This window comes from Centroberyx affinis, unplaced genomic scaffold, assembly GCF_046629955.1.
Source record: "Centroberyx affinis isolate AG114_WGS23_722 - 3 ecotype Tasmania unplaced genomic scaffold, CSIRO-AGI_Caff_v1 ptg002173l_1, whole genome shotgun sequence".
Taxonomy (NCBI): domain Eukaryota; kingdom Metazoa; phylum Chordata; class Actinopteri; order Beryciformes; family Berycidae; genus Centroberyx; species Centroberyx affinis.
This window is the reverse complement of record NW_027280482.1, coordinates 1-63,462: the sequence shown is the minus strand read 5'-3', so window position 1 is coordinate 63,462 and position 63,462 is coordinate 1. Positions and strand designations below refer to the sequence as shown.

At 42.8% G+C, this 63,462-nt stretch overlaps 2 protein-coding genes and 1 pseudogene across 2 annotated transcripts; 1 reads left to right on the top strand and 2 right to left on the bottom strand.

Annotated features, from left to right (window-relative positions):
- Nucleotides 1-12,533: 12,533 nt before the first annotated feature.
- Nucleotides 12,534-27,013, bottom strand: LOC139654936 (mitochondrial import inner membrane translocase subunit TIM50-like; the record flags this gene model as incomplete). The annotated part of the gene is made up of 4 exons (XM_071532211.1): nt 26,795-27,013; nt 24,221-24,377; nt 21,455-21,486; nt 12,534-12,555 (listed from the first exon to the last, which is right to left on the bottom strand). Coding segments are annotated over exons 1-4 (424 nt in total), but the record flags the coding sequence as incomplete, so codon positions are not given.
- Nucleotides 27,014-37,548: 10,535 nt separating this feature from the next.
- On the bottom strand, nt 37,549-52,564 carry LOC139654937 (scavenger receptor cysteine-rich type 1 protein M160-like). The gene is made up of 14 exons (XM_071532212.1): nt 52,510-52,564; nt 51,124-51,426; nt 45,972-46,277; nt 45,576-45,878; nt 43,888-44,193; nt 43,490-43,792; nt 41,555-41,860; nt 41,163-41,459; nt 39,208-39,513; nt 38,816-39,112; nt 38,464-38,550; nt 38,221-38,379; nt 37,788-37,861; nt 37,549-37,668 (listed from the first exon to the last, which is right to left on the bottom strand). Exons 1-14 carry the CDS (start codon nt 52,562-52,564, stop codon nt 37,549-37,551), a joined length of 3,222 nt encoding a protein of 1,073 aa, XP_071388313.1.
- Nucleotides 52,565-58,869: 6,305 nt separating this feature from the next.
- LOC139654938 (P2Y purinoceptor 14-like) lies at nt 58,870-59,827 on the top strand (annotated as a pseudogene).
- The last annotated feature ends 3,635 nt before the right edge of the window (nt 59,828-63,462 follow it).

Here is a 63,462-nt window from a genome sequence, read left to right as displayed (position 1 = left end):
TGTGTGTGTGTGTGTGTGTGTGTTAGGGTAGCAGTGGTAGAGAGCTTTTGGTTAGGGAGCACTTATCTATTGTCTATTTGCCAGTTTCTTTGGGAAAGTGTGTGTGTGTGTGTGTGTGTGTGTGTGTGTGTGTGTGTGTGTGTGTGTGTGTGTGTGTGTGTGTGTGCATGCAAGTCTGGAAATGGAATCAGGGAAATATATACAAACAAAAATCTAATTAAATTTATTCTGAAACAAAGCGTGAATTTGCTGAAATCCAAACTGTAGATGAAAATGTTTAAAATACCATGTAAATACTTTAAAATAACAACCAGCCAATAAATACTACCAGCTGAAAAATCAGTCTGTGTGTGTGTGTGTGTGTGTGTGTGTGTGTGTGTGTGTGTGTGTGTGTATCAACAGTTTGACACAGAGGAGCGTCAGACGCCATCGCTACAATGCTATGTGACACACACACACACACACACATACACACACACACACACGATTGGCCAGATAAACACTTGCCTATGGGGATAATAGGTCATCATAGATGTCATGAAATCCAGGGGGACTGCTCTGTGTGTGTGTGTGTGTGTGTGTGTGTGTGTGTGTGTGTGTGTGTGTGTGTGTGTGTGTGTGGTGTCGCATATCATCGTTGCCATAGCATCCGACGCTCCTCAGCATCAAGCTGCTGACACACACGCACACACACACACACACACACACACAAATGCCGCCACTTGGCATGTAAACGAGTGTGTAGACCTCCAACGCCACACCAGTCCCATAAGACCCATCTATCCCTCCATCCAGACCTCCGCTTACCTTCTGCCACTCCCGGAGGAGGAGGAGGAGGAGGAAAGGATGGAGGGAGGAGGAGGAGGAAAGGATGGAGGGAGGAGGAGGAGGAGAGGATGGAGGGAGGAGGAGGAGAGGATGGAGGGAGGAGGAGGAGGAGGAAAGGATGGAGGGAGGAGGAGGAGGAAAGGATGGAGGGAGGAGGAGGAGGAAAGGATGGAGGGAGGAGGAGGAGGAGGAGAGGATGGAGGGAGGAGGAGGAAAGGATGGAGGGAGGAGGAGGAGAGGATGGAGGGAGGAGGAGGAGGAGAGGATGGAGGAAGGAGGAGGAGGAAAGGATGGAGGGAGGAGGAAAGGATGGAGGGAGGAGGAAAGGATGGAGGGAGGAGGAGGAGAGGATGGAGGGAGGAGGAGAGGATGGAGGAAGGAGGAGGAGGAGGAAAGGATGGAGGGAGGAGGAGGAAAGGATGGAGGGAGGAGGAGGAACGGATGGAGGGAGGAGGAGGAGAGGATGGAGGGAGGAAAGGATGGAGGGAGGAGGAGGAGGAGGAAAGGATGGAGGGAGGAGGAGGAGGAGGAAAGGATGGAGGGAGGAGGAGGAGGAGGAAAGGATGGAGGGAGGAGGAGGAGAGGATGGAGGGAGGAGAGGATGGGAGGAGGAGGAGAAGGAGGAAAGGATGGAGGGAGGAGGAGGAGGAGGAAAGGATGGAGGGAGGAGGAGAGGATGGAGGGAGGAGAGGATGGAGGGAGGAGGAGGAGGAAAGGATGGAGGGAGGAGGAGGAGGAAAGGATGGAGGGAGGAGGAGGAGGAGGAAAGGATGGAGGGAGGAGGAGAGGATGGAGGGAGGAGAGGATGGGAGGAGGAGGAAAGGATGGAGGGAGGAGGAGGAGAGGATGGAGGGAGGAGAGGATGGAGGGAGGAGGAGGAGGAAAGGATGGAGGGAGGAGGAGGAGGAAAGGATGGAGGGAGGAGGAGGAGGAGGAAAGGATGGAGGGAGGAGGAGAGGATGGAGGGAGGAGAGGATGGGAGGAGGAGGAGGAGGAGGAAAGGATGGAGGGAGGAGGAGGAGAGGATGGAGGGAGGAGAGGATGGAGGGAGGAGGAGGAGGAGGAGGAAAGGATGGAGGGAGGAGGAGGAGGAGGAGGAGGAGGAAAGGATGGAGGGAGGCATCTCCTGAACAGCAGCAGAGAAAGCTGGACTCACCAGCATTAGATCTTTTCCTCTCTGGTTGCTTTGGTTTGATTTGGTATACAGCATCAGAGACCACTTTACAGCACAGACTTCTGGGTACTGAAGTATTGGTTTGATTTGGTATACAGCATCAGAGACCACTTTACAGCACAGACTTCTGGGTATTGAAGTATTGTTTTCATCTCAAACAGTTTCCCATGTGGTGTTAGTATTACGCTGCTTGTTCTTTCATAGGCGACCTGCGATTATCAGATTCACAGATCAAGCTGGGGAGCTGAAAGGTTAACCTCTGACCCTGGTGAGCAGGGATTAACACCTAGCAGAGGAGGCAGAGGAGGAGGAGAGGAGGATGAAGACAGAGGGACGGGATGGGAGAAGGAGAAAGATGACTAGGAGGGGAGGAGAGATGAAGGCGTGTCGATGTTCCCCGAGGGATTAGGGGCTTTTCCCCCGGACGCTAAACTCATCAGGGAGGTTTGGCCCCGGTCCCTAAAGTCCCTAAGGTCCCCAAGGTCCCCAAGGTCCCCAAGGTCCCCAAGGTCATGACTGGCCCTCATTACACTGAAGAGGGCTGATGGGGGGGGGGGGGGGGGATTTTGGGCCGAACAATATACCAATATACACTGTTTTAGCACACACATGTTTAGAATAGTGTAGGATGGTTGGTCACCTGGAGAGTAAACTGACTCATCAGACACCAGCTACCTGATGCTACTGGCATTTTCCATATCTGCTGGATGCGAGCTCTGTGTGTGTGTGTGTGTGTGTGTGTGTGTGTGTGTGTGTGTGTGTGTGAGAGAGAGAGAGAGAGAGAGACAGCTGTGAGGTTTAGTGTCAGATAGATCTGCCGTGATGGGACTCCTGCTAAACGAGTTCTGATCACCCGCTGATACTAATAATCACTTCATCAATAACTGTCTGTCCCTGAGGCCCCGTCTGTCTCTGTCTCTCCCTGTTTCCGTCCCACCTGTCTGTCTGTCCTATCTGTCTGTCTGTCCGCCTGTCTGTCTGTCCCGTCTGTCCCATCTGTCTGTCTGTCTGTCTGTCTGTCCCGTCTGTCCTGTCTGTCTGTCCCGTCTGTCTGTCTGTCCCGTCTGTCTGTCTGTCCCGTCTGTCCCGTCTGTCCTGTCTGTCTGTCTGTCCCGTCTGTCTGTCTGTCCGTCTGTCCCATCTGCCTGTCTGTCTGTCCCGTCTGTCTGTCTGTCCCGTCTGTCCGTCTGTCCCATCTGTCTGTCTGTCTGTCCCGTCTGTCTGTCTGTCCCGTCTGTCTGTCCCATCTGTCTGTCCCTTCTGTCCCGTCTGTCCTATCTGTCTGTCTGTCCTGTCCTATCTGTCTGTCTGTCCCGTCTGTCCCGTCTGTCCCGTCTGTCCCATCTGCCCGTCTGTCCCGTCTGTCTGTCTGTCTGTCCCGTCTGTCTGTCTGTCTGTCCCGTCTGTCTGTCCCATCTGTCTGTCCCATCTGTCCCGTCTGTCCTATCTGTCTGTCTGTCCCGTCTGTCCTGCACTGAAGTCAGTCATACAGTTAAAGCCGCAGGAAAAGTTCAAAATGACATTAAAGGCAAACTACACAGCTAACAGCAATCAGTTTGACTGGGTGAGCTGGGCTAACCGTACAGCCAGCAGACTGGGTGAATTAGCATTATATGCTAACCATACAGCCAGTAGACTGGGTGAATTAGCATTATATGCTAACCATACAGCCAGTAGACTGGGTGAATTAGCATTATATGCTAACCATACAGCCAGTAGACTGGGTGAATTAGCATTATATGCTAACCATACAGCCAGTAGCAACTGCCCAAGTGTGACAGGATGTCGGTGTCTTGGCTGTGCCTTTTTTGATTGGTCGGTGGTGCCTTGGAGGGTGGAGTCATTGGTTTCTTTTGGAGGTGTGGAGTTTTTACGTTTATTTTGTAATTGTGTTTCTTCTTCACGTTCACTTTTATCTGTTTACGTCTGTGTTTAGCTGCATGTCTGTTCGTTTTCTAGTTGTATCCATTTATCCCCTGTATTACCGTTTATCCCCTTTTTTTTGGTATTTTTTATGTATGTATGTGTATTTATGTATGTTTATGTTTATTATTCAACTGTTTTATTTATTTGATTGTGGTAAATTCTGCATCATTGTTTTTGGTTTTTTTTATTGTATGTAAAGCACAAGTGCTATACAAATAAATTTATTATTAGAATCATTATTATTATTATTAGCATCGAATGCTAACATTACAGTGTACATTAGCTTACTGGCCAGATATAAGTGGCTGATACTGGCCTCCACCTTGATGGTCATGATCTAGTTTGATTGATTAAATATTATATTATCAATACTGCACTGGTTGTCCATGTCTGAATTGATTTTAATGACAAATCACATCTGGCCAGCACAAAGCTGCTGTCAATTTTCGGCTCAGCCCATGTGAGGAAACATTCTTGGCAACAAACCTCAGGAGGCCGGTGGAGAACAGCATGTGCCAGAAGTCGCAATAAGTAAGTGAACATCTAACATGTATAATTTGTAATAACTTACAATTTTGTGGTATATTACTGGTAGTAGAGCGACGGGGTGCGTTTGTTAGAGCGGCGCTGTGCGGCCCGCAGAGCAAGTCAAACCCAGGTCGGCCCCCACTGTCTAAATAAATGCTGTTTCAGAGGCTTTTCTACCCCGAAGAATAACTTTCTGGTGGAAACAATGAATACTTTTTTTTTTTATTTAAATGCACACTATGTAATTTCTGCCACTAGGGCTCACTCAATCAAAACAATAATACAAGACGTAGTTTGATGACGTCGTGAAGTAGCGTGGGATCATGGGAGTTTTTTTTTTACGGGGACAGCTTCGGCGACAGAATGCAGCAAACAGGAATGAATAATCGTGATCCGTCACCAGTGAGCGATAAAAACAACAGAATGAAAAAAACAACAGAGCGGCTAGCTAGCTAGCTGGCCGACTTCCTTCCTCACTCTCTGACAGATCATCTGGTGTTTCCCATGTTTCCCCGGAAGTTAGGGGGTAAAGGGGATATGACATCATGACAGGAAGTTAGGGGGTAAAGGGGATATGACGCCATGACAGGAAGTTAGGGGGTAAAGGGGATATGACACCATGACAGGAAGTTAGGGGGTAAAGGGGATATGACGCTAGACAGGAAGTTAGGGGGTAAAGGGGATATGACGCTAGACAGGAAGTTAGGGGGTAAAGGGGATATGACATCATGACAGGAAGTTAGGGGGTAAAGGGGATATGACGCTAGACAGGAAGTTAGGGGGTAAAGGGGATATGACGCCATGACAGGAAGTTAGGGGGTAAAGGGGATATGACGCCATGACAGGAAGTTAAGGGGTAAAGGGGATATGACGCCATGACAGGAAGTTAGGGGGTAAAGGGGATATGACGCCATGACAGGAGACCGAATGAAACGCACCGTTACCTTGAATAAGATCACAGATTTCTCTGGGTTTGAACATTGTTGGAAACATTTGAGATAATGTAAGTACAAAACTCAAAAAAATATATAACAGGTCTAGTCGTTTTTAGATATTTTAATGCGGAAATGTTACATATTATACCTTTAAAGATATTGATTATCAGCACAAAAGCTAGCTGATGGGCCTTCAATCCCAAAATATCAGTACTTCTGATGTAAAAACCATATTAGCTTTACAAGCTGGAAAACAAGACAGAGAGAGAGACAGATGGACAGACAGATAAGAGATGGAGAGGAAGATGAAGGAAAAGAGAGGAGGGGGTAGTAAAGTTACAGACGGGTCAGAGAGAGAGATGGAGAGGGGAGGGAGGGAGGGAGGGAGGGAGGGATGTGCGGGGAGATGGACCTCGGGGAGAGTTTTATGGAGGGACGGAGGGGTTTATGGGCAGAAGGAGACGGGATGTGCAGCCAGACCGCGACAGACCGGGCCTTGGGGAGAGAGAGAGTTTTATTGATGAAGTGATTATTAGTATCAGCGGGCGATCAGAACTCATTTAACGGGAGTGCTAAACCTACAGCTGTCTCTCACACACAGAGGGGGATTTCTATTCAGACGATGAAGTAGTGAGTAAGGAAGTGTGTCTGAGAAACTGGTCATAGAAAAACACACACGCCAGGGTTCAACTGAGAGAGTTTTTTTAAGGCCTATACTGATATTTTTGTTTGAATTAGAGATATTTTTTTTCGCTGATTTACAAGATCTTTAAATTTGATCATGTGCATGCCAAAATAATGCAACTATTCAGTGTTTCCCTCAGAGTTTTCTTCTGCTCAGGGTGGGAAAGCCTCTGAACCGTATTTGAAAAGTTTACTTTGTAACATTTTTGTATTTGGTTCGTTTAGGGTCACGCTGTCCAGACCTAACAAGGACTTGTAAACAAAAGTCACATGACTCATAAGCAGCTTGTTTATTGTAGAGCTGCAATGATTAATCGATTAGTTAGTAGTATTAAATTAACTATTAAATTAACTATTAAATTAATCGCCAACTATTTTGATAATCGATTAATCGGTTTGAGTAATTTTTTAAGAAAAATAACTCAAAATTCTCTGATTCCAGCTTCTTAAATGTGAATATTTTCTGGTTTCTTTCCTCCTCTATGACAGTAAACTGAATATCTTTGGGTTGTGGACAAAACAAGACATTTGAGGACGTCATCTTGGGCTTTGGGAAACACTGATCCACATTTTTCACCATTTTCTGACATTTTATAGACCAAACAACTAATCGATTAATCGAGAAACTAATCGACAGATTAATCGTCAATGAAAATAATCGTTAGTTGCAGCCCTAGTTCGTTTCTGGTCACACTGCCCAGACCGAACCAGGACTTGTAAACAAAAGTCACATGACTCATAAGCAGCTTGTTTATTGGACAGAGTTTTGGTAACTTGTCATCCTGCGGGGTTTTAGATTTTGGCTGCGGGGAGCAGAGGAGTCAAAACGAATCCTAAACTTTAACTATGGACATTACTGTCTGTGCTGTAGTGCTGCAGTTTGCCCACAGTTCATTTTGTTCTGCTAGGCTTTCCAAGCATGAGGAGCTGCTGGCTGTCAGATCAGTCGAACAACACCCAACAACAGACTCATACAGCCAGATGTTTTGGGGTCCTTTCCTGCAGTGGGTAGGATTATGTTCTCACTTGTAACAAACCGCACCGCAATCATATGAACACGTTAGCTAGAGTCAATGATGAAGGTGAGAACTTTAAGAGGTCATGGGACCGCTTTTTCGCTCATAGCATTGCTGGGACACGGTGATGATCTGGTTGTATTAGGGCTGGGCGATATGGTTGAAATCAATATCATGATAATCATATGGTTCATGTATGCAAAATCACGTTAAATAACCAAATTAATGTTCATCTCATTGAACCAAATGGTGATGTTAGGTATGGTGTCAAACAAAACAGAAATTTTCAAATAATATTCCTACCATACCCTCATTTTATCAGTTTTTAAGTAAAATGTGCTTGTCATCATCAATTTAGACAGCAGAAATGTGTCACAATATTAAAATATCGCCCAGCCCTAGGTTGTATTGCTATAATTGCTAAATGTTTATTTTGGTTGTTCTGAATATGTGCATTTACCATGGGCCTTTGGATGTTTTATAACTAAAGGTAATAATACTGTCTGTTTGTGTATATTTAAATAAATAAAAACTTTAATAACAAAAAAACAAACAAACCGCACCACAGTTCACATGGAAGCGGTCTGAGACTTTGCTTTTCCAGACGTCTCGGTGCCACCAGAGTTCAAATGGCTTCGTTCTCACCTGCACAAACAAACCGGACCAAGAGGAGGAAACACACCGGAGCTCGACTGAACCGGTCCAAACATGCTTGGTGTGAACACAGCCTGAAACTCTCCGCTTCAATCAAACTGCAGCTTACCGACGCCACCGACGGGCCAAATATACAATTATTAATAAAAAGGCCATTGCCCCGATATGTTGGTGTAACGCTAACAAAACCACAAAAGACCTAAACAGAGACAAAAGAAGAAGTTATAATGGTGACTTTGTGTGCATGCAACTTAAATATGAGACAAATAGACAATTACCATCATGATATAATGTTAGACATCAGAGGTTTCCCCCAATAGTATCTGCAGTATGGGAATGTGCAACTAATGATTATTTTCATTGTTGATTAATCCATCGATTAGTTTCCAGAGCCCAAAACGATGTCTTAATGTAAACAACAATTTAAAAATGTCATTACAAAGTGACAGTAACATAATTTGGATGGAGAGCTTGTGAAACTGTGATGGTCAAGAGTCTCATTTGTGATTACTACAGCAGAATAACATGGAGCTGATATCACCATTCATGTTCCTGACACAACATATGGACTGAAACATGTTTGTATCATGATATCTTCAGTTTAGATATATCGTCCGGTCACTACTGGAATATACGTAAATGCATGTGTGTTTTTTTTGTTTTAGGGTCGTCAGTCTGGCAGTTTGGGGGGAATGAGTGATAGAAGATGGGCATATGGACACACACACACACACACACACCACAATGAGAGCAGTTGGCAGTGCCCTGCTCTGTGCAGCGTGGCTTACAAGGTGGCATCCCTCTGCGGAGAGATCCATCATTCAAACAAACACTGACACACACACACACACACACACACACACACACACACACACAGCAGTGCCAGGGTGTCAATAAAAGCACACATGTTCAGTAGAAGACAGAGGGGGTCTCATCTGGGCCAAGATGAGATGAATGGAAACATACACACACACACACACACACACACACACACGTGACAAACTGACAACTTAATTTGCGCTAGAGAGAAAAAAAACCCCACAATGTTGCCTTCAGTTTGTGTTGCTTGTTGTTTTCAGCCGGTGCGAGTCGAAACAAGAGTCTCTACGGAAACAACATTCACTTCTATCCTTCACAAGTCTGCTGCTCCGCTCACACTGCAGGCCTTCAGGCTCGGTTCGGATTTTTTGGAGTGACTGTTCATATCTATTGGATGTAACCCATATCCCATAATAATATGAACTGAAAAAGACGTCACATCTGTTTCTGTTGCAACACATTTCAGCTCCAGTTGGCCTGAATTGAGTTGTCAAGTCGTCTGTCTGTCTGTTTCCTCCATGCTAACTCTGCTCACACAAGCTGACTACATGAAGACAACTGGCTCAGGTCAGTGATGTCACATTTACTTGTTCTAAATTGTCATGGCAACGCTGACGAATTCTGATCAGAGCATTTATTCCCATACCTCAGGATCTGATTTTGTAGCTCATATCCATGTGGTTCAGATCAGAATGCAGATTTCTGCTGTTCACACTGAACAGAAAACATCAGATCTGAGTCACATGGGAGGAAAAATCTGAATTTGGACACTCTGATCTGCAGTGTGAACGAAGCCTTTCTGTCACTCTAGTGTTTCCCTTTAATTTCTTGTCTCTATTTCACAGCTCTCTCTCTCTGTGATCTTTCTTACAGTGTGCTGCAGTAGTGTTTGGACAGCAGCACATCTGTTTTACGTTGCGTTTCTGTAGCTTTGGGTGGTTTCATATTGGATATACAGCAGCACCCACACAAGCTCAGCTATCTGAGGGGAATTCGGGTGCGATGGCAGAATTAGTTTGAGAAGGTTTGGACCTGAGCAAAGCCCAGCAAAGCCCAATTGGATGACTTAATTTTTGAAAACTGAATTGAAAAACTGTGACTCCATGAAACTTTTTGTCATTTATACTGAATGCAAAACATCAGATCTGAGTCACATGGGAGGGGGGGGGGGGGGAAATCTGAATTTGGACACTGTCAGCTGCAGTGTAAATGCAGCCGAGTTTATTGGGACAAAAATCCAATGTCATAGTTTTCCGCCGGAGGCTTTAGCACAGACCTCAGCGTCAGAGTTTCGTCTGTGGTGGTTTTAAGCAGCAGTGGTACTTTGGTGTACATCATGTGTGCGACACTGTTGCACTTTGTCCTGTCCCATCTGTTGTGTTTATGCTCTCTGTTGCAGTGAAGTTGGTTAGCTCTCGTAAAAAAGATCATTTTCACCCGTAGTGCAACAAATTGCAGCGGCCTGGCTGTGTGGCAACAACAGGAACTTCGAACTGACTCATGGCTGTTCAGATTTAACATTCCAGGAAGACCATCATCAGTGGAAACCCTGTTAGAAGGAGGCCACCTCGCTTCATCCCTGCGTTTTATTTTGTTATTGCGCTACAACACAGCCTTTAAGTTATTAGCCTAATAGTATAATGGTGCAGGCTTTAGTTTCTCCACTTTCTCTACAGTGAGGCCATCCTGTGAAACCAGAGGGATTTAATACGCTCATAATTAATAACAGGAATACACACAGATGGTTGGAATCACTGTAAGAACAAAACAACTGTAGAGAGAAAAACACAGGAGGAAGAGGGATGTACGGCCAAATCTGGAGCTTTTATATCAGGCTGCTTTCACACTGCAGAAGATCAAAGTTGCATTTCATCACTTTCCCTCTGCACCACATGGAGACGAGGTACAGAATCAGGGGCCGGATTCACCAAAGTGTTCTTAAGATAGATCTTAACAAATGACATAAGAGGAAAATTTAGGAAGTTCTTAAGAAGGCTCTTGTGTAATTGTAAGTGTAATTCCTCAATATTTTCTTAGTAACAGTCTCATTTCTTAGAAATTTCTTTAGTTTTCCTACTTAAAAACTTCTCAAAATAGGGCCTGAATTAATTCTGGTTAATAAACTTTAGGCTTACTGCCATTGGGGCTAGGAGACAAGGCTAGGAGGCTAGGAGACAAGGCTAGGAGACAACCCAAATGCTTCCATCTACCAAACAATTGGGGAAAAACCTATTTAGGGCAACTAGAGCAAAGATTTAAACATTGGTTGCTGTTGGTAACTGTAAAATTTGCAGCTTATTTCCAACAGACATGAGACAGAGGCCTACCTGGCCCTACACCAAATAAAGCTTTACAATAAATGTTCATCTTAATGTTAGGTGTAGGGGAACCTATGAAGACTTTGAACTATAACCTACTTGTCTAAAATGTGTTTAAATATATGATATTAGAGGCTTACCTTTTCACTGTAGGAGTTTTAAGACAGGTGAAGGGCCGTCTTAAAGTTAAGAAAAACATTTTCAAGACTTACTTTCATTTCAAGAATACCATTTATTCCTAAGTTTTTTTTTTTAGGAAGAAACATAAGAAGAAAGTTAAGAAAATATATAAGAACTGTTTTTGAGAATAGTTTAGAATAGAAATGTTTTTCCTATTTTTTTTCTTAAGACTAAAGTTAAGAAAAAAATGGCACTTGAGAAGATTTTTTTTCTCAAGAGGGTTTTGTGAATCCGGCCCCAGATCCTGAGGCACGACAGCTATAATCTTCTGTTGTTTACCTGACACAGTTGTCATAATGTAGTCAGCTTGTCGGAGTCAGCTCGAACATGGAGGACGAGACGCAACGATGGGAAAAAAACAGACAAATAGCGACTTGATCGGTGTGTGGGGAGACGCTTCAGTTCATACACTGGCTGTCAGTGGGAAGACCTGAACCTGAACTGATTCTAGTGAGACATTTAGATCAGATTCACACAAGAAGGCATGATTTTTATTTTCTTCTTCTCTTCCCCCAATCTCCTCCTTTCTTCTCCTCCTTCGTCCCCTCTTCCTGCTGCTTCTTCTTCTCCTTTTTCATTATATTCTCCTCCTCTTTTTTCATCTTTTTCTGCTCCTCCTCCTCTTCCTTCTTCTCATTCTTCTTTTCCTTTCTTTCCTTTACTTCTGCCTTTTTATCTTCTCCTCCCCCACTTTCATCATCTTCTCCTTCTCCTCTGTCTTTTTTTTCTCCTTCTCCTCTCCCCCTCCCTTCTTCCCTTTTCTCCTCTCTATTCCTCCTTTTTGTTATTGTCCTCCTCTTCTCCCCCCCCCTTGTTTCAGTGGAGAGTTTTAATGTCCCATGGTCTTCTCCTCCTCAAAACTAAAAGGCACAGACTGACTGAGATGTGTTTGAAACCAACAGGTACAGAAACAGATGTGACGCCTTTACTCTCCTTTAGTTGTTACTCTGCTCAATCTTTATCAGCTGCGATATGAGTAAAGCTCAACAATTAATAAAAAAATAAAAAATAGAAATCGCAATATGAACTTCTGCAATTTACAAATCACAGAGGCTGCAATTAGTTGCTTCAGAAAGAGGAGCGACCAAACTGGATTTCTGAACAAGGTGTTTTACTGACTCAAACTCAGTAAATCCTGCACACTGGCATCTAGTTTTTTTTTTTTAAATCACTTTTCTTTAAACAATTTTAAAGTAAAAAAAAGAAAAAGTTGTGATTAGATGAATCGTAGTTTGAATTGCAATTGCAATATTCTGTCTAATATTTGCAATTCGATTTTTTGTCAGTATCTTTCAGCCCTAGATACGAGTTACATCGCTAAATAGATAAAATATCACATATGAGCAGCAGTGTCATCTTATTAAAGTGTCATCTTATTACAACAGTACTTTATAGAGAGGGAAGTTCTGCATGGAGCAACACACACACAGCAACCATGAGTGTGTAAAGTGTATTTGATGTCAACACTCACCACTGTCAAACTCATCTGGGATCTGTTAGAAAAAGAGAGAGAGAGAGAGAGAGAAAAAAAAACTGATTAAAATCTGTAGACACAACAGCTGGGTGACAATCAATCAAACTGATCAATCAAATCAATGCCCGGTGTTGACGGTAAACGAGTGAGCGGCACACCGCGACCGATCAATGGATCTGACGCGGCGGCTGGGGGATCGCGTTTGCAAATCAATCGTTTGTGTTGACAGTTAAACATGCTGCTCTTGATTGACGGCAGGAGGAGTCAGTGGGCGGGGTTTATGGGTTTTTGAAGACGGATGCCAATACTGACATTTGTTTGGCTGAAGCCATTGATAGTCAATGTTCAATATCTTTAAATTTGACCATTTTCACGCCAAAATGTTTTAAAAAATTACAGTATTCAGTGTTTTCCCCACATTTAGTCAGGAAAAGCCTCTGAAAAAAGCCTCTGTCTAGCATTTAGAATGAGGAGGAGAAGACCATGGGACACTAAAACTCTCCACTGAAACTGGGGGGGGGGGGGGGGGAGGACAAGAACAAAAAGGAGGAATAGAGAGGAGAAAACGGAAAAGACGAATGAGAAGAAGGGAGGGGGAGAGGAGAAGGAGAAGATGAAAGCAGGGGAGGAGAAGGGGGGAGAAGAAGAGGAAAAGGGACAAGTAAAGAAAAGAAAGGAAGAATGAGAAGAAGGAAGAGAAGGGGGAAGAGGAGCAGAAAAAGATGAAAAAAGAGGAGGAGAATATGACGAAAAAGGAGGAGGAGAAGAAGAAGAAGCAGCAGCAGGAAGAGGGGAAGAAGGAGGAGAAGAACAAGAAGAGGGAGAAGATGCCTTCTTGTGTGAATCTGATCTAAATGTCTCACTAGAATCAGTTCAGGTTCAGGTCTTCCCACTGACAGCCAGTGTATTGATCGATTCTACAATAAATATGGAATCCATCAAACTGCACCATATCGATCAGGTCAAACTGGACCAGATCCAGTTTAATGAAAGACCAGTATCGGCCCAGATATCGGTCTGGTGTGTGTTGGGCGGATTCACGTTAAGTTCTTCTGACTGGGATTGTGTTTGTTGGTGAATTTGAGTCCTGCTCAACTTTCCTTTTGCTGTATTAAACTGTAACAATGTCAACGCTGCCTCCATTTTTCCTCCCTCTTTTTAGGCCACACCCACTCAGTGACGGACCACTTTTGCCCACCAATCACCAGCGTCAATCGTCACAGCTCATGAATATGCAGCAACATCTGTCAGCATTTGAAGATTTTAGCCTGTGGTCGGTGAGATCACAGAGCTGTTCGGTTCATCTTGTAAAATAATATATCGCAACTTTAATTTCCACAGATGCTAATCGTAGAATATTGGCAATATTGAAACATTTCATTTTGTTTAGAAAGTCCTCCGCAGTTCAAAACAGTGCAGATGTTGACACAAGATGCCAAAAGTGCAGAAAAATAAGTTTGTTTCCCAAATTATCAAGACTAATAATCAGGATTAATGATAACTGATATCAATATCTTGCAAAAAAAGCAGGATTAGGATTTTAGCTGGGACCATGCAGCCCTATCTGAACATTATTCCACACATAATTTTTCAAGACTCTTTTTTTCCCTGCTATTCTCAAAATTTTCCAATGCAGTTTTCATATTTTTTTTTTCTTTCCAGACCTGTGCAGGGACACTGACCCCCCCCCCCCCCCAAATTAATTCTCTAATTGGGATCATTTCTACTGAATTAAATGAAACCATTCCTCATTCCACCTCAGGACCCCTAGGGATCCCCGCACCCCACTTTGGGAACCACTGGTATAGAGCATTGGTTGAGGGTTAGGGCGCAACACAGGGACAAAGGTAAGATCACACATGAGGCTCATCAGAATGGGTGTAGGACTCCATCTAGTGGTCACAGGGCAAGAATGCATCTGTATTTTCCACACAGTCTCTGGCTGAGTTTAGTCCATTAATAATTTCATTTGAAACTTAATCCTTCTCTATATTGCTTACAGGCAACATTAGTTCAGGATGGTACTATAAATATTTAAAGGCAATATTTTTTATGTAAAACTGCAGCTGTCTTATCAGTCTAAATCAAAAAGTATGTGTGCAGCAGAGCAGAGCATCCCATCTCCACTAACTGAGCCACTATAGATTCTCTCTGTTTGTGCAAATTAAACTCTGCTGTCAGTTTGCTCACTGGTGGGAAATCTTCTCCACACATAAAATAGAGGCCTAGACTCACTTTTATTGAACAGATCAAGTATCACTCTCTGAATTTTGAAAGAGTTGTCGCTATGAAAACAAAGCAATGCAAATCAATCAAAACTTTGCCTGGGCAAAATCATTTTCCCATTGCAACCTAGCTTTGTTGTTCTTGCAACTTTTTAGTTTTTTTTAGTATTAAACGATAACAGTGGAGACTAGTGGGAAAGCTGGGGCAGAAAGAAGGGGGGTGACGTAATATAATGTTGCGAGAGCATTGTCTGCACCTCTTCTCATGAAACTTGACAAAGCAGTGAAAATAACTCATTAGAAGGATACCAACTGCTAACATACAGCAGTGAATTGATGTTACTAACAGTCCTCAGCTGCTAGTTGCTCTGTAGTGTTGGGCAGTGTGGTGCTAGGTGTGGAAAAGGCCATATAAAACCTCTTGACACCTCAGAAAGTCTGGGGGGCTCAGCCTGGGAGAATAGGAGAGGAATGGGTTCCCACACACACCGTACACAGTATAATGCAAAAATGTGGCTTCCTATGGGAACTTTTCATGCTCTTGGGAAACAAGCCACTAGCACTTTTTAGTCAAAGGCTACGCAAACAGCTAGCAACCAAAAGTTAAGGTGGTACAGAAAGTAACATTTCTCTGATAGGATCTGGACTTCTCAGCCCAGTCAACACTAGACCTGGAAAATTTGCAAACTGTTACCTTTTCCAATTTTCTTGTTTATTTTCTTGAGAATTTTAGCTTAACACACATTCGGCTTCTTGTGGGAATGAAAACGGAAAAAAAGAAACCGTGACGTCCATAGAACAATCTGGCTAACCTCCTCTTTTTCAGTATCGATTCTGTGTCCTCCATTATGAGTTTGACATATCAAATAGCTGAAATATGATTCCAAAACAAAAAGGGCGCTGGGGACGGAGGCTGGCTGAAGATCGTGGAGATTTACTTGCCAATTGAGGATGCATTGGATGGGGACTTGGCTGATGAGAATGAATGGGAAGCCCCAAGTACAGCCCTGCATTCTGGCCCAAGCCCGACGGGGCCCGACTATATTCACAGATTTGGGCCGGGCTTTGGGCCGATTTTCACATCACTAGCTCGGGCTCGGGTCAGGCCCGGGCCTGTTATTTTAAATGTTATTTATTTTTTGGTTTGGGACTTGAAATCACTAGAGATATCAATCAAAGAAACTACTAATTTAAGAAAATAAATAAGAACTGATTATAAAACAAAGTTAAATTTTTTTAGCCGATCACATAGTCTGGTGCACACACATAAGCCCTCTCGTCGCTCCCAAGCAAGCACTGGCCTCATTGACTAACGTTACTGTTCTTGAAATGTTCTTGAGAAAATGGACTTTAGCCATGTTCTTTGGTGAAGCTTTTGATCATCCTACATCTATATATCCTATGCGTCCCGTTTGTGTATCCAAACTGCTACACCAACTCTGTTATGGTGAACAGTTATCTAGTTTTGCTTATTGTTCTATAAACAACTCACGTTGTGCTGTGAGGAACATTAACGTACACAGAGGAGTACGTCACTTTTTTGATAGGCGTACTGTCGCCAAATAGAAGGCTTCTCAGCGGATATCCGTGGATAACCTCATATCTAAACATCTATTTAAGCGACATTGGTTCATGTATCCTTGTTTTGTTAGCTGACATGGTGATAAATGAGTACAACAGTAGTTTTGATTTAATAGGCCTCAATGTCTAGGGCCTAAATCTGAGGCCCGTGCAGGGCTCTAGTCCCAAGATTCATTGTGAGAATGAGGCATGTCTAAATAGCTATAGTCTAGATGGTGCAACGACAAACACACAGTCCATTTCAAACTGTAGGGATGTTCTCTGATCTTTAGTCCACCTCAAACTGCAAAGATACGTTCTCCATGCTGATATTCTTGATTAGTGTGTTCTCTTCAAGATAACTTGGAAATAATATTCTTCACAAAGACACAAGTTTCAAGTTCTTGGATTTGATAATCACCTCTCTTATAATCAATGGCTCTGACTTAAGGAAGACAGACCCAATTAGAAACCAGATGTGTTATCCAAACCCAATCAGATACCGAATGTGTCGTATGCAACACCCACTGTATGCCTGGCACACTCCCATCTCCCATCACACCTTGCTGTCGCAAGTGTGCACTTTGAAGTAGATGGGAGAGAAGTGGCCTTCTTCCCACCACAACAAATGTCCAGTTCCTGACACATGTACCCATTGAAGGAAGAGACAATCCGTACAGTGAGACAAGAATCCGTACAGTGAGACAAGTGTGTCCTTTGAAAAGAGCACAAAGCCTAAGATGGAAGGTGACATAAGTGTGTCCTTTCAAGTGCCCTACCTTTCCCATGCCAACAGGTCTCACCACTCAGTGAGCCACAGCATGGAAGACGGTCCCTGCTGTAGAATGCAATGACATCAAGGTAGACTTGGATCCGGTTCAAGATGTAGTGGATTGTTTTCAGCTGTTTGACTCCAACTGCTGCAGTCCACCATCAAGAGCAAGATTGACGCGCTTTTAAATATACCAATCTGCACGTTTACGCCCTTTGGAGAGGACGGTGAAATGGAATTTGAGCTTACAGAACACATTTGGTCAAAGTAGCAAACATTTCTAAAATTTGAATTTAATCGCTTGCAATGCTATCAAAGTAGTACTGAAATTTCAGCCAAGATGGCCGTGTTAGCAGACACAAATACAAGGTGAGGTAAGTGTGCCCTTTGTAGTGCCCTGGCTTCTCATGCCCCCCGGCACACCTCACATCCTCCTGAAAGAAGTGTGTCTTTTGAAGTGAGCACAGTAAGACGAGAAGGTGACAGAAGTGTGCCCTTTGAAGAATGCTTCCCGGAGTTTCACCTCTGACAACTGGCACTACCTGAGAAGTGTGCCCTTTGAAGGGGGCACAACAGAGGATTAAGAAGGTGAGAGAAGTGTGCCTTGCCTTTGAAGTGTTTTAGTCTGCCTGTTGGCTAGACAGGATACAGGCCAGGGTTTTATAATGTGTGAGAATGGGAAGGAAAGCCCTTACTTTACAATACAGTACGGAGGCAAGGAAACATCCTGTTTCCCGTGTGCTCACATCTAGACTTAAACTTAAATAACAATACTCTAAAATCCAACGCTAAAACTAAGTTTAAGAATGAGTATTTCGCAGCAATTACAAATTTCATGTGGGCCCAATATTCATTACACTAATCTTGCCTATTAAGAAAGCACAGTGGCATCGTGAGATCAAGTCCATCCTTCAAACAGAGAGCCACTCAAGCCCTGTGCTGAAGCCATTCACACTGCTGAAGTGTCCTTGAGCAAGACACTGAATCCCTGCCAGCTCCAGAGGTTTCAGAGGTTCTCTGCTGTAGCTGACCATGACCTCCCTGTGGACAAAACCCAATTTCCCTACAGGGATCAATAGAGTATTACAAAAAAGAAAAAACGCTGTGCTGTGACCCAGATTCCAAAAGGAGACTCTACCTGAGGCATGCCAACACAAAATTGTGAACTGTCCTGAAAAACTACAGGCAAACTTTTGTCTTACACTGCCTCAGGCAAAGATAGCAGTTTAACACAAACAGCTCTGTGAAAATCTTCAACTAAAAAAATGTAACTATGACACTGCCTTTCCTTAGTCTGTTTGCACCAATTGTGGATTCTGGATAAGAGCATCAGGTGTATGCTTAAAATATAGATGCGGGATTCAACTTAGCACACCTGCCTCAATTGTAGTATCCAAACTTTTCACTGAGAAAAAAAAACAATGCATAGGAAGTACAGTAACTTTATTGGCCAGGAGGAAGCCGCCAGCGGGACAACACAGCCAAGCCCACACACAATCCTCACACTCAGTGTGTGCTTTGAAGAAGACGGGGGAAGTGTTTTCTTTGAAGTGAACTACCTTCCCAGACAGACACCTTACAGACAGCACTGGCACACGCCACATGTCGTAGTCCTGCTTAACAAATGTGCTCTTTGAAGAAAATAACAAATTACAGGATAAGAAGGTGATATAAGTGTGCCTTTTGAAGCACCCTACCGTTTGCACACTCAAAACTCATCTCAATTACATGAGAAGTGTGTCCTGTCAAGGTGAGACAAGTGTGTCCTTTGAAGGAAGCAATTAGCTCCAGCAATGAGGAAGTGAAGGGCCCAGGAGCAGAGAGACAAGAGGATTCTTCTTTCCCGCATCCATAAACACATCAGATCTGATTCCAATCCCTGTAACTTTCGCTAAGCATGATGCACTTCACTTGGATGTGCTCTTTGCCATAATTTACCTTCTCTGGTCGTCATACCAGTTAAGAACACATGAAGAAATAGTTGAATACGAGCATCAGTCCAGAGTGCAGTTTGCCCTGCTGGCTATCAGATGTCAACATCCAGCTCTTTATACCCATAAAACCTTGTGTTTTGGTGTTTCTTGCATTTGCATGCAGCTCAGTGGACCGAGACTCACATTTTCAGGCGTCTCAGTGCCGTTATTTGTGCCACCAGAGTTTGAATGGCATTGTTGTTCTCACCTGGACGAACAAACCCAACTAAAGGAGGAAACGCTCCAAAGTTCAAATAAACTGCATCAAACATGCCTGGTGTGGGAAACCCTAAAACCATATTGCCTGAATTTTGCCAGTGAGATCAGACATAATGTTCAAGAAACTAATGTTCAGCTTTTTTCCCTAAAAAGCTTTGTCAAAATGCTTCTTAATGACATATATCATGCGCCACAAAATAGATACAAATTACCAAGAAGATATTGGGGGCACCAGTTCTAGGACATTCTTCTCGTTCTAGCTGTAACCTGTTGAGGAAAAAAAAACAGTCCCCTTTGGACAACCCTACTTTCCCAGGCTTACAGCTACAAATTAATGACAATGGCCACTTAGCAGGTAGCCTTCCTGAAAAGTTTGGTTCCTTGGTACCAACAAAAGGATGCAATGTGAGAGAAGTGTGCCCTTTGAAGTCTTCCCAGACTAACACCTCTGAAAACAGATCCTGTCTGAGAAGAGTCCTCTTTGATAAGGACAATAAAGAGCCGGCTTTTAGAAACGGTGATATTGAGACCCCAAGCAAGGTCTTTTGATGTGAAAATGGGGTCCTAAAAAAATGGCGACTAAATTACTGTAACTGCAGTAACATCTGATATTACAGCTTTTGAACTGATCAGAAGCCACGATGACTGTTACGTTGCCTTCTTAGAGACGTTTGTCATTTGCACGCTCAAAAGAAATGCCAGACATCAGTCCCTTGAAACAGTTTTGGCTTTCTGTCATACAGTAACCATCAGTATGTCAAAGAAGCACAATTTTTGCTTTCTGCTCAACTCAACAAAAAAAAGAAGAGAAGCCTCATAAAATTGCAAAAACTGAACAATAGCCAGCAATATTAACTCTTGTGTTTACCATTGTATTGTAGCAGTATTCAATTTGTAGATGTTAAACAAGAAAAACCATTAAGCAATGCGTTTCAACTTTTTAGCAACCTTTGCACAGGTTTTGATGTCAGTTGGGTCTCCATCCTTGTTAAGTGAAATGGTTCCATATTTGGCTGATGGCAGCAGTTTTATCAACCAGTTTAGGCGGACTGGGATCCAGTTCAAGATTTGTTGGACTGTTTAATGCTGTTGAATGTTTTCAGCAGTTTGACTCAGACTCCTGCTATCCTCCTTCTTCTTCCTATTCCAAATCGGAACATTTACGCCTTCTGGACGTGACGTTAAAATGGAATTTTGGCTTACAGAACACAACTGGCAAAAGTATTGAATGTTTATATTCAATATTATATATATATTATATGAAATACCAACAGCAGTGAAGTAGTATCAAAACTTCAGTTATCATGAAAACACTTGAGAACAGTGACAGTTACTATAGGGGAAGGGACAGTCCTTCGGGATGTCAAGGTGGGAAATTTGGGCTCTTTGAAGTTCCTGACTTTCCCGACCTCACAAGTGGAACAAACCCTTTGTCTCAACTACCTGCCAAGTGTGCCCGCGAATCACAGCACTGGTTAATAGAGTACAAAAATGTGAACCAAAGGGGATGTTGAAGGTGAGATAAGTGTGCCCTTTGAAGCTCCCTACCTTTCCCATACTTACACCTCTGACAACTGACAAAAACCACGTTACAGCCGCCTCAGAAATCTGCTCTTTGTAATGAGGGCATTCGTAATGTTACCAAGAGGTCTACGGTCATGTAAAGAAGACAGAAGTGTGCCCTTTGAAGTGCCCTTGCTTTCCAGATCCCCACCTCTGTCAGACAGACACGTCACACGGAGCTGTGAAGTGTGCCCTTTAAAGCCGCCTGCACAACAACAGGAAAAGGACTGTACCTGTGAAGTGACCAAAACGCAACCACACATAAAAGAAACTGTGAAAAGTGTGCTCTTTGAAGTGCGCTACGTTCCCGTACTCGCACATTCTCCGACCGGGCCGCTGGAAGTCGCAGCAACATGCCGAGTGTGCCAATGCAAATCACCAGGTAGTTTCAGCCTGGCTCTATTCAATAGGCATACAAGTGTCTATTCTAACCTGAATGGAATGGTGAATGTGTGTTCACTGCCTAGTTACGTAGTTATCACCTTAAAAACCACATGCACTGAAAGGCAGTGGACTGTCAGTAGAGGGCCATTTTTTATGTGTCAATGAAATGTGTGCAGGATCACACCTGGATGAATGGTGCCTGTGTGTGACAATAAAACCTACCTTGTTTCCTTGTTCGTCCACTGAATTGCTACCTGAAAGGAAACACAGAGGAAGAAAAACAACTGTTATCGCAGCCAGTCTGCAATTTGGATCATCACCATTCAAAGACGATATCCAGGGTTCCTACACAGTTTCAATCTCAAAACTCAAACCTGAATTTCTTGATTTGTTTTGAAGATTTTGGTATTCATTGTGATTTATGCTGATAGTCATTTTGCCCCTACAATCTCTGCCATATCACACTATAGATGATTATTCTTCTTAGCAGCAAATCCCAGACTATGCGCGATGACAGTCTAAAAGCACAGGACATGTGCAGTCGGATGTATACTGGAATTGTACAACAATATTTTTTCCATAGTTTTTGTGCAATATCCAAATTATCAGGACCTAGAAATGACCAAATGAATTTTACATAGATTTCCAGACCTGTGTATGAACCCTGAATTTCATTGGCATTTCTGCTGTATTATCATAGTATGGAGAGAGAGTCTGAGACATTCATTAAGAGAGAAAGAGAAGGGAGATAAAATTCTCAAACTCACAACATCATCAGTACTTGGTATGCGCCTTAGCCTGCTGCACCATCAAACGTGGCCTTTCCAACACTATAGAGTGTTACAGGCAAACAGTGATATCTTACAGACGCATCTGCTGGTCTGTTGCCAACACAACACAAGCAGCCAAACAAAAAGATGCGTAAATACACACATTTTCCCTGAACAGGTTATAATCCAGAATCCCATGGCATCCTAGGATCGTTCCACATGACAGTAACACGCGTACATCCCAAATATTCAGAGTATATTCCAAATCGACCATGTGTATTCAAACATATGCATCCAAATAATCCGCAGTACGACTGAGACGACGACAAAGAGGAAAAAACGTAAATTAAAAAAAATGGGAATCTCCAATGAAAAATTGAATGAATGGGAGTTTCTACATCCAAAAGCATCCAGACAATGTCTTCGAAAAAACCTTAAAAAAAACCAAATATATTCCTTTTCCATCTTCTGCATCCAAGTGTTTTGTCCACAAAGAAAAACTTGAGGTCCTCAAAAAGCCTGGAGGTTAAAAAAAAAAGAAGACAAAAACGCACCCCTGACTCTTGAATCCAGCAGATGAAACAGTCATCTGCTCTGTGTCCCAGTGGGTTTATCAGTAGTTTCCTGGTGATCATCTTCCACCGCTCAGCCTGGTTCTGTTACTGACTGGCTGCTAGGCTGCTGCTCAAGGCTAACGGCTCCTCTGACCTGCCGGAAACCGCTCACTGTGACAGTCACCATCAGTCACTCTGACTTACTGACTGTTTCTGCCGACAGCCTTGTTACAAAGCCCTTAACGCTGCCTTCACTTACAGGCTGACTCCAAAAGCTTGGCTAACAGCCGCTCTGCCTTACAGAAAGTTCAGCTCCAACTTTATATTCTGCTTCTCCTGCAAGCTGCGGCTCCTTCTGGCCCTCCATCTGCCTCAAAACACAGTGGACTGATCAAACCTCGATAAGATCCGGATTGACTGACTGTTTTTCTGACTTCACTCTAACAACTCTACCTTACAGACAGATGATATAAGACTCTTTCTCTATATGACCATTTCTCCCTACCTTTCCTTCCCTGAAGACAGAGTGTCTCTCTCTGTCTGACAGCTCCAAGCACCACCCATGTGGGCGGTCCTTCCAAACAGGAAGGTACGGGTGCTGATCAATCACACCCAGTGTTTACGACGTCTTCACTCCCAGATGATCTGGTGGGGAGGGGTTGCTGAGATGAATGGAAGGAAAGATCCACCGTTTTTTTGAGACGGCCCGGGACTGCAGATTATTCTTTGAAGTTTAAGAAAGTCAAAGCCGACCGGCGGTCTGATTACGAGCCAAACACTCATTGCAGATGTTGTGATGTCACTTTAGGGGCCAGTTTGATTTGATGCCCCACACAGGACTGTTTCCACATCAGAGTTTTTTTAAACTGTTTTTTTTCCTAATCGTTTTGTTGTTTGTTCTTGGCTTTTATTGTTTAGTGTCGTTTTATGCCATTTCTTTATTTTTTTTTTATCTCATTGGTGTTCAGCACTTTGTAACTGTTAAGAGCTATGTAAATAAAATTATTATTGTTATTTTGATTATTATTATCGTCATTATTAAAAAAAAAAAAAAAAAGCCACCAAGTTCTGTTCTAAAGATGTAGTTAGCTGTCAAAAGGGTGACAGTGGTGAATTTTGGGAATTCCAGGCCAGTTTGGATTGCAGACAAAACCAGTTTCCTTCCCTGATAGTGAAGGTTGTGACTTTGCTCCATGGTCACACATTTGCTAAACATGAGACGTCAGCTGTGAATTACAGCGATAAACGGACAGATTGTCTGACAGAGAGACAGACAATAAAAACAGAGCACACTTGGACCTAAAGTTCAATGGCTTTCAATGTCTTGTTTGGTGAAAAAGGACGCAAAATTATCATGTTTCGGAGTAAAACATTTTCATGACATACAGGCCTCATGGTGAAACCCTTCATTTTAAACCTGCAGATCTCCTTCATTTTAAACCTGCAGATCTCCATCAGAGTTTTACCCAGGTTGGAAAGTGTTGATCCAGAGACTGATGAATCTGAACACTATAGTTTATCTTTTTCAATAAATTATTTTCAAGGCTATGCATTTATCTTAAAAAAAAAAACTGTCATGGCCTTTTTTGATTTTTCTCAAATGCACAAACGTTCAAGGACTTCAAGGTTTCTGCAGGCCACAAAATGAACGTTAACGTACTCACCGAATATGTAGACGATGCCCACAGCGCCGCCGAGGCCCATGAGCCCCGCCAGCCGCAGCACCATCTTCTTGGCGTAGGCGGTGTTCTCCTTCTGTTTCTTATCGTCTGTCTGCTCCCCCTCCCTCTCCCCCTCTCCCCCCTCAGGAGGGGGCTGGCCCTGAACAACAACAACAACAACAACAACACACATTTACAGTATTTCCCTCACTAACATAAATACCAACAAGATGACAGTAAACATAGGGCTGGGCGATAATTCAATATTATCGTTTATCGTCTTTCAGTGGAATCATATCATGATGATATGAAGATATTTTGATATCATGACACACATTTCTGCTGTCTAAATTGATGATGACAAGTAAATTTTACTTAAAAACTCTGATAAAATGAGGTATGGTAGGAATATTATTTGGATATTTCTGTTTTGTTTGACATCACACCTAACATCACCATTCGGTTCAATGAGATGGACATGAATTTGATTATTTAACGTGATTTTGCATAGCCTACATGAACCATGTCGTGATACACATATATATATATATATATATATATATATATATATTTTGATAGAGAAAAATCCTTATGATTATCACGATATTGATTTCGTCCACCCACTTCCTCCATATTTCATGAATATAAAAAAAAAATCCCTCCCACTGACGCTTCCTGCCATAACTTTCCGTTTCATTCAGAGATACGTCAACACACAGAAACAAATCACGCTCTCCATGACACTTCATGGGGTTTTAAACAAACGGTGTAGCGCCTCTCTTATGCCAATCAGTGCCAGTCTAAAAATGCCAGAACGGAGCAACGACACGCATCATTCCCCAGAGTTGTGTCAAAATCCAATCAGTGATGTCCAAGATAGTGTGGGACAAGGACATCAACACTGTAGATATTAACAGTTACTGGTCTTGTTAGCTGGCTAATGAGCTTCTGTCTCAATTCATCCATCCAAGATAAACAGGAAGTCAACAACAAAATAAACACACACAATATTGAGAGGTAATGAACATGTACCAACATTTTCCCCATTATAAGAGCCTGGACAAACCATATTCACTACCTGAGGAAACTAATGCTCAACTGTGAGCAATCTATAGGTCTAATCATATAATGCAATAACTCAAGAAGAGGTAGACACTTTACCAGATACATAGGGCCAGACAGTATATGTGCTACGACAAATGTAGGAAAAACATTTACGATTCATGATTAACTGTCACCATGTGTACCAGTTTCTCTGTGAATATTTCCCTCTTGTTTATCTTTTTCTGCAGCGGATTTGTATTAGTTTAGCTAGAAGAGCAAGCTATCTTTTCCTTATAATGTTGTAGCGTTACATGGCTGAATCTCTCATCCCTACTTTGGCCACACACAGTACATTGTACCCCCAACAAACTGTAGTGACAGGACAGAGAAAGCCTCACACCACTGTCACTGGAAATATACACATTTACCTGATTTGCTTTGGGAAATATTTTAATTTACTGCCCAGCTGGGAGATGTGCATATCCACCACAGAATGAACAACGTATGCATCCTATAGATTTCAATGTAAAATCCCCCATATCTCCAACAGTATTAGAGAAATGGACATGTGGGTTAAGGGGAGGTGAGATGGTGACATTAATCCAAGACATGCATCCTGCCTGACAACATGCAGGTGAGCCATTAGTTTACCCCTAAAATCCCCCTAACAGCAACAGGTCAAGCCCATGGTACGCAGTCTCTGTGTGCCAGCTCGGCTCAGGGACTTCAGGGCTAAACAAGGCGGGTGTTAATCTGACCTTCAAGCCAACACAAACCTTGGCTGGTATTTGTCTAACTACTACAACTCCAACAGACAGACATTAGCTTTGGCAGACAAGCTTCATTCAATATCTGTCTGGAGAGCTGGTACATGCAGACAAGATAATGTTAAAACAGCAAGGAGGGGGAGGGACAGGTCTGGATATCGAGCCGTTACCAAACTGATGCTAGCTTAAGGCTAACTCATTTAGATATCCAGATCAAGACCGCCCCCAGGCTTTAAAACAGTGGGAAAAGGCACTGAGCTCAGGTAATGTGTCTGTTCCAGAAGCACAGAACCTGTCAGCCGAGCCAGTCAGCCTGTCAATCTCGGTAAACAGGCATGCTAACATTAGCCAGCTACATTAACCTGTTAGCCTCTTCTCTCAGGTCCATTCATTCAGCCGAATGTGGGGCACATGCGAGGCGGTGGAACTTGTACAACTATGAATTCAAACATTTCTGAAGCTGTCATTTGTCGTGAATCGACACAAAGCAAAACGCTTTAATAAAGTGTGCCGTGTCCTCCAAAAGTGCAAACAACACTGCCTGCTGTCTGTCTGCGAAGCTAGCTAGAAACAGTCATGTAAGCTAGCTTGCCTAACCTGAGGTTCGAAATGTCAGTTAAGTGGCACAGATTTAGCTACTACTGACAGCCCGGGTGAGCGGGGCTTCACATGTGAACACACGAGCACCCGCATATTCTGTCTCCCCGCCTACATCGTAGACCAGACACACAGAACCGAGTGCACCCAGGCAGGCTAACCCACTCACCTGACTCCTCTGCTGCTGCTGGAGTCTCTCCTGAAGGATAGCCTGAGCCAGGCCGCCCGTGGCGCTGCCGTCCCCGGCCGGCGGCTTGTCCGTGGAGAGTGTCCGTACAATGTCCACCACAGCCGGGGAAGAGGCGCCCGGGACCCCGCGCCTCAGCCTCAGGAGGCCCCGGCTCGCTCGCACACACATGGGGAACATAGCTGTAGCCGACATCTTGAATAGGACACTGCCGGCGAGCGTGACGCGAGTGAAAAGGACAAACGCGCCCGATTGGCTCGCGCCGGTTTGAGTGGCAGGGACGAGGCGCATTCAGAGCGGCTAGAGGCCATGTGGAGGCCAGATGGGCGGGGCTTAAAGCGTCTGGTCCAATCAAACTCAAGATTGCGCTGACCTTCGATTGCGACGCAAGACTACCATGATGAGTGATGGCAAATGCCCAAAGTTTGATCAATTACATCACCTGTATGTAAAAAATATTTCCTTTATTGGATTCAACCTGTTTTCCAATCAACCTTTATCTCTGCATAACGCATAGGGACTAAAATATAACATTAAGAAAGAAAACTCTTGGCCCTTGTTTTCAAATATTTTTTGATAACCTAAGTTTAATTTTATGTGTTTCTATTTCACGTTTACCCTAGTAAAATATTTACAGAAAACAAATTATGTGATATGCTTAAATAACCAAGTGGAAGTAGGCTGGTAATACAGAAAGCCTGCAAACAAAACCTTTTGTACACAATCACAATTTGTCATTAAGCATAACATTTAAAAATTATTATTATTTTGTTAATATTACTTTACGTTTTCACATACAAAACCAGTCTACAAACAAAACAACAGGGTTTCAAATTGGCAACTAATTCCCATTCCATTCACTTAAATATTCTAAACACCAGATGTTTCTGTTGGATCTCTGCTCCAATCAGCTGACTTAGTCATCTCTATTGTGAAAATTAGACTTTATAATTTGTCAGTTGCAGGTCACAGTGCCAGAAACCTGTCGCTATTGTTGCAGTTCCTTTGGTTGCCAGTAGAGGTCGATAAAAGACACAGATTACCTAATTGTCTCCAGGCACGTTCAGAGGGGGGAGCTCTGGGTGCTTGGGCACCTGCCTTAATTGAACAAAATGTCCCCTCCAATATAAGTGTATAAGTGTACAGTGCATTGCCCCTTCTCTGTCCTTCTCACATGTGGACATGTGAGAAGTGTGAGCAAAGTGTAGTGTGCTGCAGACAGAGCTGCTATCAACAGAATCACAGAGCAGGAGGACAACGAGCCAGGGAGACCCTGTTAGTTTAATAAATATGTGACTAGTTGCAGCCATTATTTGAACCTGGCAGTATATCACATATCCTGCAATTATTTATTAGCATGTAGGCTGTCAATATATCAGTGTAGCTAATTGAAACCTGGACTGAATTGACTATTGCTAGCTAGCTTGATGCTGCTGCCCATGTTGACTTCCTTAGCCCAGTAGCCCAGATTCTCTCGTTTACTAACATTATTTTTTTATTTATCATTAAGGCAGGATATTGGCATGGACCTCACGATACGATACGTATCACGATACATGGGTCACGATACAATTGTATCACAATAAATTGCGATACATTGCAATACTCTGGGTAGTCTAATATGTACATCACATATTGATAACTCAGCAGACAAATTGAGTCAAAACTATTCAATTCACAACTATAAGGAGATTTGAGGGAAATTTAAGGACATTTTAAATCTGTTTAAAACATTTTTAATGTATTGATATGAGGGGCCGGAAAATCGATACAGTAACATGGAAAAAAATATTGCAATACTCAGCTGTATCAATTTTTTTGCACAGCTCTTTTTTACATATTATATAGTGAGTGACTGCAAGATGCCCTCGAAAGCAAGAAGGGCAAAAGTAAAAGAAAGAAAAGCAGCAGGGACTCAAGACAACAGGCAGACTTGAAAGTCAGAGGGTGGAAGGGCAAGCTAACTTAACTTCATATTTATCATGCAAGACAAAAAAAAAAAAAAAAAAAAAGTGACTTTATCATGAAAACTATCCAATGAAGATTGTTACATTTTGTTTAGAGCTTGTACTATAACAGAAATAAAGATAGAGGATTAATCAAAGATAAGTTGTTTTATTTAATATTTAGCACAGGCAGACAGAAATGCAGAGAGACAAGGGGGAGAAAGAAGAGATGGAAGCAAATATAACAGATGAGTAAAGTAAAGGGATATAACACCACGTTGCTGCATTAAGACAGAGATTATTCCATAGACTGTTGACACTGATGCCTTTGTTTTTTTTTGTTTTTGTTTTTTTTAAAGTTGAGCACCTGCCCCTGAAGGAGTCTCTGCACGTGTAACGGATGTGGGTAGGGCATGCAAAGGAACGATTCACAGGGTTGGTTTCCAGCATTTATTTTCTCCTGCAGAAGACAATACAACACACATGAGTTGCCTTCTGGTCTTCCCTGCACATCTGCTCCCCCAGCAATGCAAGACGGCACTGTGTGATTTCTTTCTTTTTCTTAAAATACAGTAGATACATTACAGTATCTACACAGGTCAACACAAGATTCCTAATACAATGAAATTTCTAACCAAGAGCAATTAAAATATGCAGGAAACACATTTTTCTTAAGTCTTAACTCTATCCTCTTCAAAACTTAATTTGAACCATGAAAAACAATATACAAAAGGAAAATCAGTGACACCTGGTGGGCAAAGTAAAAAGGTGCGTGAGGTAGGGTGACTAAACAGAGACAACAAAAATTATAACATTTAACAAAGGAAAACGCATACCTGCAGAAGACAATACAACACACATGAGTTGCCTTCTGGTCTTCCCTGCACATCTGCTCCTAAACATGCCAAATAACAGAATTTACACTAGGAAATGGATGCTAAAATCACTGCGACGCTACGTTGGTCACAGGGCAGCCTGCCGTAATACAAATGGCGCCTAGCAAGTTAAATGAAAACTTCCACAAAACTTATTAACGATCAAAAACACAAAACAGCTGGGTAACATAATAGTATTAACAATAAACAATATGCACTAAAGGTTACAACATAAACGGTTCATTTTCCAAGGAAAACAATGAAATAGCACGGCAGCATTTTTCCACACAACTTACCCCCAGCAATGCAAGACGGCACTGTGGGGGGGCAGAGGGGCGGCTATCGAAACTCAGGTGGTACAGAAGAGGCGATGTGCAGCAAGATAATTTCCACAGGAAACATTAATAAAAATAACGGTAAATAAAATAACTCATTAAAATAAAATTCACAAATACTCAACAGAATCATTAAATTATAAATAAAGTTCACAAATAGGAAATAAGAATTAAAAAAATACATTTTTAACTCTGTTACACACGTCCCTGGTCATTGTCCATTCCACCGTTTGTCCCGGCACCTATTGCACGCTCAGCTGTCCCTGTGACTCGGCCCGCCCGAGGTTTCAGTTTTTCCTAATAAGGTTTTCTTGGGAGTTTTTCCTTGTATGCGTCAAACCACCACTAGTAGAATTGACAGTTAAAAGGTTCTAAAAGCTGAACCAGTTGGGAGCCACATCAGACTAAAAACCAAACACAGGACCACAGACAGAAAGATAAAAGACAAGTTTATTAATTGCTTAAAATGATCAGGGCTCTGCTCAGTCATGTCCCAATCCGTTTTGGGTCAGGAGGTATCACAGTCCATGTTTTAGGCAGGTCCAGCTTCCACTAGCCTGCTGGTCACAATATACTCTAGAGCTAGTAGGTGGGGGGAGGGAGAGGTCACAAGCACAACAGTTTACTTCCCTTCTTTGTACTCCAGTTGTCAATATACTTCTTCTGGCGGGTGGGAGGGAGGGTGGGAGGGAGGGAGCGAGGGAGGGAGCGAGCGAGCGAGCGAGTCCTTTCTTTGCAGCACAGCAGTACGTTGTCCTCTGGTCCCACAGCTCTCTTCCCAGTCAGCTCTAAAACACAGCTTATATACACCCTCACACTAATTACTCATGCCTTTCAGCTGTGCCACTACAATCTTCCAGCACCCTTCAGGGTGCATTCAGGTACACCGCAAACAGTTAAGATAAGAATCCACTTATTGAAATTTCATGCATTAAATAGGCTGTATGTTTCATGCTGCCCAGACTCTGTCCATTTCATGACATATGCCTCGAGGGTCTAAGGCTGGTGGTGCTGGGTAGGTTAGGATAGGTGGGTTTGCTGTGTCTCGCTCTAACTTGCTATTGTGTGTCTTGTGCTTTGTTTTGCTTCCATAAGTTTGTGTTACATCATTTTGTTCTATGATTGATTGTTAAATCTGTTGATCAGTTAGATCTGGGTCGGCTCTTTCTCTGTAAAGTCCTTTGAGACAGGTTTGTGATGAAGGTTATAGAAATAAATGAACTTGAACTGAAATCAGAGCCGTGGACAAACTAAACACTCAAGGAGCACTGGAGGATCTCAATTACAAAGCACAGAGATTATGGACTGTAATGGAGCATCGTGTTAGTTCAGGCAGAACACTAAAGTCGTGCAGGCTATCAGCTGATTGGCTATCAGCTGTCCAATCCAAGCTGACTCTCATCACCAATCACATTCAAACAAGTCAACGAGGCGGTCTTTATAATCTGCCAGCTCACACTGCTGATCGCAACGTGATCTCACAAAAATAGGCCTACGTGAAATGAACACAAACTCTAAAACAATGATTTACGTGTTGTGGACACGTATTATGGAAAAAAAACGTGTCTCCACCACAAACTGAATTACATCCCAAAGCTTGGCTAACCATTACATTTAGGCAACTAAAACAAGTTTGGTTAAGTTTAGGGTTAAGGTTATGGTGAAGTTTAGGCAACTAAAACAACTTGGTTAAGGTTAGGGAAATGGTTTGATCATGGTTAAATAAGAAAAGCGTTCGTTAAAAATTAAAATGTGACTTACAGTTGCATGTCCTATGGAAATGCTAGGAATCGAACACCGGTCACCGACATCAACGGCAAACATATTCACCCATCCACCACCCCGACCACAACACCATGAGTCATGACTAGTCAGTGCTGCTTCAATATCACAGTACTTCCTGTTTATAGTCGTGTCTCCCTCACAGAACCGTATTGTGCTGGGAACACGTAAATTTAACACTTTACATTCCACCAACATGTAATTCTCTGTTAACATGTGTTCATTTCACGTTTTTCTGTGAGATCAGTCTGTCCTTCCACCACCCCAACCTCCTCCTGTATTATCTGTTCCCAGGATGCTGTGCAAGCTATCTCTGAATTATATCTGGTTTTATGTTGGTTCATATTATTAATGATTTGTCTACTATGCCTTGGGGGGTTTATTATTGCGCTCCCTGCAGAATCTCTCACATGCTGCTTGGATTCATTGGGGAGCTTCCTCAAGAGCAGAGCCTTTTCCGCCAAATACAACTGTATAACCATTAGTGCTGTAATGGTCCAAACTCCTTTGACGTAAGTCTCTGACTGAACTCAGCTGTGATTCATGTTGACAAGGTCACTGTAAATCAATGTGCATAATTTGACTCATTAAATATAAATGATGAGATGAAATATATTGAATTAAATCCAGAGGGAAACTCAGGTGTCACTACAGCAGTCAGCAGGGAAACACTCAACACCAAACACACAAACACACAAACACACAAACACTCACTACACTACAAAACACACATTTCACAATACAAAACTCAAACACACTCCTCAGCTAACTAAATTACAATGTTGTGGCAGTAAGTGTGTTTACATTCACACTAATAATTTCATCTTAACCCGATTAAAGCACTTTGACTATTGACATGTCATGTAAAAGCCTTTATCTGATTATAAGGTCATAATCACAGTAACATAAACTGGTTAACAACCTACTTTCCTGCTCAATCTCTCCATGTATTTGGGCTTGTAAAGATATTTTGTATTTTCTCACACTGTGCAGGTCAAAGGTCAGACACAATCAGGTTATTCCTTTAACATCACTTGTGATAATAGTGAAACCTGCAGTAATAACAATACTTGGGTCAGAGCAGCTCTGCAGCATCACATACTTTGACATTAAGTCTTTTATGCAGTAACTCTCTTGACCAAGACATTACCACAGATAGAAAACACTGTTAGAGTTTTACCTGCTATCAAAACAACATGAATCAGTTGTTGTAGAATTAAGCATTAATGTGTAACTTCACTTTACATTTGAAACTGTTGATGACATCAGCTAGTCTGAAACCACAAGGTTTTATCAAACGAGAATCATTTATCACATTTCCATATCAATTACTCAACAGCCTCTTGCCAACAAGAACAGCCAGCCAGAGGAGACCAGAAGACAGGAAGTTCTGTGGGTGACTTTCCTTTCAATGTGTCACTTTTTTGGAAAAAAATAATAACTATTGGGGTGTACAGAACATTCTGGGAAATAACATCAACTGTATATTTATTAATTATTGAACCCCCCTCATATATATCCTATATTTTCACTTTGGTATATTATATTACGCAAAAATATTGTATGTTCATCAATAATGGTTTTATTTTGAAAATTGTACGCTGAAATCCTATTTTTTATATTCTGGTATTCTGGCTTGACACAGAAACTGAGCTCTAAACACAGAATCTATCACACACACACACACCCACACGCACGCACGCACGCACGCACGCACACACACACACACACACACACACACACACACACACACACACACACACACACACACACACACACACTCACACAGCCTCTCTAACAGTTTAGTTGGACCAGTTTAACGTCCATAGATCTTCCATTGCAGCCTGGTTCTTCCAGATATCTGCCTCAGAGCCTTTCACACATCATCATTAAATCAGAGTCCTACCTGAGCTGCAGAGCAACATGAACAGCATCAGTATGGGATCCATATCCAGTCAGTCAGGAGTCTGAACCAGCCCGTCTGTCTGAACCAGCCTGTCAATGTGTCGTCTTAACTTGGTGTCTCTTGGTCTTCTGGGTCTTTATGTTTGACACTCAGCTCTCCTCTGCTCATCAGATGTACTGATTCCTCTCCATCCTTTATCACCTCATCAGGTTCATGTTATATCTGTAATGACAGGAAGCTGCTAGCAGTAACCACAGTGACTTCATGTAGCTTCATGATGTCTTCAACATCTAAAGTCCACTGTCCATCATTCAGTTTGATTTAGAGAACCACAGCTCCAGTTTGTTATGTGTGAGTTGATCTGCATCACTATCCATTGGTTCTGGGACGTCTGAGTTTACTGTTGAGCCTCCTGGAGCCACTGGAAGATCCAGTGCCATCTTAGCTGCTGCTTTGAGCAATATTAGCTGTTTGTCTAAGAAAGAGAAATGTAGGAAACACATAGAAACAGGTAGAAACAGATTAGAAACAGAAACTGATAGAAACAGAAACAGTAGAAATAGACAGAAACAGAGTTGAAACAGACAGAAACAGGTTAGCAATAGAAACAGACAGAAACAGGTTAGAAATAGAAACAGGTAGAAACAGATCGAATCAGCAGGGCTGGACAGGCTCGCTGCTCCCTCTGGCAGTGAGTCTGAAATCTGCAGGGAATTTGAGGAGAAACTACAACTCCATAATGTGAGAGGATTCTTCTAGAAATCAGAAGGGAAAGGTTTTAGAAAATATTCCTTCATTTACACAAATCTAAACTGGAGTCAGAGTCTGTTATGAGTCCTTCCATTGACTTTGTTGGCCTGGTGAGTGATGTTTTCTGAGCTCCTGCTGTTTCTAACAACAGTAATGATCAGAATAACTCACTGTAACTCACTGTTCATTTACAGCAGATCTCAAAGTGCAAAGAGGAAAGAACATCAGGTCAGAATTAGATCAGTACTCTGTATCAGCAAGTACTCCAGATGAAGTACTCGTACTTGTACTCAGTCACCATCTCAGCTCTCCACTGTGTCTCTAAGACCAGCAGGTGGCGCTGTTTCCTACTTTTTCAGCACCTGAGTCCACTGAGCTTCTGTTTCAGCCAGCAGCATTCAGCAGGTCAAGAGAAGAGAAGAGAAGAGAAGAGAAAAGAGAAGAGAAGAGAAGAAAAGAGAAGAGGAGAAAAGAGAGGAGAGAACAGAAGAAAAAAGATAAGATAAGAAGATAAGAAAAATCCTTCCATTTACAACTCTTAGTTCCTGCTTTCCCGCTGAGCAACATTTGTTGTTTTTAATTCAACAGCAATATTAATATTATTCATCATCATGTTGTCAAAAATCTCACTTAACTCACTGTAACTCTCTTTTCATTCAAATAAACTTTTCTAGTCCTGAAAGGGCAAAACGATTCAGATCAGTTAGATCATCAAACACTCCATGTTAAGTCCCACACTTTGTCACCAAAACGAAACGGCTGCATCACAACTCTGCTTCAACACAGTAATATATACAGTTCAGTAATACAGTTATATTCAGTGATATACAGCAATATATTCAGCTCTACTGTGTGTCTCTATGGCCAACAGATGGAGCTGTTTTCTCACAATTCTCAACACCTGAATCCACTGAGCATCATTTTCATCTAGCAGCATTCAGCAGGTCAATAGAATAGAATAGAATAGAATAGAACAGAACAGAGCATTAGGTGTCAACAGATGCTGTTGAAAGCGTAGCGGCTCCTGCTGTTTGTAGGAGACTGCTGACAGCCTGTTTGAAGTGCAGCGCTCTTTTGATAAAGTTCATATCTTTAACTTTCAGAGTCTGGCTCACCAAACTGTAAAAACATGGCTGTGCTGCATTGAAACCAATGAGAATCAGAAGGCAGAGCTGTAAAGACACACAGACTGACTTCCTCCACTGCAGAAAGGCTGGAACACACTCAGCAGGACGGACACTTTGTTTTCCTCAACCACTTTTTGTCTTTATTCAGTTTTTTGAGTTTCAAACAACAAAAATCAAAACAGAGAAAATATAAAATTCAGCTGTATAAACTTTTAATTCAAGCAAAATCTTCAACTAAAAAAATTAGAATGTTGAAGTTACACAAGATGTTTACAGGATAGAAGTGATAAGTAACAAAATGTATAATAACAAAATAAAGCAATACACAAATCAGTTTTGTAGATCTGTTTAGCATTTAGCTGACAGTCTTATCCAGACCTGGGTCGGACCAAAACCACCAGACCGTCTCCTCTCTCCTCTCCTGTGTGGTAAAGTTGGTGGAGGTTCGGACCGTCACAGCCAGTCAGTACAAACACTCATGAAGATGAACGATAGACTCTTTAAAATCTGCTTTTCCTTCCCAAGTTTGCTTTTCCTTCCCAAGTCTACTGACTGAAGCTTCACACAACATCACAACACTAAGCTTACACATCTAAATCAATATATTTGAAGCACATAATGATCTATTGTACAGAGATTTAAAAAGAGAAACAAGCTTTCCAGCCTCAGATCTTCAGGCTGGTCTAAAAATAAAAGTTTCTCTGAAGGTAAAAGCCTGGTCTTCTTCTGTTTTCAGTGTCTCTACCAACCAGTGGAAAGCCCTACAGCTATGAGCTGCCAACATGTTGCTGCTGACCTGAGAAAACCTCTTATCTCCAAAACATCAACTTTTCAGGAATTAAGAAAAGCAGCTTTGTTTTTAGCTTGACCACCATGCAGTTTTGAGTTTATCTAATTGGTTTAGAAAAGGTTTCATAAACTCAATGGTTATAGAATGTTCTCAAGCCATAGAGGAGACAAAAAAACAGGAAAATCACCAAACTGTGCTATTATTTCATTTACAAGAAGTTAACACAATTAGAGAATGTAGAAGAATGACTATTTTGATCATAGTTTCTCTGTTATTTCTCTACCTACAATACAGATAGTCATGGAATTCAGGCCAAATCATATCTAACAATAAAAATATTCTCAGATTTGAGTCTGAGAGACAAAATCTCATCAAATGGGGATCCGTGGCTCTGATGTGTAGTAAATTAGGGGTCCTTGATATGAAAAAGGTTGAGGTTGAGAATTACTGTTATATAGGAACAATATTTCAATTTGGCACTGTTGACATGTTTGTTTTGCTCTGTACTTTTTATTCATTTCTTTATAGAGATTAGTATTTAATAGTTTCCTGTTGTTGTTTTCTTCAGTTTCTGAATTGGACCCTGATGAATATAAATGTGTGACTCTTGTGTCTCTTTCTTCTTCACAATCCCTGAAGGCTTTCTCCACCTCTTCCACACCTCATATTGTAGATATTACTGTGACAATAAATGGACCTGAACTAATGGGAAAACTGATAAACTGAATAAAAAAGGATTAAAGTCACAATGACAATCTCAAAACAATTATCATCGATTTCTAAAACAGTATTTATGCCATAAGTATGTTTTTGTTCATTTCTGTCTTTGCTACACTCTAGAGACTCTCAGTTTGACAGGGACTGTTCTCATGAATATTCACATCAAGGACTCATAACTGTGATCTGATTTGCTGTGAGCCTTCACTGCTGACAGCTGATTGGCTGCATTTTAATGATACTGATGGACAGACATTCAACACCTGCATTACCACATGACAGACAGGGGGCGCTCTTTGTTTTCACATATTACAAAGTGGGAGTTTTGGGAACGTCCATTACAGCAAAATGTCCTGACTTCCTTTTTAATGATCCTGTTTTTCCTGCTGTGATGTCAGTCTGACTTCAAAGGGAACAGCTCTGTCTGTAAAATCCTTCACTAAGGTGATGGACGGCTGTGTGAAAGCTGAGTGATCCATCTGGAAGCGAGATGAGCTCCTTGGAGATCCTACTCTGTTCCCTGGGCTCCTGCCTCTTCACCCGGCCCGCCTTCAGCACTGGAACCACCGAGGTTATAATAATCCAGCTCGATGTTCTCCTCTCTTCCTGGCTTCTGCCCCCTGGTGGCCTGGAGAGACATGACAGCAGCCATCTCTGTTACTGGATCACACCTCTCTTCTAGCTAAAAATCTACAGTCTAACCACTTCATTTAACCCAATCCTCTACTGAATAAAGATGTTCAGTACCTTGCAGTAGAAACAGAAGGCAGTGACCACCAACACCACAGTCAGCAGCAGGAGAACTAGTCTGATGGTGAGATCTGTTGGAGAGGCTGAAACAGATTCAGAATCATCACATCAGATCACCTGACATCATGAGGACAACAGCTCCCATTAAAGATAAAGTTCATGTTGCCCTAAAACCCTTAAAATCACTAAATGAAGGTCACTTTAACATCTTGATTCAGTTCTTAGAGAATATGGTAATCTGATCCACTCTAAAGATTATATTGATGTTGTTGGACAAAAGCCACATATCTGCAGAAAGTCAGTTTTCAGGAATGAAGTAAAGCTGCTGATTCTCTCATGAACTCTCATGTCTTGTTGAAATGATAAAATGGATTGTTAACACTGTCACATATTCCTGTTGGATTCAGCTTCAGATTCTCCTTCAGGTTACCTGAGACAGTGAGAGAGAGGGGCTGGCTCTCAGAGGAGAAGTTATGAGAGAAAACATAGATGTGATAAACACAGCTGTAGATCCCTTGGTGGGCGTGGCCTGCAGCAGGAAACAGGAAGTGGGCAGAGTGATTGACAGCTGACTGGGTGTGGTTGTGTGCTGTGTTGGAGGCGGTGGAGGTGAGGTGGAAGGAGCCTCCTGGGTACTGTGGCTGGATGGAGCAGCTGATGGTGAAGCTGGAGCCCCTGAACACCTGAAGCCCCTGCCGCTGGGCCTCGGAGACCCCGTCCACGGAGGGAGAGAGGGAGATGATTGGCTGAAGCAGCAGATCTGTAAACAGATAGATGATGAAGACTTGAGAATACATGTTACTGATATCCTAATGCCTCCTTCCTCAGTGAGAAACTGACTGTTTTCTCCTCATCTGTTTTGTCAAAGTGATGAACGCTGATGGTTGAAAGGCGACAGGGTTTGTCTGTTAGCAGCCACCGTACAAGACAGAGAACTGCTGCATTCATATGTAATACAGAGGAGTCAGAGAGCAGCCTGTCACTGTGGAAGCAGCTGAGGATGTGATGTCACTGTTCAGTGTTACCTGAGCAGATCACCTCCAGGCTGGAAGAGGAATATTCAGACTCTGTTAGTACACACTCTCTCAGTGTAGACCCAGACTGACGACAGGAAGGATCGATCCTCCATACAAATCTTTCTGAGGAATCCTCTCTGCTTCCTGTTGAAACAGCAGAGCCACAGTCCAGCTGTCTACACACTACAGCTGCTGACTTCAGGTTCCAGCTCCAGTCTTCCACTGGTTTCCAGTCTCCATGTTGTTTCAGGTCCAGTCCACCAGCACAGCGGCTGGCTCCTCCCACCAACCTGACATCATCAGGCTCTGAGCAGAGACAAGAGAGTAATTAGTAAAAGAAGTAAAGTCACTTTGATTAGAACAGAAATGAAGCCAAATCCAAGCTGCAGCTCCTCTTCTACCTGAGCAGGTGAGTCCAACAGCTTTGCCAGGTGAGCAGGTGTTTCTAGCTGAGCCTGAACTTCCACAGTCCAGGAGAACGGACTCACTGCCTTCACACTGGAACTCTTTGGTCCACACTGCAGCCTCCACTTCTCCATAGAGCGCCCCCTGGAGGACTGAAGGAGCCCCACAGCCAAGCTCCCTACAGACCACCTCTGCATCCTGCTGGTCAAAGTCAGCTTCACACACTGAGGACCAGGACTGGTTAGACTTCACCTCCAGTCTGCCTGAGCACAGACTAGTCCCATCCACCAGCCTCACAGACTCTGGAGAGAGAGAGAGAGAGAGAGAGAGAGAGAGAGAGAGAGAGAGAGAGAGAGACTCCATGTTTACAGCTGGAAAATATGTTTCAGTTTTTAATACATTTATAATTAAAAATGTAAAAATAACAATAAATATAAAAAAAATAAAAATAAATGATAACACTGTAAAGCTACTGACTGTAAATATGTATGACTCTGTAAATTACATATGATATACAGTAAATAAAACACAGTCTTTCAGCGCCAAGAACTGGAGCATAAACATTTATAAAAAACATTCTGACATTCTCATATTTCTCCAGTCTTTTTATTTTGCCCAGGATGTTTGCTTTGCTCAGATCTCTCACTAATCCCATTTTATTATATGTTTGTATGTTACATTTATTTTATTGTTTCTACACAAACATTTATTACTTACAAATACACACTCACTGTGTGGTGAAGAGTCTGGGTATGGGAGCTGAGTATGCAGCAACCCAGAGTCTACACTGACACACACACACACACACACACACACACACACACACACACACACACACACACTGATACAAGGGGGAGGGGATTTTAATGTGATGACAATGAAGCATATTTTGAATTAAATTGAGAGGAAGAGAGACAGAAAGAGAAAAAGACAGACAGACAGACAGACAGACAGGTGAACAGACAGACAGACAGACGAACAGAGACAGGTAGAGAGAAAGTCAAGTTGCAATATTGATCTAGATTCAGTTCTTATTTGTTGAAAGGATAATACCAGAATATATTTTTCCTGTCTCCATGATCTCCCATGAAAAGTCTAAATCCTCTGATGTATTTCCACAGTCAGAAGCTCCTACTGTCTGTTCTACTGCAGGTTTGAACTCATAGACTCCCATTGTTTTCCAAAATACATGAAAAAGCTCAGAGACAAACTGCTGCCTTGACTAACGTAATACATTATTATGTTAAAGTCGAGATAAAATGAAAAATGCATTTTTAACCCTTTTAGATCACATCCCCGGTCATACTGTGCACCTATTTAACAATATATGCCAAAGAAATAAAAAAAAATCAATTTCTTTGTATTCTTATATCAAAATCCAATCATGTTTTCTTCCTGTAAAACAAAATATGCCGTGTGCTTACGTAAGCATGAACCAACCAATTTCAACCAATAATATCATGACATCCACCCATCAATCATTCTTCAACCTGGTGGGTGGAGCCAACAGTCCTCTGTAGCTCCATTTCTCTCTGTAGCTCTGTATCACGCGAAACTCTAAGCCCCGCCCACTGTTTAGCGGTCCAATCAAATGCGAAGGATTTGATTTAAATCCCTCTTGTAACTGTACACCGCTCAAATATTCCGTTTCACTGGGAAATACGTCACAGTACAGAAGCTAAAGACGCTCCAACTTCCGTTTCAGTGGGACTTTAACAGCTCCACTATAGCAGTTAGGGGGGAGCTGCCTTGCTGAAGGGCACCACAGTAAAAGAGGGGGATTTGAACCAGTGAGCTTCCAGCAACAAGCCCACTTCTCTTCCCTTTAGGATGCCATTGTCCTGGATAACTTTACAGTTCAGTCCAATGTAAACCACTGACTGTCACTGTGACAGAGGAAGGAAGAGACTGGAGACATTACTGTCATAGTTGATGTCATTGATGGTGTTACCTGAGCAGGTGATCTGCAGGCTGGAAGAGGAAGAGGCAGACCATGGTGATACACACTCCCTCAGTGTAGACCCAGACTGACGACAGGAAGACTCAATCTCCCATACAGATCTTTCTGAGGAATCCTCTCTCCTTCCTGTTGAAACAGCAGAGCCACAGTCCAGCTGTCTACACACTACAGCTGCTGACTTCAGGTTCCAGTTCCAGTCATCCACTGGTTTCCAGTCTCCATGTTGTTTAATCTCCAGTCCACCAGCACAGCAGCTGGCTCCTCCCACCAACCTGACATCATCAGGCTCTGAACAGAGACAAGAGAGTCATTAGTAAAAGAAGTAAAGTCACTTTGATTAGAACAGAAATTAAGCCAAATCCAAGCTGCAGCTCCTCTTCTACCTGAGCAGGTGAGTCCAACAGCTTTGCCAGGTGAGCAGGTGTTTCTACTTGAGCCTGAGCTTCCACAGTCCAGGAGAACGGACTCATTGCCTTCACACTGGAACTCTTTGGTCCACATTGGAGCCTCCACTTCTCCATAGAGCGCCCCCTGGAGGACTGAAGGAGCCCCACAGCCAAGCTCCCTACAGACCACCTCTGCATCCTGCTGGTCAAAGTCAGCTTCACACACTGAGGACCAGGACTGGTTAGACTTCACCTCCAGTCTGCCTGAGCACAGACTAGTCCCATTCACCAGCCTCACAGACTCTGGAGAGAGAGAGAGAGAGAGAGAGAGAGAGAGAGAGAGAGAGAGACTCCATGTTTACAGCTGGAAAATATATTTCAGTTTTTAATACATTTATAATTAAAAATGTAAAAATAAAAATAACAATAAATATAAAACAAAATAAAATAAATGATAACACTGTAAAGCTACTGACTGTAAATATGTATGACTCTGTAAATTACATATGATATACAGTAAATAAAACGCAGTCTTTCAGCGCCAAGAACTGGAGCATAAACATTTATAAAAAACATTCTGACATTCTCATATTTCTCCAGTCTTTTTATTTTGCCCAGGATGTTTGCTTTGCTCAGTTCTCTCACTAATCCCATTTTATTATATGTTTGTATGTTACATTTATTTTATTGTTTCTACACAAACATGAATTACTTACAAATACACACTCACTGTGTGGTGAAGAGTCTGGGTATGGGAGCTGAGTATGCAGCAACCCAGAGTCTACACTGACACACACACACACACACACACACACACACACACTGATACAAGGGGGAGGGGATTTTAATGTGATGACAATGAAGCATATTTTGAATTAAATTGAGAGGAAGAGAGACAGAAAGAGAAAAAGACAGACAGACAGACAGGTGAACAAACAGACAGACAGACAGACAGACGAACAGAGACAGGTAGAGAGAAAGTCAAGTTGCAATATTGATCTAGATTCAGTTCTTATTTGTTGAAAGGATAATACCAGAATATATTTTTCCTGTCTCCATGATCTCCCATGAAAAGTCTAAATCCTCTGATGTATTTCCACAGTCAGAAGCTCCTACTGTCTGTTCTACTGCAGGTTTGAACTCATAGACTCCCATTGTTTTCCAAAATACATGAAAAAGCTCAGAGACAAACTGCTGCCTTGACTAACGTAATACATTACTATGTTAAAGTCGAGATAAAATGAAAAATGCATTTTTAACCCTTTTAGATCACATCCCCGGTCATACTGTGCACCTATTTAACAATATATGCCAAAGAAATAAAAAAAAATCAATTTCTTTGTATTCTTATATCAAAATCCAATCATGTTTTCTTCCTGTAAAACAAAATATGCTGTGTGCTTACGTAAGCATGAACCAACCAATTTCAACCAATAATATCATGACATCCACCCATCAATCATTCTTCAACCTGGTGTGTGGAGCCAACAGTCCTCTGTAGCTCTGTTTCTCTCTGTAGCTCTGTATCACGCGAAACTCTAAGCCCCGCCCACTGTTTAGCGGTCCAATCAAATGCGAAGGATTTTATTTAAATCCCTCTTGTAACTGTACACTGCTCAAATATTCCGTTTCACTGGGAAATACGTCACAGTACAGAAGCTAAAGACGCTCTAACTCCCGTTTCAGTGGGACTTTAACAGCTCCACTATAGCAGTTAGGGGGGAGCTGCCTTGCTGAAGGGCACCACAGTAAAAGAGGGGGATTTGAACCAGTGAGCTTCCAGCAACAAGCCCACTTCTCTTCCCTTTAGGATGCCATTGTCCTGGATAACTTTACAGTTCAGTCCAATGTAAACCACTGACTGTCACTGTGACAGAGGAAGGAAGAGACTGGAAACATTACTGTCATAGTTGATGTCATTGATGGTGTTACCTGAGCAGGTGATCTGCAGGCTGCGAGAGGAAAGGACAGACCATGGTGATACACACTCCCTCAGTGTAGACCCAGACTGAAGACAGGAAGGATCGATACTCCATACAGATCTTGATGAGGAATCCTCTCTGCTTTCAGTTGAAACAGCAGAGCCACAGTCCAGCTGTCTACACACTACAGCTGCTGACTTCAGGTTCCAGTCAGAGTTCCAGTCATTCACTGGTTTCCAGTCTCCATGTTGTTTCATCTCCAGTCCACCAGCACAGCGGCTGGCTCCTCCCACCAACCTGTCATCATCAGGCTCTGAACAGAGACAAGACAGTCATTAGTAAAAGAAGTAAAGTCACTTTGATTAGAACAGAAATGAAGCCAAATCCAAGCTGCAGCTCCTCTTCTACCTGAGCAGGTGAGTCCAACAGCTTTGCCAGGTGAGCAGGTGTTTCTAGCTGAGCCTGAGCTTCCACAGTCCAGGAGAACGGACTCATTGCCTTCACACTGGAACTCTTTGGTCCACATTGGAGCCTCCACTTCTCCATAGAGCACCCCCTGGAGGACTGAAGGAGCCCCACAGCCAAGCTCCCTACAGACCACCTCTGCATCCTGCTGGTCAAAGTCAGCTTCACACACTGAGGACCAGGACTGGTTAGACTTCACCTCCAGTCTGCCTGAGCACAGACTAGTCCCATTCACCAGCCTCACAGACTCTGGGGAGAGAGAGAGAGAGAGAGAGAGAGAGAGAGAGAGAGAGAGAGAGTGTGAGAGAGAGAGAGAGAGGGGGGGAGAGAGAGAGAGAGAGAGGGAGAGACAGAGTGAAAGAGAGAGAGAGAGAGAGAGACAGAGAGAGAGAGAGAGAGGGAGAGACAGAGAGAGAGAGAGAGAGAGAGAGAGTGTGTGTGTGTGTGTGTGTGTGTGTGTGTGTGTGAGAGAGAGAGAGAGAGAGAGAGAGAGAGAGTGAGAGAGAGAGAGAGAGACAGAGGGAGAGCACTGTGACTCAGGAGAAATAGAAAGTGAAGAACTCTTCCTTCTCTCCTGGACCAAGTATGAACACATCAGGAACACAGACTTTTCAAAAATCCCTGAAAGAATAGAGAACTTTCAAGATCTCAGTATCAACGAAAAAATGTGTCTCCTGCTTGGAGAAAATGTTGAAACAGTAGAACTCAGTGCTCAGTATGTGATGTCATGATGATGTCATGATGATGTCATGCCATATTCTAAGAAAAACATCAACTCTGTAAACTCTTCTTTAACTTTGCTTTTTTTTTAATCATCACTGTTATTGTTGTTGCTGTCCAGAAATATTCTATGTGATGAATCTATGTATTTAATGTGCAGTTTATTTCATTTTATTTTACTTTATTTCTGTCTCATTTATGTTTGAATCTATGCTTTGGCAACATGTGCAGATGTACGTCATGCTAATAAAGCTCCTTGAATTTAATTGAATTGAATTGAATTGAGAGAGAGAGAGAGAGGGAGACTTTTGATGTTCCTTTAATGAACCATTATCTTAAAATAAGAAGAAAAACCTAACATCAGTGTATGCTAGCCAAGTTAGTACACCACCACACCCACACACACACAGACACACCCACACACACACACACACACAGGAAACAAAACAACAAGGATAAAAACCATGACAATAACAACAACACCTGTAACACAATAAACCTGTCAGAGCCGAACTGACAACTCACATTCAAATACAAATCTCCAGGCCCTCCTCCCCCACGGTGCAGACTGCCCACCCCTCTCCCCCACCCCCCAGCCCCCAGCCCCCAAGCACTCCTAAAAGCCTCAATGTAATTTATCATAATACATATACTCAATCCTGAGGCGAGCTGTGACCATCCCCCTGAACACAGGATCAGTCGGCCCAGCACCTCTCACCTTATTCCTGCATGTTAGCCAAATGGCTAACTTAGCCTGCCCAAACAGAAAGTTCATTAGTGTACACACATTTTTCCTTCTGAGCGAATACACAGGCCCCAGAATAAAAGATTCCACGCTGAAAGCCTCCCTGACAGAGGAAGGAAGAGACTGGAAACATTACTGTCATAGTTGATGTCACTGATGGTGTTACCTGAGCAGGTGATCTGCAGGCTGAGAGAGGAAGAGTCAGACTCTGTTAGTACACACTCCCTCAGTGTAGACCCAGACTGAAGACAGGAAGGATCGATACTCCATACAGATCTTGATGAGGAATCCTCTCTGCTTTCAGTTGAAACAGCAGAGCCACAGTCCAGCTGTCTACACACTACAGCTGCTGACTTCAGGTTCCACTCAGAGTTCCAGTCATACACTGGTTTCCAGTCTCCATGTTGTTTCATCTCCAGTCCACCAGCACAGCGGCTGGCTCCTCCCACCAACCTGACATCATCAGGCTCTGAACAGACAAGAGCCTAATTAGTAAAAGAAGTAAAGTCACTTTGATTAGAACAGAAATGAAGCCAAATCCAAGCTGCAGCTCCTCTTCTACCTGAGCAGGTGAGTCCAACAGCTTTGCCAGGTGAGCAGGTGTTTCTACTTGAGCCTGAGCTTCCACAGTCCAGGAGAACGGACTCATTGCCTTCACACTGGAACTCTTTGGTCCACATTGGAGCCTCCACTTCTCCATAGAGCGCCCCCTGGAGGACTGAAGGAGCCCCACAGCCAAGCTCCCTACAGACCACCTCTGCATCCTGCTGGTCAAAGTCAGCTTCACACACTGAGGACCAGGACTGGTTAGACTTCACCTCCAGTCTGCCTGAGCACAGACTAGACCCATTCACCAGCCTCACAGACTCTGGAGAGAGAGAGAGAGAGAGAGGGAGAGAGAGAGTGTGTGAGAGAGAGAGAGAGAGAGAGAGAGAGAGAGAGAGAGAGAGAGAGAGAGAGAGAGGGAGAGTTTTGAATCTTAACAGCTCTTGATTAAAAACAATTTAGCAAGTTACAAAAAATATTTCATACATTCATTGGTCAGTAACAATAGAATAATCAACTTCCAACAAACAAAAACAAGTACAAGCCTTTCTTCAACTCAGTTCAATTCATCTCTAAAGATAAGCTCCTCCCCCTCAACAGAGCACAGTACACCTCCATAAGACCAGATACAGTATATATTAATTTATCCAGATCCTTCATAGCATTATAATAATTAAAATCAACCTGTACTCTGGCCTTCAGCATCCTGATGAACAAATCTTCTGCACTCTAATCTTCATCAAGTCTAAAGATTGTTCAATTTTCTTTTTCCAACTGACATAAATAGCCAGTTTTGCCTGTCCTGAGATGAAGTTCAAGAGTTGCATTTATTCCTCGAGTTTTGACTGTATTTACAACCAAGAATAAAAGACTGTTTAGAAAAAAACTCTCCAAACAACTTAAACATCCTGTTTAACAGAAGGAACAGAGGTGAAGGTCGAGCACATTCAGAAAAGCAATGAAACAGTTTCTCTCTGGACACAATAGGGACAGTTGTCTTTGACATTAGGGTTTAAAACAGAGATAAAAGCACTGACAGCCACTATGCCATGCAGGATCCTCCACTGCAGATCACCAGCTGTTACAAGCTGTATAATGCCCTCCACACTGGTCTCACCTCCTCTTTCAAGCTCAAGTGAGCTCTCCAAGGTGTGTCACTTCGACCATTCAGTTTTGTTTTATTCAACATTTTCACAATCATGTTATACATCGTTTTACCTTTTACATCACCAAGTCTGTATTAACTGCATCCCCCATTTCTAAAAAAGGACCCACACAATCTTTAAAATCAGGAGCAATAGTCAGTGATGGAAAAGGATCTTCACTGTCAGGATGCTGCTAACAAAGAACATTCCTTCTCTGTAAGCTGACATCTCCAGTTGTCCAGCAGCTGACTAATGAGCCGTGTGGATCTCACTCCCAGGTGAGACGCTAGTGCAGCAGCATTGTCCAGGTTTGGCCCCGCCAAGTCCACTACGTCACCCAGTGTGACGATTTTCACCATGCAGAACAGTTTTAAGACTGTGGGTCCAACCCCACAGCTTGTGACTAAACGTCCTCCATAAACCACTGGTTCCTTTAAAAGCCAGTACAGAGAGTCAGACCATTACAGTCTCTCCTTCCTGAACATACTCCACACTCTCAACAGTCCACGTCTCCATCTCCATTTGCTAAGACGTCCTTCAGCTTTCTCTAAAACATTTTCCCAGTTCTTATTTGCAAAAGACTCAGTCCCCAGAAACACTCCCAGATATTTAAATCCTGCTTTTTTCCAGGTGAGCCCACCAGGTAAACTGAGCATCCTACACGACCCCTTTCCAACCATCAGTGCCTCGCTTTTACCCCAGTTAACCTTTGCTGACGAAATTAAATTACATTATTACATCATCAGCATAAGCAGAAAGTTTAAAAGTTGAGTTTATGCAGCAGGGGCTCAATAGCCAGAGAATACAACATACCAGACAAAGGGCAACCTGCCTGACTCCCCTCTGAACTTTAAAAGGAGCACTCAAACCACCGTTCATTTTAAAGGGTAACTTCGGTATTTTTCAACCTGGACCCTATTTTCCCAACTGCATGTGTCTAAGTAACTAATGGGGACAACAATTTTTGAAATTGGTCCAGTATTGAGCGAGATCGCTTCAGCCGGCAGCCGCGAAACGGGCTGCAATGTAATCCGATGGGGCAAATGCGCACCGTCAATGTACGTCCACTAAAAGTGCTTGTTTTACCACTGACAGGCTCAGATTGTTATTATAAGTGTCTGACAACATTGAAGGTGAAAAATACCGAAGTTACCCTTTAAGTACACTCCCAATGTCACTGTACAGAGCCTGGATCTTAGCTATAAAACCTGGGTTGAAACTGAAAGCTTGTAGAGTTTGCCATAATTACTGGTGTTCAACCCGGTCAAAAGCCTTTTCCTGATCTATGAAAATGAGACCAGTTTCAAACCCCAATGAACTAGAGACGTCCAAAGCATCCAGAATTAGAGTGATATTGTCTGTGATCAACCTGCCGGGCACACAGCAGGTCTGGTCAACATGAATGACCTGGTTCATCACTTCTCTCAGTCTAGTGGCCGACACCTGAGAGAGGATCTTATAATCGGTGCAGAGCAGAGACGCCGGCCTCCAGTTCTTTATCTGCTGCAAGTCTCCTTTTTAAGACAGGAGGGTAAGGACGGCCCTCCTGAAACTCAGTGGCAAGCGCCCTTTAGTCAAACTGTCTCTCAGAACAGACAACAAGTCTTCACCGATCTCTCTCCAGAAAGACTAAAAGTCTACAGGTAGACCATCAACACCTGGCGCCTTGCCACTCTGCAGACTTTGCACAGCAGCGCACAGTTCATCAGGAGACAGTTGTGACTCAAGCTCTGCATTAGAGTCCTCGTCAATCTTTGGTAGACCGTCATAGATTGTTTGTGCGAGCTCTGGATCCTCTTTATGCTCGCTCTGGTAGAGATCACCATAAAACTCTGCTGCATACTAACGAATCTCAGAAGATTCTGACAGCAACAGACCAGTGTTCGAACACAGTGAGTGAATGATCTTTCTTTGGCCATTCTTGTGCTCTAGACTAAAGAAAAAGTGAGATGAGGCATCCATTTGGGTGGCATTCAAAAACCGTGAGCGTACCAGCGCCCCCTGTGCTGTAATACCCAGCAGGTTCACCAAAGCAGACTTCTTAGATTTGAGAGCCTCAATATGGCCTCGATCTCCTGTGGACTCTGCTGGACCCTGGAGTTCCACCACTTCACTCTCTAGATCTCTCACAGATCTGACTAAGTCCTTTGTGACATTGCGAGTGCACTGCTGACAAAACTGCTTTATCTGACACTTCCCAATATCCCACCATTGTTGTAAACAACTAAAATCAGCCTTTCTATTTCTGTACTCATTCCAAAAAAACGTTTTAAAATTATTGTATTATGTATTATGTATTATGTAAAAGAACTGTATTAAAATGCCAAAAAGGACTTTTTCATAGAACACACTCTTCATAGAAACACTGAAAAAGGAAATGATCAGAAAAACCAACTGGGTTCAAATGACATCCTCTAAAGACACTGAAGTGATGTTTAAAACAATAAAAGCGATCAAGCCTGGCCATAGAGAGCACATTATCCTTTGAGTGTGTCCAGGTATACTGCCTCTGGTTTCTGTGAAAACTTCTCCACACATCGCTCAGTTCATTTGATTCAACTAAACGTTGAAGCCGACTCCGTGAAGCAGGATGTGGTTCCTGATGGTTCCCGTCTAATTTATCATTTTCTGTACAATTACAATCACCTCCCAGAAATAAATATTCCTCCCTATTACAACTATGAATTGTATTACATCAGTAAAACACCGTCTTTCAGCACCAAGAACTGGAGCATAAACATTTATAAAAACCATTGTGACATTCTCATATTGTGCTTTAATTTTCAGCAATCGACCAGCAACTATTTCTTCCACATCATAAGAATCTGGCATAAATTTCAGGCGGAAAATCTCTTGCTCAGTAAAGCTTTCTCAAACCTCCTGCATTTTTCACGACACACCTGACTGAACCAACAAACAGTTTCAGGTGTGGAAAGAAGCTCTCCACCTTCACTGCCCTCACAGCTTGGTGGCTTGTAGGAACTTCCTAATCTTAATGAGAGAGCAGCTGCTCTCTGAATCAGCCTGCACCTGAGAGGCGGAGGCAGAATCTGCATCACTGTCACTGTCATCTGTGTTCTCCTCCGGTAAAGAGGATGGGAGCTTCGTTTCTTTAGAAGCTTTTTTTTGCTTTTGAACTGTTTTGGCTGCTTTCTTTAGGTTTCCTTTTAACAGACATTTTCATAAGATTGTCATCTAGCGTCACATCTTCCTCCTCCACTAAAACAGCCTCTGCCACTCTGGCAGCGGTCTGTCCTGCCTGCTCTCCAGTCTTTTTATTTTGCCCAGGCTGTTTGCTTTGCTCGGTTCTCTCACTAATCCCATTTTATTATATGTTTGTATGTTATATTTACTTTATTGTTTCTACACAAACATTAATTACTTACAAATACACACTCACTGTGTGGTGAAGAGTCTGGGTATGGGAGCTGAGTATGCAGCAACCCAGAGTCTACACTGACACACACACACACACACACACACACACTGATACAAGGGGGAGGGGATTTTAATGTGATGACAATGAAGCATATTTTGAATTAAATTGAGAGGAAGAGAGACAGAAAGAGAAAAAGACAGACAGACAGACAGACAGACAGACAGACAGACAGACGAACAGAGACAGGTAGAGAGAAAGTCAAGTTGCAATATTGATCTAGATTCAGTTCTTATTTGTTATTATTAGGATAATACCAGAATATTTTTTTCCTGTCTCCATTATCTCAAATACATGAAAAAGCTCAGAGACAAACTGCTGCCTTGACTAACGTAATACATTATTATGTTAACAGCTCCACTATAGCAGTTAGGGGGGAGCTGCCTTGCTGAAGGGCACCACAGTAAAAGAGGGGGATTTGAACCAGTGAGCTTCCAGCAACAAGCCCACTTCTCTTCCCTTTAGGATGCCATTGTCCTGGATAACTTTACAGTTCAGTCCAATGTAAACCACTGACTGTCACTGTGACAGAGGAAGGAAGAGACTGGAAACATTACTGTCATAGTTGATGTCATTGATGGTGTTACCTGAGCAGGTGATCTGCAGGCTGAGAGGGGAAGAAAAAGACTCTGTTGATACACACTTGCTCAGTGTAGACCCAGACTGAAGACAGGAAGACCTGATCCTCCATACAGATCTTAGTGAGGAATCCTTTCTCCTTTCTGTTGAAACAGCAGAGCCACAGTCCAGCCGTCTACACACTACAGCTGCTGACTTCAGGTTCCAGTCAGAGCTCCAGTCATACACTGGTCTCCAGTCTCCCTGGTGTTTAATCTCCAGTCCACCAGCACAGCGGCTGGCTCCTCCCACCAACCGGACATCATCAGGCACTGAACAGAGACAAGAGACTAATTAGTTAAAAAAAAAAAAAAAGTAAACTTACTTTGATTTAAAAAAGAAAATCAAACCAAATCAGACAGCTGTTTCTCTTTTTTTTAATTCTCAATTTCTATTTCTTTCCTCTATTTACCTGTTGACTTGTGTGTTTCTTCAGCCTGGAGTCCTGAGCAGAAAAAGCAGAAAATAAATGAGTATCATGATTTGATGATTTGTTTTCTCATGTCATTGTCATTGTCAGGCACGTGCGCTGGGGGGGGGGGGGGGGGGGGGGGATTAAACACCAGGGAACCTGAAAGCTGTAGACAGAGCTGCTATCTATCAATAAATAAATAAATTAATATGTGACTAGTTGCAGCCATTACTTGAACCTGGCAGTATATCACATATCCTGCAATTATTTATTAGCAAGTAGGCTGTCAATATATCAATGTAGCTAACTGAAACTTGGCCTGAATTGACTATTGCTAGCTAGCTTGATGCTGCTGCCCATGTTGACTTCCTTAGCCCAGTAGCCCAGATTATCTTGGTTGCTAACATTATTTTTTCATTTTACATATTATATAGTGGCTGCAAGATGCCCTCGAAAGCAAGAAGGGCAAAAGTAAAAGAGAAAGTAAACCAGCAGGCAGCTGGAGGGACTCAAGACAACAGGCAGACTTGAGAGTCAGATGGTGGTAGGGCAAGCTAACTTAACTTCATATTTATCATGCAAGGACAAACATTGATTCAGTGACTTTATCATAAAAATTATCCAATGAAGATGTTACATTTTGTTTACAGCTTGTACTATTATGATAGAAATATAATAATAGAATAAGATAGTAGAGGATTAATTACTAAGATAAGTTTTGTTTCTTTGTTTTATTTAATATTTAGCACAGGCAGACAGAAATGCAGAGAGATGAGGGGGAGAAAGAAGAGGACAGTGAGACAGAAAGACAAGAGATGGAAGCAAATATAACAGATGAGTAAAGTAAAGGGCGATAACAACACCGCATTGCTGCACTATGAAGACACAGAGATTATTCCACAGACTGTTTGACACTGTGATGCCCCTTTTTTTATTTGAGCACCTGCCCCTGAAGAGCTCTCTGCAGGTCCCTGGTCATTGTCCATGTCACCGTCCATTCCCCTGTTTGTCCCGGCACCTGTTGCACACTCAGCCGTCCCTCTGTGACTCGGCCCGCCCGAGGTTTCTAACAGTTTTTCCTAATAAGGTTTTCTTGGGAGTTTCTCCTTGTTTGCTTCGAGGGTCTAAGGCTGGTGGTGCTGGGTAGGTTAGGATATGTACAATAGGTGGGCTTGCTGTGTCTTGCTCTAACTTGCTATTGTGTGTCTTGTGCTTTGTTTTGCTTCCATAAGTTTGTGTTACATCATTTTGTTCTATGATTGATTGTTAAATCTGTTGATCAGTTAGATCTGGGTTGGCTCTTTCTCTGTAAAGTCCTTTGAGACAGGTTTGTGATGAAGGTTATAGAAATAAATGAACTTGAACTGAAATCAGAGCCGTGGACAAACTAAACACTCAAGGAGCACTGGAGGATCTCAATTACAAAGCACAGAGATTATGGACTGAAATGGAGCATCGCGTTAGTTCAGGCAGAACACTGAAGTTGTGCACGCTATCAGCTGATTGGCTATCAGCTGTCCAATCCAAGCTGACTCTCATCACCAATCACATTCAAACAAGTCAATGAGGCGGTCTTTATAATCTGCCAGCTCACACTGCTGCATTCATGCCACTGCTGCTGTTGACCAAAGTCGACGCAATTCCTTCCGCAACGTGATCTCACAAAAATACGTGAAATGAACACGAACTCTAAAACGGCGATTTACGTGTTGTGGACACGTATTATGGGAAAAAAACGTGTCTCCACCACAAACTGAATTATGTCCCAAAGGTCGGTTAACCATTACATTTAGGCAACTAAAACAAGTTTGGTTAAGGTTAGGGAAATGGTTTGGTCATGGTTAAATAAGAAAAGCGTTTGTTAAAAATTTAAAAAAATGTGACTTACAGTTGCATGTCCTATGGGAACGCTGGGAATCAAACCCTGGTCGCCAACATCAAAGGCAAACATATTCGCCCATCCACCACCCCGACCACAACACCATGACTAGCCTACTTCAATATCACAGTACTTCCTGTTTATAGTCGTGTCTCCCTCACAGAACCGTATCGTGCTGGGAACACGTAAATTTAACACTTTACGTTCCACCAACACGTAATTCTCTGTTAACATGTGTTCATTTCACGTTTTTCTGTGAGATCAGTCTGTCCTTCCACCACCCCAACCTCCTCCTGTATTATCTGTTCCCAGGATGCTGTGCAAGCTATCTCTGAATTATATCTGGTTTTATGTTGGTTCATATTATTAATGATTTGTCTACTATGCCTTGGGGGGTTTATTATTGCGCTCCCTGCAGAATCTCTCGCATGCTGCTTGGATTCATTGGGGAGCTTCCTCAAGAGCAGAGCCTTTTCCGCCAAATACAACTGTATAACCATTAGTGCTGTAATGGTCCAAACTCCTTTGACGTAAGTCTCTGACTGAACTCAGCTGTGATTCATGTTGACAAGGTCACTGTAAATCAATGTGCATAATTTGACTCATTAAATATAAATGATGAGATGAAATATATTGAATTAAATCCAGAGGGAAACTCAGGTGTCACTACAGCAGTCAGCAGGGAAACACTCAACACCAAACACACAAACACACAAACACACAAACACTCACTACACTACAAAACACACATTTCACAATACAAAACTCAAACACACTCCTCAGCTAACTAAATTACAATGTTGTGGCAGTAAGTGTGTTTACATTCACACTAATAATTTCATCTTAACCCGATTAAAGCACTTTGACTATTGACATGTCATGTAAAAGCCTTTATCTGATTATAAGGTCATAATCACAGTAACATAAACTGGTTAACAACCTACTTTCCTGCTCAATCTCTCCATGTATTTGGGCTTGTAAAGATATTTTGTATTTTCTCACACTGTGCAGGTCAAAGGTCAGACACAATCAGGTTATTCCTTTAACATCACTTGTGATAATAGTGAAACCTGCAGTAATAACAATACTTGGGTCAAAGCAGCGCTGCAGCATCACATACTTTGACATTAAGTCTTTTATGCAGTAACTCTCTTGACCAAGACATTACCACAGATAGAAAACACTGTTAGAGTTTTACCTGCTATCAAAACAACATGAATCAATTGTTGTAGAATTAAGCATTAATGTGTAACTTCACTTTACATTTGAAACTGTTGATGACATCAGCTAGTCTGAAACCACAAGGTTTTATCAAACGAGAATCATTTATCACATTTCCATATCAATTACTCAACAGCCTCTTGCCAACAAGAACAGCCAGCCAGAGGAGACCAGAAGACAGGAAGTTCTGTGGGTGACTTTCCTTTCAATGTGTCACTTTTTTGGAAAAAAATAATAACTATTGGGGTGTACAGAACATTCTGGGAAATAACATCAACTGTATATTTATTAATTATTGAACCCCCCTCATATATATCCTATATTTTCACTTTGGTATATTATATTACGCAAAAATATTGTATGTTCATCAATAATGGTTTTATTTTGAAAATTGTACGCTGAAATCCTATTTTTTATATTCTGGTATTCTGGCTTGACACAGAAACTGAGCTCTAAACACAGAATCTATCACACACACACACACCCACACGCACGCACGCACGCACGCACGCACACACACACACACACACACACACACACACACACACACACACACACACACACACACTCACACAGCCTCTCTAACAGTTTAGTTGGACCAGTTTAACGTCCACAGATCTTCCATAGCAGCCTGGTTCTCCCAGATATCTGCCTCAGAGCCTTTCACACATCATCATTAAATCAGAGTCCTACCTGAGCTGCAGAGCAACATGAACAGCATCAGTGTGGGATCCATATCCAGTCAGTCAGGAGTCTGAACCAGCCTGTCGGTCTGAACCAGCCTGTCAATGTGTCGTCTTAACTTGGTGTCTCTTGGTCTTCTGGGTCTTTATGTTTGACACTCAGTTCTCATCTGCTCATCAGATGTGTTGTTTCCTCTCTATCCTTTATCTCCTCATCAGGTTCATGTTTCTCTCTAATATCTGTAATGACAGGAAGCTGCTAGCAGTAACCACAGTGACTTCCTGTAGCTTCATGATGTCTCCAACATCTAAAGTCCACTGTCCATCATTCAGTTTGATTTAGAGAACCACAGCTCCAGTTAGTTATGTGTGAGTTGATCTGACCCCCCACCCTTCCACTGACTTTGTTGGCCTGGTGAGTGATGTTTTCTGAAGTCCTGCTGTTTCTAACAACAATAATGATCAGAATAACTCACTGTAACTCACTGTTCATTTACAGCAGATCTCAAAGTGCAAAGAGGAAAGAACATCAGGTCAGAATTAGATCAGTACTCTGTATCAACAAGTACTCCAGATGAAGTACTCGTACTTGTACTCAGTCACCATCTCAGCTCTCTACTGTGTCTCTAAGACCAGCAGGTGGCGCCGTTTCCTCATTTCTCAGCACCTGAGTCCACTGAGCTTCTCTTTCAGCAAGCAGCATTCAGCAGGTCAGGAGAAGAGAAGACAAGAGAAGAGAAGAGAAGAGGAGAGAAGAGAAGAGAAGAGAAGAGAAGAGAAGAGAAGAGAAGAAAAGAGAAGAGGAGAGGAGAGGAGAGGAGAGGAGAGGAGAGAAGAGAAGAGAAGAGAAGAGAAGAGAAGAGAAGAGAAGAGAAGAGAAGAGAAGAGAAGAGGAGAGGAGAGGAGAGGAGAGAAGAAACAAGATGAGAAGAGGAGAAAAGAGATAACAGAACAGAAGAGAAGAAAACAGAAAAGAGAAGATAAGAGAAATCATTCCATTTACGTCTCTTATTTCCTGCTTTCCCGCTGAGCAACATTTGTTGTTTTTAACATCAACAGCAATATTAATATTAATCATCATCATCTTGTCAAAAATCTCACATAACTCACTGTAATTCTTGTTTCATTCAAATAAAATCTTCAAGTGCTGAAAGGGCAAAACGATTCAGATCAGTTAGATCAGTGGTTCTCAACATGGGGTCCGGGGATCACCAGGGGTCCCTGAGGGGGTTCCAGGGGATCCCCAGGAAATTGATGAATTGTTAAACTTCACCATTATTTCATTTATAAGAAGTTAACACAATTAGAAAATGTGGAAGAATGACTGTTTTGATCATAGTTTCTCTGTTATCTCTCTACCTACAATACAGATAGTCATGGGATTCTGGAGAAAATCATATCCAATGATAAATATATTCTCAGACTTGGGTCCGAGAGACAAAATCTCATTAAATGGGGGTCCGTGGCTCTAATGTGGACTAAATTAGGGGTCCTTTATATGAAAAAGGTTGAGAATCACTGAGTTAGATCATCAAACACTCCATGTTAAGTCCCACACTTTGTCACCAAAACGAAACGGCTGCATCACAACTCTGCTTCAACACAGTAATATATACAGTTCAGTAATACAGTTATATTCAGTGATATACAGCAATATATTCAGCTCTACTGTGTGTCTCTATGGCCAACAGATGGAGCTGTTTTCTCACAATTCTCAACACCTGAATCCACTGAGCATCATTTTCATCTAGCAGCATTCAGCAGGTCAAGAGAATAGAATAGAATAGAATAGAATAGAATAGAATAGAATAGAACAGAGCATTAGGTGTCAACAGATGCTGTTGAAAGCGTAGCGGCTCCTGCTGTTTGTAGGAGACTGCTGACAGCCTGTTTGAAGTGCAGCGCTCTTTTGATAAAGTTCATATCTTTAACTTTCAGAGTCTGGCTCACCAAACTGTAAAAACATGGCTGTGCTGCATTGAAACCAATGAGAATCAGAAGGCAGAGCTGTAAAGACACACAGACTGACTTCCTCCACTGCAGAAAGGCTGGAACACACTCAGCAGGACGGACACTTTGTTTTCCTCAACCACTTTTTGTCTTTATTCAGTTTTTTTGAGTTTCAAACAACAAAAATCAAAACAGAGAAAATATAAAATTCAGCTGTATAAACTTTTAATTCAAGCAAAATCTTCAACTAAAAAAATGAGAAGGTTGAAGTTACACAAGATGTTTACAGGATAGAAGTGATAAGTAACAAAATGAATAATAACAAAATAAAGCAACACACAAATCAGTTTTGTAGATGTGTTTAGCATTTAGCTGACAGTCTTATCCAGACCTGGGTCGGACCAAAACCACCAGACCGTCTCCTCTCTCCTCTCCTGTGTGGTAAAGTTGGTGGAGGTTCGGACCGTCACAGCCAGTCAGTACAAACACTCATGAAGATGAACGATAGACTCTTTAAAATCTTTTCACAAGTCTGTCTTGACTGTATACAGCTGTATCTAGGGCCTCTGGTAATTTGAATTAATTTCATCCTCTATGAATGTGCTTCATGAAACGCAGAGGTTGGGGTGTAATTCATGAATTATATGAGATATCAGATAATACTTGTTTAAGAGGGATTTTTGAGACTAAGAGACCCACATGGCAGCGAGAGGTAACTGTTTGAATTGTGAGGACGACTAAACACGAGAAATGCAGAGCCGCCCTCAGATGAGAGCTGGTTTTGAATTTTAGAACTGAAATATCTCAGCTTTCAAAATGTCCCTCAATGAATTTCCCTAGACATACTTTCACACAAGGAAATAGTAATTCTAACTATTTTACCCTCTTCTTTTGACGGCCTATTGCCCATCCAAAACCCCTCGGCCTTTCTAGTGTTCAGATGATTTTTTAATTCACTGAAAACTTCCACATACTGAAAATCCTCCAAGATCCTCCATTGATGTTCATTTTCACTGCCAACAAAGTGTTTGTTGACGAGCCAAACTTACCGGACAGCTGTCAGCTTCCAGCATCACCGCCGCAAACCTTTTATCAGAGTAATCTGACTGTTGCCTGGGCGACGCTGTCTGGTCTTCACACTTCATCATACTATCATCACAGGAAACCATGGTTCAGTTTTCCCCACACTGCATTTGATCTTATCGTTTTCATGTTTAATCTTGTATTCAGTGTGAAAAAACATATTTTCCTAACAAATATCAACAAACATCTGCCAGAGGGACGAGCTAATGCCACTGGTTTTCAGAGCATTTCTACTTGAATTTTCTTGATGTGAGGGTTGAGATTTAATTTGGACAAATGGAGAGAATCTGCAGTTCGTGTTGATGACACGCTCTGCTCCGCTGCCGCATCACTTCCTGTTTACGCTGAGGAGACGCTGCAGCTTGCAGGGAAAATCTGGACTACATCTACAAACACTATAGAAATGTAAAATATTGTCTTCATTGCTTGTAAAAGCCCATTTGTGCAGAAGCCAGAGTGTAAACAGTGTTTCTGTCTGTTTCCAGGGATGGATCAGTTCAACTCCACCCGTCTGGCCACCGACCAATCAGACTTCAGCAGCGTCTTCACGCGCCAGGTGCTGCCGGCGCTCTACCTGCTGATCTGCGTGGTGGGCGTGTCCCTGAACGGCCCGGCCGCCTGGATCTTCTTCCGGGTGCCGAACGACTCGGGCCTGGTGGTCTACCTGAAGAACGTGGTGGTGGCCGACCTGCTGATGCTCGCCTCCTTCCCCTTCAGGGTGGCGGGCGAGCTCGGCCCGGGCGGCTGGCGGCCGCACGCCGCCGTGTGCCGCTACACCGCCGTGCTCTTCTACTCCTCCATGTACGTGGGCATCCTGTTCATGGGGCTGATCAGCCTGGAGCGCTACTTCAAGATCGTGTGCTTCTCCTCCTCCTCCTCGCCCTCCTGCGCCTCGTCTCTGGGCCGCTCGCCCTCGCTGCACCTCCTGAGGAGCGTGGGCTTTGCTCGGCCGCTGGCGCTGCTGACCTGGAGCCCGCTGCTGCTGTGCGTCCTGCCCGACGCCGTGCTGACTGTCCACCCCGTTCAGCGTGGCTCTGTTCTGGGCGACGCCGCTGCTCCTCGCCTTCTGCTACGCCTCCATCGCCCGCCGGGTGTACCGCTCCTACCGCCGGGTGCGGCGGGACGGCGGCGACGTCCGCCGCAAGTCCAACCGCAGCATCTTCAGCATCCTGGCGGTGTTCTTCGTCTGCTTCGTGCCGTACCACGCCTGCCGCGTGCCGTACACCCTCAGCCAGATGCCGGCGTCGGGCTTCGGCGAGGACAGCCGCTTCCTGCTGTTCCAGCTGAAGGAGGCGACGCTCTTCCTGTCGGCGCTCAACGTCTGCCTCGACCCCGTCATCTACTTCCTGATGTGCCGCACCTTCAGGGAGTCGCTGCTCCGGAAACTGTCCGGAGGAGAGAGGAGGCGCTCACTGACCACCGCACAGAGCCTCAGTAACATGTAGGAGGAGAGAGGGAGGGAGGGAAGGAAAGGAAAGGACAAGAGGAGGAGAAAAGAGGAGAAGGAAGGGGAGAGGAGAGGAAGGAGGGATGAGAGGAGACAAAAGGAGAGAGGAGAGGAAGAGAGGGAAGGAAAGGACAGTAGAAGGAGAGAGGAAAGGACAAGCGGAGGAGGAGGAGGAGCAAGGGGAGAGGAGAGGAAGAGAGGGAAGGAAAGGACAGTAGAAGGAGAGAGGAAAGGACAAGAGGAGGAGGAGGAGAAGGAAGGGGAGAGGAGAGGAAGAGAGGGAAGGAAAGGACAGTAGAAGGAGAGAGGAAAGGACAAGAGGAGGAGGAGGAGGAGGAAGGGGAGAGGAGAGGAAGGAGGGATGAGAGGAGACAAGAGGAGAGAGGAGAGGACAAGAGGAGGAGGAAGAGAGGGAAGGAAAGGGCAGTAGGAGGAGAGAGGAAAGGACAAGAGGAGGAGGAGGAAGCGGAGAGGAAAAGATGAGAGGAACGAGAGGAGAGGAAGGCTGGGAGACGAGGTGAGACAAGAGGAGAAAAGGAGGAGATGCTGCCTCAACACCGCCCAGAGTCTCAGTAATACAGGAGGAGAGGAAGGGAGGGAAGGAAAGGATAAGAGGAGGAGACAAGGAAGGAGGAGAAGGAAGGGGAGAGGAGAGGATGAGAGAGGGGGAAACAGTTTCTCTCCATCGCTCAAAGTCTTAGCAACATACAGGAGAGGAGAGGAGAGGAGAGGAGGCAGGAGAGGAGGAGATAGGAGAGAAGAGGAGAAGAAGAGATGCTGAGAGGAGAGAAGGAAGAAGGGAGGGAAGGAAAGGAAAGGACAGGATGAGACAAGAGTGGGGAAACAGGAGAGGAGAAGGAAGGAGAGAGGAGGAAAGGAGGGGAGGAAAGGAAAGGACTAGAGGGCTAGGAAGCGAAGAGAGGAGAGGGAAGGAGGAGAAAGGAGAGGGAAGAGAAGGAGAAGAGGGTTCAGGAGACAAGAGGAGGAGAAGAGATGCTCCCTCGCCGCTGGATAGGAGGGGAGGAAAAGAAAGGACAGGTGAGGGGTGAGGAGACAAGAGGAGGAGATAGGAAAGGAGAGGAGGAGATCAAAGTGTCTGTTGGAGTGAAGCCGCTTCTCCTTCCTGCTGCTCATCAGACTGGAAACTGACGACTGCTGCTGTTTCAGACGCTTCCTGGTTCCTGTTCTGTTGGGTTGTTTCAGACAGAATGACAGGAAACACATGAAGTGAAAACCAGCAGATGATCTCAGGAGAAGAAGAGGGAGGGAGAGAGAGGGAGAGAGAGGGAGAGAGATGGAGAGAGAGGGAGAGAGAGGGAGAGAGAGACAGAGGAGGAACGAAAAGTGGAAAAATAATTGAAATTGAAAATAATTAAAAACACCCACGACTTTTTAAATTTCAAGTTAATCTCCCTCAGTCAATTAATTTCCTTTGAGCATAAATTCCTCTAAGGAGAGAAGAAAGATAGATAGATAGATAAATGTCTGTATATATTATTATCTTTATTTATCTCTGTATCTCTCTCTCACACACACAAAAAAAAGGAACCCAAACACACACACAAACACACACTTACCCCTGTCTTAGGGAATTGACCATGCCGGCCGTTGTACGGTTTTATTCACTGTCTTATTCTTTGATATTGTCATTCATTTGTTTTTGTATATCTTGTTTACAATGTAAAGCATCTTTGAATACTTAGAAATGCACAATATAAATAAAATGTATTATTATCATTGTTATTATTATTATTATTATTATTATTATTATTATTGAGGTTGTTACTGAGGTTCAGCAGTATTAGTGTGGGAGCTGCTGGCGATTTCCCAGGTTACAGGATGATTTATCATATTTATAATTATTGTAATAACTGTTTCTTTTTCTGAAGTAATTCATTATTTTCAATCTCAAGGCTTCCTGCAATAATGAACGAATGAATTATCCTGTAAAGAATGGTTTACTTTTTTATTTTTACTACACAAGTTAGTGGTCATCAGTGCTAATGAAGCTAGATATTAGAGCATTAGGTGTCATCAGATGCTGTTGAAAGCGTAGCGGCTCCTGCTGTTTGTAGGAGACTGCTGACAGCCTGTTTGAAGTGCAGAGCTCTTTTGATAAAGTTCATATCTTTAACTTTCAGAGTCTGGCTCACCAAACTGTAAAAACATGGCTGTGCTGCATTGAAACCAAAGAGAATCAGAAGGCAGAGCTGTAAAGACACACAGACTGACTTCCTCCACTGCAGAAAGGCTGGAACACACTCAGCAGGACGGACACTTTGTTTTCCTCAACCACTTTTTGTCTTTATTCAGTTTTTTTGAGTTTCAAACAACAAAAATAAAAAAAGAGAAAATATAAAATTCAGCTCTATAACACAGTTCTCTTTAAAAAGAAAAGTCTTAGGTCTGAGCTCTTAAATGGGTTTCTTGGGCCCTGAGCTCATCAAGATCAGACCATGCAAACTTTTAATTCAAGCAAAATCTTCAACTAAAAAAATGAGAAGGTTGAAGTTACACAAGATGTTTACAGGATAGAAGTGATAAGTAACAAAATGAATAATAACAAAATAAAGCAATATACAAATGAGTTTTGTAGATGTGTTTAGCATTTAGCTGACAGTCTTATCCAGACCTGGGTCGGACCAAAACCACCAGACCGTCTCCTCTCTCCTCTCCTGTGTGGTAAAGTTGGTGGAGGTTCGGACCGTCACAGCCAGTCAGTACAAACACTCATGAAGATGAACGATAGACTCTTTAAAATCTTTTCACAAGTCTGTCTTGACTGTATACAGCTGTATCTAGGGCCTCTGGTAATTTGAATTAATTTCATCCTCTATGAATGTGCTTCATGAAACGCAGAGGTTGGGGTGTAATTCATGAATTATATGAGATATCAGATAATACTTGTTTAAGAGGGATTTTTGAGACTAAGAGACCCACATGGCAGCGAGAGGTAACTGTTTGAATTGTGAGGACGACTAAACACGAGAAATGCAGAGCCGCCCTCAGATGAGAGCTGGTTTTGAATTTTAGAACTGAAATATCTCAGCTTTCAAAATGTCCCTCAATGAATTTCCCTAGACATACTTTCACACAAGGAAATAGTAATTCTAACTATTTTAACCTCTTCTTTTGACGGCCTATTGCCCATCCAAAACCCCTCAGCCTTTCTAGTGTTCAGATGATTTTTGAATTCACTGAAAACTTCCACATACTGAAAATCCTCCAAGCGATTGATGTTCATTTTCACTGCCAACAAAGTGTTTGTTGACGAGCCAAACTTACCGGACAGCTGTCAGCTTCCAGCATCACCGCCGCAAACCTTTTATCAGAGTAATCTGACTGTTGCCTGGGCGACGCTGTCTGGTCTTCACACTTCATCATACTATCATCACAGGAAACCACGGTTCAGTTTTCCCCACACTGCATTTGATCTTATCGTTTTCATGTTTAATCTTGTATTCAGTGTGAAAAAACATATTTTCCTTACAAATATCAACAAACATCTGCCAGAGGGACGAGCTAATGCCACTGGTTTTCAGAGCATTTCTACTTGTTTCTACTGTGAAAACGAGATTTTTTTCTTATCTTGGTAAGACCACTCGTAAAATTTTCTCTTACCTAAGAGAAGAA

What these genes read in the sequence shown, in the direction of transcription:
- LOC139654937 (XM_071532212.1), bottom strand. Translation starts at nt 52,564, where the DNA reads ATGGACGGTGACATGGACAATGACCAGGGACCTGCAGAGAGCTCTTCA. An exon ending in CCTGCAGATCACCTGCTCAG is followed by an intron (nt 39,514 to 41,162) that starts GTAACACCATCA and finishes CTCTCTCTCCAG; the next exon opens with AGTCTGTGAGGCTGGTGGAT. An exon ending in GGGGCTTCAGGTGTTCAGGG is followed by an intron (nt 38,380 to 38,463) that starts GCTCCAGCTTCA and finishes CCTCCAACACAG; the next exon opens with CACACAACCACACCCAGTCA.